Source organism: Anomalospiza imberbis, chromosome 5 (assembly GCF_031753505.1).
Source record: "Anomalospiza imberbis isolate Cuckoo-Finch-1a 21T00152 chromosome 5, ASM3175350v1, whole genome shotgun sequence".
NCBI lineage: Eukaryota > Metazoa > Chordata > Aves > Passeriformes > Viduidae > Anomalospiza > Anomalospiza imberbis.
The window spans coordinates 10,713,808-10,785,896 of NC_089685.1; the positions used below are offsets into that span (position 1 = coordinate 10,713,808).

Here is a 72,089-nt window from a genome sequence, read left to right on the forward strand (position 1 = left end):
AGGACAATGAGAAAGCTTAGTATAGTTATTTGAGGTATTTTCCACATATTGTGTAAGATTATAGCTCTAGAAGACAGATAGTGATGAGGGAAAACTTTCCAACAAAGACAGTACAATTTTTTTTTAAAGCATTACAAACTACCATGGTCACAAAACCACCCACCCGCCTCTTGAGCTGAAGAGCCTTCAGGGAGCAGCTTAGACCTAAAGCAAAGATCCATTGAACAAAGCTGTTCAAATATTCCACAGAACTACTGAGTTCTGTCACTTGTCTCTAACTCTTCCATTATCTACAATCTTGGGCATCAGAAGCAAAATCATCCTGGTGACAAAATACATTCTGATTATGCTGTTCCATGATTACCATTCTCTGTGGCATGACCTCCAGATTGTTTGACAGCAATAAAAAACCAAATCAGATATTAAAGATTAATCAATATAGGAGGATAAATGATTGTACTTTTTCATCATACTTCTCATGGCATTTCTTCTTCAAAGAATTCAGCCCCACTGGGCACCTAACAAAGAATACAAGTAAAGAGGTGTGCTGATAGAATGGCTAACAGAGTACTTTACTTTGGTATATAAATGCTATAAACATCACTTTGCTGTGCTTAAAGCACAGAAGCCTGTGTAGACACATTAATTCAACAATTCTACCTTCCAGAACAAAGCTCATAAGAAAGATCCATCTTAGAAGCCCAGCTTATACCTCCTGGGCCATTGGAAAATTGACTTCCTAAGTCTCTTTTTGAACACAGCAAAGATTAATGGCTGTAAAGCAGAATAGTGGTTGGCAATGAGGCGAAGAAATGCTTTTATAGCAACCTTTAGTTAGAGCCAATTCAGGCAAGGGACAAACACCTTGCAAGGAAGCTGCATGCCTTCATTCAGCAATTTAAAAGTGTTCCATTTTCCAGTTCAGCTCCTGCAGTCCTGTTTCATCATTCAGCCTTTCCTCAGTGTGCCACTTGAATTCTTCTGGAATGAACACAGCATTCTGATTTTGTCTGTCTTTCCCTAGTCTTATGGCATAATGAGTTAATGAAGCCATCAATTAACTATCCTTGTCTGACCAGAAATAGGACAGAGGCAAAAAGGGGTTTTAGTAATTTATCAGTCTTCTTTTCAATCAGATTTTTTTTTAAGTGTATTAAATTGTTTAGTAATCTACAAGCCTCTCAAGTAATGTCTATTGTTTAGGAATGGAAAATTTTAAAGCTTGTTGGGATGATTCAAACTGGTATTTTTTAGTAAGACACTAATCTCATATTCCATCCCCATCCATCCTACCAAAAGGAAATTAAAAAAAAACAGCTTTCCACTTTTAAAATCATTTCATTTATAAATAACTTCACAATTCAAGATACACAAGGAGAAATGGAAACTGATTCAAGAAAAAACTGCGAGAATGAATGGACTAAAAAACGCATTGTACAGAAAGTCTCCTCGGGCCAAATCCATCCAGCTCAAAAGAGAAACAACTGAAGGTTGACCAAGTCGGCTGGTAGCTCAAAAAAGTATTAATCTCAAATTGAATTAGACATTGTGAACTAGTACAAATAAGATGTTATCTGTGGGGGAAAAAAAGTCTGTAAGGATGATTTTGTTATGATCCAAAGCTGAAGAGGAGGGACAGCAATATTCTCACACACCAGAGCACCACTGACTCAGGTCCCCCCCTCAGGATACTGAGAGAGTTCGGCTTCAGTTCAGAGCAAGGAGCTGAGTAAGGGTCTCACTCTGAGACCTTCTACTGAACTTATTTTACTTAGTAAAAGATAGAGATATTTGTTGCAAAGGAACGAATGATTAGTACAGGTAACCGGGACCTAGATTCTAGTCCTTGCAGGAGGTCAGTATCATATAAATGAAATCAAATCAACAGGACAAGGTAAAAACAACCAATTTCAGAGTATTTACTATGTCACAAAGATTTTCTCAGATTTCAGCAGGCCAACTGTAATTCAAAAATCAAACTGAGTTTGGGTCTTAGCATGCCAACTGCCAGCTGAACATCCTTGCAACTGGACTACAGAAAATACTATTAGTATCATCATCCCCTCACTTTTGTAGAAAGTATGGCAATGAGAAATGCTATTTGGCATAAATCTATTTCAAAAATTGAGTTTCTGAAATGCTGGCATAACATGATGATCCATATGTTATTGGAAGAATGCAAGTCTTAGTTACCTAATATGAATTTTAATTTTTCAGATTATTTCCTTAGTAATCATGCCTTCCTTACTTCTCAGAAGTACAAGTTTTGTTGTTTTAAATAACGTGAACAACACATTTGGTAAAGGATCAGAAAATATATTACTCCATGTCAGCTGACAGGCAATCACTTGAGAAACTCTTTTAACTCACTTGAAAAGCTGAACATTAAAGTGGAGCAAATTATGCATTTCTAGCAGGACTGCTCATTGCTTTCTGCAGTCCTTTTAAGGTGATGGAACAGGTAGGTCCTTTCAAAGCCTTTTCTGAAAGTCAGTTTATGTAAACAACCCATCTGCAGCAGCCATCATAGTTTGGCCTCAAATGACCTGAACATTTATACTCCTGTAATTTAGGGTCCTACATATTTCATACAATTCTAGTATTTCTTTCCTCTTGGCCAAGCATGTCAACTATCAGTGTACTGGATTAAAAACACCAGTGCTATCAGTAAGTGCTATCAGTTCTTTGCTGTAATTCCACAGGACATACAAATGCTTCATTCTCTTTCTCTTACAGCCTAAGGAAGCATCGTATTTCAACACTGGTCTTGGGAAGACTCATACAGAGCACTTGGAGTTCTCTATTCATCTTCATTTCACAGAGTTATGGGGGGGGGGGGGGGAATGAAGTGATATAAAATAGCTTGATCCTGTCTCTGCACTTTAATATTTAAAACACTATAAAACTCACTTAACCTCACAATTTATCTTTCAGATCATCTTTGAAATGCTGCAACACTAAAATTTCTGGTGGTGAAGACAAAGATCATTCAAGACTAACAAACTATTACTCTGCAGCTCTACTAGCATTTCTTTCTGGCATAACTTAAGTAGAGGAAGAAAGATCTTGAAGCACTGAGAATGTGGATAGGACAAGATGTTCCAAGTTTAAGTGTACAACATATCAACTGTCTCCTATTAGCACCCAAATACATTATCTCTACTTGTAAAACTGTATTAAGCCCTGATGGCATTCAAATACAAGCTTAATAGACATCAGAAGTGCACCTGTGTCCCTCCTCCTCCTCGTCTCTTCACTACTGAAGGGTGGTCCCTCTCTCCTCTCCAGGAGGATCAGGGTGCCTCCTGCCCATTTCTTTTTGCTGAGTAGCTCAGAACCCTTTCCCTCTGTGGTGACAGCCTGGTCAGGGAGAGAGAAACGACAATCATTTCTCACAGTGGCTTGTGAGAATTTTTAGGGAGTTGTAGCCATGTGATAACTTGTTAGTATAAACAATCTGCAGGTGGTGTTTTTCCACCTTGTTTTTCTGTTCTTCTCAAAGACGGTGCGTGAGAAAGATATTTTTATTAACTAGCCAATCAAGTAGAATGTATCCTATCGGTCTATATAAGCTGGAGAATCCTTTGTATTAAAGCTTCTTTTTTCCTCTTGCAATTTGGTCTCTCATTTGTTCTTGTGTCATACTTGGAACAAGGGTGACATCCCTCAATACATGGAAGATCAGGCTCCGTGGGTCTTTAACATACAGACATTAACAACCTCACCTGGGAGAGGGATAGGTAGCTGAGCGACTCACATACCTCACTGTTACTGTCTCACTAGAGCTCCAGACAACAAAAGCAGGCAAGAATATACCAAAAAACAACTATACCACAACACTCTCTCAAAGCTGCTTTCTTCAAATGTTGGACAGAGCTGTGAAAATCATTGCTGAATATTTTCTTTAATGCTTTCCCAGAACATTAATCTCATATATGCCCAAGTGACTACAAACATCTTGAAAATGTTTTTTTTTAATCTCAGTAGATGATAAAATTTATTACTTTCTTCCATTCCTTAAATTGAATCAGAGGGCCAAAGACTGAGAACTTGACAAATAATTAAGTTAATAGGTAGAAAAACAAGGCAAACTAAGGACTTTTAAGCCAAACCAACATAATTTGGCTATGAAAGATATGGGCAGAAACTATATGCAACAACTTCAGAATTTGATCAAACATACTCATGTCCATGTGCAGTCCCTAACAAATTCAACATTTTTTCAATAAGCTGTCCAGAATTATGAAGGATTAAAATCACATTTTTGCTAAATGTCAAAAAAATAGTAGAAAGGCCATCATTAGAAACTGGATGTAATGATGTATCATTGTTGACTTACAGACCTACAGGCCAAATTCACATCTTCAAGATATGTTCTAATGTTTACAGCAATAAAATCACAATGTAATTTTTTTTCTGGTTGTTGTGTTCAGTTTTACATTCTACATTATGCAGTTGGATAGCTACAGTTCAGTTTTTTTAAAATAAATTCACCTTTTATTCTCATTAATAGGAATAGAAATATAAGTTTTGGCAATTCACATCAAGTCAAAGTTAATAGTATTCTCACAAAAAAAAAATCTGTTTTTTAATAAAGCTCTTGAAAGTTAGACAAGGTATTATAAGTTTGTGATTTATAAAATCAAAACAGGAATAACTTCATCTTTGTTTTAATCTATAAAAAAAAATCTTGACTTACAGGACAAGTATTAACATTTTTTAATCAAAACTATTTAACATTCTCAGGATGACAGTTTCATAGCGTCTTTAGAATAGATTTTGTGGGTTGGGGTTTTTTTAATCATAATTCAAGAGAATCACGACACTGGAACAGAGGAAGAGTGAAAATTTGTGACCGTACCTCCCCGTATTTTTTTCCACAGGAAGATTTTATAGTTCCTGAGACAAATTATTATGAAACCATGTACAAAATAGATGGTTTATTATTTTGATTTAGTCTAGAAAACTGTTCCTTTTTTTGACAAATGGAGAAAACCTAGAAGTACGTTTCTATTTGCAATGTGTTCCCTCTCAGTCACTTGTACTGTACTGTCTCACAGTGCATTCTGATTCTGTAGGCAGGTGGACACTTGTAAGAGGTATTTGAGATTTGTGGATCACTGTGGAACTGTAAACTACAATACTAAAAAGCTTCACCTGCTCAGGTTCCTGGTTTCCTAGACTTTTCTTCATGCTTTTTTGTACAAACACATGCAGTTTTAAGTACACTTATTTTCTAATCAATCTGCATATTCTTACATTACCATATTAATAATAATCTTAAATCAGGCATCTGCATATTCTTTAACTGCAAAAGAAAGTACAGATCAGCATATTCTGCAGGATTCAAGGTACCCATTACTCAGATGTTGACACAAATAGCACAACCCGTGAGGGAAAGCACAGTGACACCACCTCTCCCCAAACTTCTCTTAGTGGGAGGATAGAAAAGGAGGAAGACTAAGGTAGCTGGGAACAGCTAGTTCTGTGAAGCTGCAGTGGCTTCCAGTGACAACATATTTGGTTTTAAATGCCTTTTGTTCCACTGCAATTAAACAGTCAATTTTCAGATAGCACATTCTTACCAGTACATCCTTGCATGCATAAATCTTTCTGTTGTAACAGATGCGCTGACATTCCTTTCAGAATTGACACATAGCACTAGAGAAGTACAGTTCTACAGACATGTATTTCTACACGGTGGGATCAATTTTTCCTGTCCTAATACCCAGAAGGGAGTATGACCAAAAATGGTATAGCATTACACTGCCCTATACAGATCTCACCCTACTGACTTTTAAAATAAGCCTAACTAAGCCTTAGATCTAATAAATTACTCCTACAATAAACTGCTCTATAATCCTGATCTCTGTTGTGTCAGGTAACAGTCAAAATCTTCTCACCACCACAAAAAAGAAGACACAAGCAGAGCAACACAGCCAGAAGCACCTTGTTTGGCATCATGACCAACTTTGAAAAGCACTGCTTCTAAATACACTAGCTTGATAAATGCATTTTAACAGCCATTTTTAAGTACAGCATATTTTCACAACTTGGAAATATAACTAAGTAAAACTCTGGTCCTAGTTCCCTCTATGTCAAGACAGCTTCTTTGCAAGAACTCCAGAGACAAAACCACAAAATGGTTTTCTTGCAGCTATGCAACTGAAATTTCAATATTACTGTTCATAAGAGTCCAAAAACTCGACAATTTTGCAGAAACTACAAGCACTGCTTATAGTCCATGACTGATTAAGTTCCTCTTTTACCAGTCTCATGTTCCACATTCATGGACCGTGAGTGCACTTCCACAGTGCACAGTGCAGTGAATTATTCAAGGATGAGGTGCTTAAAGACTCTTGTTGCACCTTCTACACTTTTTAAAAAATGAAATATAGTCAAGGCTTTGAAGCTTACAACCCTGGCATTACTCTTTGACCCACAGGATCTTAGTTACTAATATGAACGATAACAACTTCAAGACACATTCACACAGTAGGATAGCCAGCATCCTGGCAGGGTTTCCTTTTTGCTTGATTTGAAACAGACACTTATACTTTAATTTTCCCCAATTCTGAATGCACCAGCCACCATGCTGTTCAGCATGCTGTAGATGGATCTCTTTTGCTCCCTAAGGTTGAATGTACACTTTAAATCATGAAGGTGCTAATTGCCTACACGGAACCAGAAACAGCAATTCAACAAATCTACATTGTTCCCATACTGTGATCCTGGACCTTGTTTTAGTTAATGAGAGATTACTACATTTAGCATCAAATTAACCTCCAGATCCCATAGGTGGCATAATGAAGGCAAAGAGCAAATTTTCCAAACCACGCTTCTACAGTGTTAAGCCTCTTAAAATAACTACATGTTTAATGACAGCTGCATTTTACTGAGAGATTTCAACCACAGACGTGCACAAGACCACAGGACTGGAGAAGTCTCCACAAAGGTCTGATTTTTTTTTTTTTTACATTTGGTACATTTACAATATCCTGAAGGAATTTCTTAGGTAATGGAGAGAGCTTCTTTGTGTCATGCTAGAGAAAGCAGTTTGCCCGCACACCCTGCAAGAAGAAAGCAGAGGAATGGGAAACTGGAAGAGAACAGAGCTCAGGCTGCTGAGGGCCCAGACTGTCCCCCTTAGATAGGGGTGTACCTGCAGCATTTCCTCCATTTTCTGCAGTGCTGTGACAGAGAAGCAGGTTCCTGATGGAAGACATGTGGAGCCTTACTACAGCTGCAGTGAAACTAAGTGTATGGCTCCCACGACTACTGCATGGAAATCTTCTTGGAGCTTTTCCTAGAGAAGTGGCCTAGGCTGCCAACTTTATCTCTGGACAAAGACTGATCTACCAGTGCAGCACGTCGACAAGGAAACACCTCTGCTGGCTATGCATCAGGTCAGAAAAAACAAGATTATCTGTTGATTAGCAAGGCAAATTAGTTCACAATTTCGTTCTGTGTTAATATACAAATACTCCATAAACTACTAGTTACAAAATTCAAAAGAATTCTCCAACTGAAGGTGCTAAGAAATGTACTAATTAATTATAAAAAAAACCCTAATGCTTCTAGCACAAAGTTTTTACATTTACTCTTGACTTCCTATCTTCTCATTTTTACTACCTAGTTACCTCCACAGAATAGATGCAAAAAGATTTCCATCAGCACATTTAATGAAAAACATTTCTTTCAAGCAAGGCACAAAATTTAAATTTATTTAATTTGATTAATCCCAATTTTTGTTTTACATTAAGTACAAAAACCAGCTGGAACGTAGGTGTAAATACAATTCCACAAAGTAGTTCAATGAGATTTAAAATCATATCCAGAACCGTAAAGCACACTTAAAAGCAGCCCAGGATATACAGATTGCTTACCATAACTGCTGAAAGAGCTCATAATGTATCAACATATTTAACAACCTCCAGCAATAACTTATCTCCTTTCTAATCTTTCATTTAAAATGCATTTAGCAATTCTGTACCTAACAAAGAAAGCATTAAAGAATGAGAAAGGCAGGTAAGTTTTACTCAAGCAGAAGCCTAACTTAAACACATACACAATCAAAATTTAAACAACAGAACAATGACTTCAATATTTTGAACAATTTCTAAGAACATAAATGCTAAGATAATATAGAAAAATAGCCACAGGCTCCAAGACTTATTTACTTCTCAAAGAACTTATGGTGTACTGTAGCTGCCTGAAATATTTTAACAATTATAGAAAATTGTATCTCCAGGTTTGGTACGTTCGTGTTTTCTAGATGACAACATACATTTAAGACAACCATCAACTTATTTACAGTTACAAGCTTATTCCTTTTAAAAACTGTATGAAAAAAATCTGGTTTGGCACTATCCCTAAGGCAATGGATGATAGGTACCTAAGACAGCAAACCACATAATGAAAGCATAACCAGAAGAAAATAATCTTTAACTTATAAGAATCTGTGAAGCTATAATTAAAGAGGAAATTAAAGAATCAGCACTTCTAAGTCACTAAAACACCCTTCTCAAAACACTGAAGATTCTTGCTATATGCAACAGGAATTTGCTTTAATCTGTAAAGCCCCCTTGTCTTGTGGGGGAACCCAAACTTTCTATGGTTATTAAGTTATCCAACTAGTTTTATTACCAGAAAATAGCAAAAAGTTTAAGGAGAACATGAATTTATGTTTTAAGTAAGCAGAAAAAACATTACTCTGAAGTCCAGCCTTTGCTGTCTATTTAAAACACCCCAAAGGTAATTTTTCCATTCAATCCACTGAGTAAAGACCACAGCATCAATTTTTTTATTGATATGAAGAGTTTTAACAACTTCCTTTTTGCATTTCCATTAGCTTCAGTCATAGCTGACCCTTAAACAACAATTTCCCACTGTTGCCACATTTCCACTGCAAAGACTGCAAGCCTGGATTTCATAAACTGTGGATTTCATATAAATTTTAAAATAATCTTTGCATTTATTCTAAATTTATAAAAAGATTTTTTTTTCAAAACTTAAGGCAAAAAATAAGTTTATTGGTTATGTTTCTTTAAGTCTGAGAAGGTGAACGAGGCTGTTTAAATACCAAAAAAAGCTAATGGCATATACAGTATTACAAACAAAAATAAAGAATAAGGCAGCATGCACCCTTAAGATGAAAAGAAAATTTAATTTTACAAGATGTTTAAATAATCCAAAGGCAAAAAGTGTCTGTCTCCTCTAAGAGTATCTTCAAAAAACATGGAAATTTTAGAGGAATGTTTTAGAGGACATCAAGTTACTAAAATATTCCGTTCAACGTTTATACAAATACATTACTACAACTGTAGGTTTACATACAATCAACTGACATCTCAGTGTTAACTAATTATTTAAATTTACAAGACAAACATAAATAAAGCTGTTAAAACAGGCAAGTACAGTACTGATCTATCATTGAGCACAATGCATTTTGTACTTCTTTCAGCTTGAAAAGAATCAGATTAGAATTGTGCGAAGTCTATCTCCAAACCTAAAAATAAAATAAAAGAGAATTAAGTATATCTATGCAGGTTTTACACAGCATGGGCATATTCCAAATGTTTAAGTCCTGTTTTCAGGCATGTAATTTACCATTGAACAACCTTTGTCTGTTCTCAGAAGAGGCCACAGTCCTTAAGGTTATTTTTAATAATGACATCAGTTACAGCATCAAAAACAAACTGCACATTTTTTGTGTCTGTGGCACATGTGAAGTGAGTGTAGATTTCCTTTGTGTCTTTCCTCTTGTTCAGGTCTTCAAACTGACACTGAATGTAAGCAGCCGCTTCTTCATACGTGTTTGACCCTGGAAGAAGAAAATTGCTCAGTAAGCAGGTTTCCAACAGAGAAGAACAAGTTCCTTCCAGAGAATTATCTTTGAAGGAAGGGGTTCTTTGGAAACAGTTAACCTAAACCTGAAGAGGAGAAATTCCACACCATTGCTTTAAGATACCATTAAAAAAACCTTGGAAGGAGACCCTTTGGATGCATTTGTAATAATAAAAACTTAGCACTCAATTCAGTTCCAGGTGCAGGAATAGTCTTTCCATTTACTCCAGTGCCAGAGGAACAAGTCATTAATGACCCATCACTTTCCTAGTTTAGGATATATTGTTTCCTTCATTTAAGTTACTTGCTTTAAATTTTAATGTTTTTTAAAAGCTTTGAGGTTTTCCCACATTCAGTTAAAGACACTTGGCATACACATTTCTCTCAAGGTTTTTACCTCCAACATGCTATTTTCTGTTTGAAGTTACAGTGAAAATGATACATAAAAACACTAAGACTTGTTAAATGAATTAATGCTCTTTTGCTGTATATTGCCTGAATAAGCCACAATGTCAAAATGTATGTACACTCCCTGTTCAAAAACCTCTCACGTATCTCAGGAATTCCTACTTATATCAAAGTACCAAAGTAGTTTCTTTCTTCTTAGAAATAAGAATGGGCTAAATAAATAAGCCTGAACAGTTGCAGCAGTAACATGTAAATGCTATCAGTGGACCAGCATTATTTCACCTGGTTAAAAACACTTAAGCACTGTTTTGTAACCCATCAGAACAACCCCCATCTTAAATTTTAGGTCATATAAATATTTTAGATGCCTGAAGTTATATAACTCCTCATGATCTTTGCGTCGAATCAAAAAGCAGGTATTTTAACAAAAAAACAAAACAAAAAAAACAAGAAAAAACAAAACAAAAATCCCACCAAAAAAAAAAAACCAAAACCAACCCACCAAAAAAACAAACCCCTTGACATCTGCATCCCTCCAATACCTGCATATTCAGGATAGCAAATAGTGAGAGGACTTCTTTTGATTTTTTCTTCAAAAAGATCTTTCTTGTTCAGGAATAGAATAATAGAAGTGTCTGTGAACCATTTATTGTTGCAGATACTGTCAAACAATTTCATGCTCTCATGCATCCGATTCTGTAATTGAAAAAGAAGCCATCACTTTCTATTTTATCAGACTTCAACAGTAAAATCAGGATACATATTTTTGATTACTTACAAATGAACCAGCTACAAAACTAAGTTTTTAGCAAACAAAATCACATTTTACTGCAGGGAAATACAGAGAGGCCAAGACTAACACAAAGATCACTTCCACAAGCAGGGTTTAAGAAACTACTTTTTCTCATTTCCAGGTTTAAATTTTCAATATTTCAGAAATTTTTTGTGTGTTTTGACATTTTGCAGTACAGATATTCTACAAGAATTGCTGAATTACCTGAATTTGTCTTAACACTGATTAGATCTTCTGGAAATTGAAAATAAATTCTGCACCTAGCTGATATTCCAGAATAAGGAAGAAAGTTCTACAAAGCTAGAGAATCAAGTAAGCAGGCATTTTAACTCTTACCATAATATTTAACTCTGTAGAAAAATTATCCAACATGTAAGTACTTTGGCCAAGTTCCAGTCATTTAAGTAGCAGGATGCTAGCTATGACCTTCTTTGACACTATATTTGACTTGAAAGGTTTTCTTATTTCTCTTTCCTCCCCAAATTATATTTTATAGAAAGTTGCAGAACACAAGGAAGAGCATAAGAGTCTGTTAATGATTCACATACAGAGGTAAGCATCATTTCAGACAACTCAAGATAGTAAAATGCAGCCTGTGCACAGAGAAACAGAAGGAGTAAACTCTTGAAAAAGGAGAAAGGAGCCGAGGGTGTTGGAAAGGAAAGAGAAACATTTCTGCAACTAAGACAAGAGATTGGAGAAACACAGTTAGAAAGAAACAAAAACTGAAGACTGAGGAAGGAAAGAAAACAAAATGTAGTAGATACAGGTAAGTAAAATAATTTCTTACTATGTACTTCTAGCATCCACAGAGACTAAAATGTGTATTACTGACAATTTATGCTTCCTTTAAAACATGAAAAGCATAGCTAAAAGAATACTTATCTCTTAGTATTCCTAATGAGTATATAAGGAAATACTTTGGAACCCAAAAGCATGAATTCTATCACCATTCCACTGCGACCTTTTGCACAAACCCCATACAACTTATAAAGTAGTAATAATTCAAAAAGACCCATTTACAGCTTTCATTCAAAGCTTAGCATCTGTCCAACCACTATTCCGTTCTTCAACATTATGGTACTTGCCATTTCCTCGTCTTCAGCTAAGACCAAATCATAATCACTCAGTGCCACACAAAAAATAATTGCTGTAACACCCTCAAAACAATGAATCCACTTCTTCCGCTCTGATCTTTGGCCTCCAACATCAAACATTCTGCAAAACAGAAGTAAAAACCCGTGAATGAACTTTGGAATTTATAGCTTTCTGAATATTAATCAACAAAATCTGGAATTAGCAGCTGTGTAACTCTGAGAACAACATCTTAAAAAGAAGGCAAAAAACCCTGTATTGTGTATTTTCTCAATATACACCGCAATTTTAATAAAGCTTTGAAAGTCTTCCTATACATTTTAGAGAACATGAGAAAGTATGAGATGAGAGAGAAACAAAATCAACTGTTTACAATATTATACTTCATTACAAAATTAATTATAATCAGTATAAAATAAAAACATACAGTTAGCTTTACTAAAAAGTCTACCATAATAAAAGATACTGATCAACAATGTGGACTGTCAGTCCTGCTGAGTTTTAGCTCCTCTCTCTAAGTCAAATTACAACTTAAATCTGTTCTTCAATTGGCCACGTTTAAATGGGATGTTTTTACGAGATTATTTTAGAAGACAAAATAAGCATTATATAGTAGAAATAACCCTCACTTTCCCTGCAATAAATGCATTTTTTGAAATGCAATTATGTTTCAAATATGACACTTACTGAAGCTGACTAGTGTTTTTTATTAGCCCCCTTTCCTGTTTTCCATGAGTTGTAGGGTTGCAAGTATGGGGCAGGTAAAAAACCCTACCGATTTAATCTTAGTGCACTACACAAACACTGTAAATTGCACTTGAAGGGATTCAATTACAGTTGTTATTTTTAGATCTCTTCAAGTGTTCCAAGTTGCTAGGTTTTAATTTGAAAAAAACCCACAGTAAAAGTAAGTAGAGAAGGAAACAAATTAGAAGAAAAAGAAAGACCTTTTGCTTTCTCATGGAAAATTGTCAGAAGACCTTTAACAAGGACTTCTACTTGGGCAAACTAGTGCAGAAGTGACAATGCTTACTGCCCTTTTAATGTTCTACATTGAGATAATGCCATGTCAAAAACACTTGAAAGATAATGCCTGCTGAAAAAAGGATTCCTTAGAGGTGCTCCTTACCTTCAGAAAAATCTTTGAAGGGAAGTCTTTGGATATCACTCTATACAAATGTGAGCCAGCCACCTACAACTTAGTTCTCAAATAATTAGCAATGGCTGTACCCACAGAATATATTTTGTACTTAATAATGTACTTTGTACCGTATCTTAATAATTAATCCCTTAAATTTTAGTAATTACTTCTGTCAATTCTAATGCTATGCTTTGTAACTTTATACTGGGACCTGATTTTCCGTAAGAATTAACACTTCTACAAAAAAAGTGTTCTTTGAACATAAAAGTAGTAAATAATCAGACTCAATTTTTGGACTAGACTATAGAAACAGGATGAAGATGACTTGCTATTTGCAATTTGGATTGAACCAATAATCAAAACCATGTTAATTGCTTTATAGAGAAGGCTGAATTGAGGCCCAACCTGAAGGAATCTAAATACACACAGCAGAACTGGAAAGAAAAGAAAATGAAAGAAACTGATCCTGTGCAGCTAGTCATATTTATGTACCCTTGTCTTAGTATAATCAAGCCTTTCAGGTGTTTGGCTGATCTTAAAAGTTCATTTCAAGGTTATGTAAGAGTGTACTTCAAGCCCTCACAATAACTCATTAAGTCTATTGCCTAAGGCACAGGTGTTTGAATGTACAACATTACAGCTAAACAATTCCACAGGCCTGGCTCAAAGACACATTTTACAGAAGTATAACCATATGGTCCTTGTAACAGTCCAAATAATCCATAGAGACTGGACCCATCTACAGCAGGGAACAAGGAACATTGGAAAGTGAGAAGATGGAGAGCTCCTGAGAATACTGAAGTTTTCTATTCATGTTGGGCTAAGGACTACTCTTCTTAGGTTTGCAAGAGATTCATTACCATTTATCAGCTATTCTTTTGTGGATTAATACAAATTTTGTATTCTTAAACCCTAAAACAAAATAGATTTCCACAGTATTGATTGTCCTGAAGTATCCATATTTCAGTATTTGCCACGCATTTCCATGAAAAAAATATTTTCCACAAAGATACTTAGCAAATATATAACACAGACATGCTGAACAATTTCTGCAGAATCTAAATCCATATTTAAAGTGTGTTTTACTGAGTTTTCTTCTCATTCTTCCTCACCAGTAGGAGGTAGAGTATGCTGATGGTTAACACTATTTTGTGTTTTCACACTGAATGCTGCATGTGCATCAGGGCAAACTTTTTACAAGAGCATATTGTGAAATGACAAGGGGGATGAGTTCAAAGTGAAAGAGAGTAGGTTTAGATTAGATATTAGGAAGAAATCCTTTATTGTGAGGGTGGTGAGGCACTGGAACAAGTTATCCAGGGAAGTTATGGATACCCCACCCCTGCAAGTGTTCAAGGCCAGGTTGGATGGAGCTCTGAGCAAACTAGTCAATTGGAGGGTGTCCCTGCCCACTGCAGTGGGGTTAGAACTAGATGATCTTTAAGGTCCCTTCCAACCCAAACCATTCTCTGATTCTATGTCTTTAGACATAAAATGCTCAGAATATTATCATTATTTTCTAAATCTCGCAGCACAGAAAATGTAAGTTACATTCTTTCATCTCTAAAATACTACCTTGAAGTATAGGACATATCTGAATTCACCTCTTTGGGAAAATGGATAGTAAATCCATACAACGCCAGTAAACTCTTATAAGCTTCCAGTTCTCTAACAGAATTAAAAAGAATCCAATAGAACAGCTATTTAACATGGCAGAAAATGCAATATTTTGTTTTGAGATTTAATTTATATCAAAAGTATCCTTACAAAGCATTTTCAATATAACAAAAACATTTATTGGAGCTCCAACAACTCTCACATGCCTTCAGAAAACTCAGTCAATCACAATAATTTTTTTTTTCATAAAAAGTGGGGGGAAATAATCAAACTTGTGGTTAGACAAATTTGTTAAATTACATCATTGAATGCCATATTCTATAATTTTACAGGAACTTTGATGGACATATAACCATGCAGCATGATTTACATACTTAAAATGAAGATCCTTGAAAGTAAAGTGAGTTTCCACTATTCCTGTAGTTTTCACTCTTGTCCTGAGAACGTCCTGTTGAGTTGGAATGTAGCTGGTTTGTGCTATCCTGTCCAAGTCATTCAAGTAACTAAAGGTAAAAATAAACACCGCTTTCAGTTATTCATAAAACTGCAACAAAATAATTACAAATAATTACAGAATTTTTAAGTCTATTCATTACACTGTGCTTGAATTTTAGAAGATAGTTTTCTCTGAGACACAAGACACAGTATTCTACTCAAATTACCAAGTCTTTTCAAAATAAGCTTTTGAGACACAACGATATTTCATCCTAGATGAAAGGAAACTTAAGCAATTTATTCCATTACAAAGAATTCTTCTTTAGAAATTCCAAAATGCAAATATGGTTCCATAAATATCCATGTTATTGACACTAATTATAACTACTTCATCTTTGCAACCTACTGAACTGCAGGTTACTTTGAACCATAAACAAAGCCTGAAATCACTCTACTTGATAACAGACATGAAAAGAATAACTCAGTGTTTTGGCCAGAATTAATGTGTCTAAGAAAATGCCTAATACATAACAATTAACTTTCTACTGAGGATTCCTAATTGCACATACTTTTTTACAATTAGTATGCTTTCATTGCCAAACTCCTTGCAATGTAGGCCCTGTCCAGTGTTTCCAAAAAACTATACAGCTCTTACTTGTACTTTTCTCATAGTAAATAGGGAAGACATTGTGTTCTATCTTCTGTGTAACAAGAAGTCAACAATTTTACAGATACATTTATATGGCCAGAAGAACAGTTTTCTTATGAAACTTTAGTCACAGTTGTCTAAAACAACAAAATAGTCCACAGAAGGTTAGCACAGGACAGTATGTGAATCTCCAAATGAAGCGTTCCATATAGAAAAAAGTTCATACAACTGAGAAACAACTTCAAGCTCTACAAAATACTTCAGAATCATAAAAAATTGCACTACAAGGCAGTATCACTGCTATTGCCACTCTTTACCATCTTGTATTTCCTTCAGTGGACTCTTTTCTTTTAGTGACTTACCGTTACGTACTGCCACAGCATCTTATTTTTGCTGTCCTAGTTCCTTAATGTTTTATTCCCTTACTTAAGTGCCCTAGCATAAAGGATACATTCTAATTGTTTCTTGGCTCAACACATTTCCAACAGAGACCATTAATTAACAATGAAAACATAGTAATGTTGAAATAGGAAAAAACTCTATTACAAAAGAAGGGAGTATCCTTGGTAATACAGATAATGTAATCACATTTTCTGGACACATTCAGATACTAAAAAGGTACTTTAGTCATGCTTTTGTAATAGAAAACCTATTAAAGCACCTTAAATCAATCTTTGTCTTCTTTAAGGGAATGAAACATGACAAGTTCATAATTACAGTATGCCTTTTCCTTTCCAAACTCAAAGTTTTGCTGCAGCACTTTGACCCAAGCAGACACTGTCTTTCTCCAGTTACTTCTGTGGTTTCCATCTATGTGGGAGCAGAATTTGTCAAAACATGACACCTCATGCTGCTTTAGCTACTAGTTAGAAGGCAAAGAGAATCTTGTCTGTCACAGTGCACTTACTAGGCAGCAGAGTCATTGAGCTGGTATTCTCGAGATCTGTTGAAACAGGCTTGAACCCCGGTGTCTTTCCACAGTCTCTTGATAACTCCCGCAAGCTCTGAAGTCATAAATCCTTCTTCTGCTGCTCCAGCCAACACAAAGAGTTGACGAGCATCATCCTTTAGGATGTAAACACAGGGTGAAGAGAGAAATATTGAGAAATACAACAGAAGTATTATCACTTAAGAACTAGATTCAGCAAATGCATTACTTAACCTGGTAAATGCAAATGTAACCAAACAAAAAATGTGAAAGAAAATAATTTATTTAAGTGTTATGCATTGGATATTAATTCCCACATTTTTCAACAATGGAAAAAGACTAGTAATTGAATTTATCATTAGCTGACAAAGTTTCTGTTTATAAGTTGAGTGAAGTTTTTATAAACAGGAGTAGTAACATATGTTGTGCTCAAATCTAAAGTTAACCATATTTACTCATAAAATACCAAATACTGGATAAAATGGTTACAATACAAACTAGACTATTCAGAAGGGTAGCTGTATCTTGAACAACTGAAGAAAACACATTAAATGTTTAAATTTAATTAACTACACTACTTTGAAAGTGACAAATAATCACTTCTTCCCAAATCATGCATCAGGAATTAGAAAAACACTTTTAAAAACCTTTCCAGATAAATCAACTATAAATATCCATTGCCTCCATTATTCTACAGAGACCAGGTTCTCTTGGTAATGCAATATCAAGCAAATATCAAGATTTTTAAGAGTAAATACTGGACTTTAAAACTATATATAATAACTGGATTTGAGAGTGAGGCTAATGGAGTACAGGATGTGAATCCACCATTCCCCTTTTATCAGCATTTGACCAGTGACATCCAGCTTTGACTGAGGAACAAAACCCAGTATTTTATTTTCTGAAGTATTTCTATTATATTTAGACCTGAAAGGCACTGAAGGAAAGACAGCAGATGGGTATAGGGAAGATCCACATTAGTACTCTCCTGGGAGTAGCTGCTTGACCTTGGTTATTAGCAGAACATGATCCAATGCCAAGGTACGTCAGCCAGGAAAATCAGCTTGTAACAACTACCCACAGCAGGTACTGTTTGTCCAGTAATTAAAAGAAAGAGAACAATGAATCTGGAAAGGAGGAAGGAGAAAAGGGAGACTCAGACATGTCAGCTGGGAACTGAAAGTGTTTCAAGAAAGAGGAGGATTTTAAAAGGCAACATACAAGGTTATTCTTACAAAATCTAAGTGAAGACACATGCAAATCTGTAGAAAAATCTGTCACTTTGCTGTTCCAACACAAAGCTGTAGGAAAAAAAAAAACCATTTGCAGGATAAGCACAGAAAGTAGCAATTGTTCTAAAGATACTGTCCACTGTAGACTTAAATAATCAAAGATTGTGTGAGCTAACAGGGAAATTGTTTGGATGGATTGGGTAATACTGAATTTCAGAGGCTGAAAATGAAAGGCTGGCAGTTCAGTGAACTCAAGCCAAACTTGAAAAGATTTAAGCATATATATATATTTTAGGTATACATATGAAGAACAGGTTGATGATGTATAGTTGAAAGTGTCTTTTGAAAGCTAGAGTAGGTAGAAATCTAAAAGAGCATTCGTCAAACAAAAATACTGATTACTATACATAAACAGACCAAACTGTGGACAAACAATAAAAATTTAACACATTGTACCAAAAATTACATGTAAAACCCAGAGCTGTAAAGATCAAAGGGTTGGATTTCAGGAGCTTTAATTTGAACACTATGCCTGCATAAAAGAAACCTGAATGACAGTTCTGATCTTGAATACTTTTTGTGGATGCAAATGCAAGGATCTACAACTCACAAAAGCAGTAGATCTTTAAGAAGAGAATCTATTAAGACACACTATGGAAACAGCTTAGAAACTGATAGTTTTATCACAAAAGATGATGACATTCTATGCGTAAGATGGTTTGACTTTCATGTATCTCTACATGCTCTCAAACAGGGGAGTGAGGAAAGGGAAGGTAGAATAAGAGAATTGACTTCAGCTTTTTAAAAGGCCAAACACTGAAATGAAAAATGGTCTCTGTTACCCCATCTTCCTTTTGCGAAAATGGCAACTACCACAGACATCACAAGTGAGGCAGTATGTAATGATCAGGTTATATTTTAATTATTCATCAATGCTAGATACTTTCCTTTAGTTATATTGAAATAGGGCAACTTCCTCTACAGGTGTCACTTTTTTAACCAGATTCCATAGATAAGGTAATGTAAAATAACCAATTAAATAATCTCTCCAACTAGTGCAAATCTCACATTCAGAAAGTGGTCCATAGTCATTTGAAGCACATTCACTAAATGTTTCTCAAAACACTGTTTCTACTTAAACTGTCCTGTAGCACAAAGGAAGATAGATCAGATTTACAAATTACTTGGTGGTGTTATCTGTGGTCCCTTGATTCAATAACTTGAAAAAAGAGAACCTTCAACTCACTGCTCTACCATTAGTCTTACAACAGAAATAAGAGTATGTGATTTTCAAAGGAACCTTACCCCATTTAGAGCAAAACCATCAGAAATTTGACTCAGAAATTTAAGAAAAATAATCTGAATGTAACAGTTTATACCAAGAGTTACAATTTTGAGCTATTTTTTCTGCAAAAGACCACAAAATTAAAACAAAATTGAAAGTAATTAAGGTATGAACATCCTACTACTAACATCTAATGCTAATGTTCCTCAGCAATGTTCCTCTGAAAAAAAAATATTTGGACCACCAAGACCTGACTAAGTACGAAGGGATGGACAGCTATTTTAAGATTGTTCCTGACACAAGTCTGCCTCATCATTTATACAGCTCTCTGAAGTCGAGAAACTCAGATGACTTAAAACTGACATCATATATAACATAGCCCTCAAAATCTTCTTCTTAGTCATTTTATGTGCTAACACCTAAATTTACTCCTCCTCCGTTTTCTCTTACTACGCATTCAGTAACATAAGTCTACCATCTGCCTCTTTCCAGCATCAACTGCCAGACTCCAGAGAGGACTGCACAAACACTGAACTAACAAGTACTGAAATAGTGTCGCTTTGGAAAACTTTGGTCTCAAGGGCAGACTACAGCAAACACGAGAGCAAATGTAGAGAGGAATAACCAGTGAAATTGAAGCTTTTACTAGTTATGCTTACAACTGAAGAGACATCAGGTAGAATTAACATATGTACATAAAATAATGGCCGTTATTGACTGTCAATCAGATTTAGACTTCAGATACAACTTTATGACTCACTATACATAATTTTACAAACATCTTCATTATGACAACCATACATACTGCATTTCACAAGGTTACTGAATGAATACTGCCTAACATTTATAAATTGCTTTTCAAACAACCAATAAAATCTTGAAGACTGCCGAGAATGAAGTATCTGCATACTGTTTCTTACTTTTAAAAACCCTCCTCTCCTCCCAAACTGTAATTCCACCTTAAAGTGATGGAAAGAACTTATGACAAAATATTCCTGAATATGTTACATATACTTATGAACATATTCGTGAACAACAAAATCATTCCTCCACCTTTCCTGTGAGACAGCCACAATGTGGCAAGTTCTGGCTTCCAAAGCAGTACTGGAGAGCATTCTGCACTGCGACTGATTTCCATGGAGAGGAGATAAAAGCATACATCCTGAACCAAGTTTAACTGTTGTTCAGACTAACAACTCTGGGGATCAATTTCAGCATTGCAGAACAGACTGTACAGAGTCTTGTAATGAGAAGACAAGCAAAAAAACATAAACTGAGCACTTTACAGAGATATTCCAAACACCTCCCTGCCTGACCAGATGTGGATGTAATCAGGGTCACCATAGGTAACAGCACAAGATCAGGACTGGAGATACCAATAGGTGGGATGGCAAATAAACTCGTCAGAGATTTGCATGTGGGACATTAGATGCAATAAGATGGAAAATGTACAGAAAGCTGTGCATTTTAAAAAGCTGAGACCAGAAAAGGTCTCATTTCTTGGGAAAAATCCCAGTATTAGTATGATTAAAAAATGGGATCCCAGCAGCAGGTCCATATCCACATTTCTTTGAGCAAAATAAAGACCCTCAACACTGGAAATCAGTATGAAAGAGGATCCAACTCAGAAGCTGGCAATGTTTCAGGCACTGCTATGTCTATGACCTAATAGAGAAGTGCAGGCAGTACAGTGCAGAAGTAGCTAGATGCCTCCCTATTTAAGCAGTATTTTTTAAGCTGTCTAACTTAAATTACCTACCTAGTAGCGCACAAGTCCATACAAATAGAGATATGACTGTGGACTCCTTAAGATTCAGATGTTTAATTCTCCAAATTTCGACAGAATTCAGAAAATAGTATCTAAACCAAACAGTTGTTGTGAATCGACCCAGTGCTGACTGCTCTACAGGTCACCTTGTGTGTAAAGACCAAAGGCATTTAGTTATCAAACACTGTATCTCACAAAGATTTCTGAAGGAAAGAGTATGGATATTTCAGCTGTATGTCTGTGTGTATACTTCAATACTCACAGCCCTGATTGGATCACCAAAGTCTATCTTCAACCTCCCCATTGCTCTAATGATAGCAATAATGGACTGAATGGTGTTACTGTAGACAACAGCTTTGTACTGTTTACATTCTTCTTCTGAATAACCAGCTTCATGGATAATCCTATGGAAGAAAAAAAAAATTAATTCTCTATTCAAATTAAAAAATATTTCTCTATCACAGTATTTCACCACACTTACTTCATTTGCTTGACAATTGTGCTTTTCCCCGATTCACCAGCTCCTGAAAAATAAATGTGTGAAAATTCACCATTAGGCTTTTACTAATCTTTGAAAATACATTTTGATTCTATGCTTCATGTATCTAACCAATATAAAAAACTCCAACAGGTTACAACATGTTAAACATGTTGCAAATTGATTTTTAATATAAAAATGCACCTTCATCTGGAAATTTCAAAATCAAGCCATTTTAAGAACAAATCTCATTTCTAAAAAGTCTTTTCTTTTCCAGAAATGAGCATAATCTTTACATAGTCTGCTGGTGCTTCTAATGCGAACAGGCAGTAAGTTGCTAAGCTGCAAAGGGACCTAAAGCTTAATTCCTCCATCTTTTCAATCAAAACTTAACCAAAATCCATCCTTCACATTGTATTAATGGTATTCCAAAGTTGCAAATGAACACCTTAAAATTCTTCAAGGCTTTAGTCCTTGTAACTGTCTTTTGACCCTTGCATGAATAAACCAACAGTCAGCCTACTTTTTGTTGGAACAGATGGCATGAGGTTTGCCAGTCAACCTGATATCATTTTAAGTGCTTAACAACAAAACAAAACAAAAAGCTATGGTAAAATGCAAAGCTTAGAAAAACAGTATCTGTCAACAGACAGGGGAAAAGATGCAGTTTTTGCTGTCTCAACAATCTATCTTTAGCCTGCTTCTTACTCTAAAAAATATGTGGAACTCTTATAGCTGCGGTCTAATCCCTTTAGACAGCAAACTCCCAGTTTTTCTGTGATTTGTGCTGAATTCTCCCTCTCTTCTCAATATAGCTTTGCAGAAGTGAGTACAATCTTCATACAGTCTACAGGTATTTCTAATGCAAAGAGATCACCCATTGTCCAATTCCAGTATAACCAAAGAAAACTCTAACCACAGAAAGGCACTGATAAAGGCTGTATTTATTTGTCTCCAAAAGAAGGGCAAGAACCTGATGCATGACAATCAACCTCATCTTGGAAAAAATAAAGGTTATTGAGACTTGCCAACACAGGCTTACAAAGTACAAACTGCCCTTAGCAGGTTTTCATAAATAAACAGGTGGGTTTCGGGGTGAAGGACACTAACAGATGTAATTTACTTTGACTCTATTAAGACTTCCAATGCCACCTTCCATGGCAGCCCTTGTACCAAGCTGAACAATTACCAACTCCAGGGTGTCTGAAAATCTGCCTAGACAGCTACACTTAAAGGCTTGTGTCAGTGGTTCAAAAATCTAACTGGAAGGTGTTTAGTCAGTCTCCAGGAGACAACACTGGGCTAGCACAGTTTAGCATCTTCACCAATTACCTGAAAGTAAAGATAGAATGCATTGACATCATGGTTGCAGCTGACATGAGCCCAGGAGGCCAGGAAGTGATTGCCAGTGTTAGATAACAGAAGTGCTACTCAGAGGGTCTCCTCAACACACTAGAGGACTGAGCTGAGGAATCTCAGAACATAAACAATTGTGAAGTCCTGCAAGTGGCACAGAATAACACATCCAATATATTGGATTTGGGACTAATGGGTTAGGAAACTGTGGTGCTCAAGAAACTGAAGAGTCAGCAGTGGGGCCTTGTGGGTTAGGGTTAAGGTCAATCACATTCCAGGCTGCTGCACTGGGTCTGTCTGGGACAAACTCTCTTCACAGCAGTCCTTATGGTGCTGCACTTCAGGTTTGTAACTAAACCAGTTCTGGTAACACTGATTAGTAAGAGAAGTGATGGTTCTCTTGTAGCTGAAAAATGCATGCACAGCATTAAGGCATTTTCTCTTTTCCACCATGTCCCCAGCCCTAGTGAGTTGGCTGGGTATAGACAAGACCTTGAGAAGAGACACAGCCAGGACAGCTGACCTAAATCAACCAAAGGCATATTACATACAAGAATGCCATGCTCAGCAGTAAAAACTCAGGGAAGGAAGGAAGGAAGAGGGGTAGTAATTTCTTGTTACAGTGTTTGTCTGAAGCTTTTTTTGTTATAACCTTTGCAAGTGTGGTTATAGTGAAGGGTCTGGGACATAATTCATACAAAGAGCAGCTAAGGGAACTGGGCTTTTTTAGCCTGCAGAACAAGAGGCTCAGATGAGACCTCAACACTCTCTACAACCACCTTAAAAGAGGTTTTAGCCAGGTAGGGTCAGTATCTTCTCACAGGTAACAAGTGATAGGACAATAGTAAATGGCCTCAGGTTGCACCAGGAGAGGTTAAGACTGGCTATTAGGAAAAATGTCTTTATCAAAAGAATTATAAAGCATTGAAACAGGCTGTCCAGGGAACTGGTGGAGTCACCATCCCTGGAGGTATTAAAAAACTATCTCTGGAACCTGGGAACATGGTTTAGTGGTGGGCTTGGCAGTGCTGGGTTAATGGCTGGACACGATGACATTATGAGCTTTTTCTAAACTAAATGATTCTGTGATTCTTTCCACACATCCATTATGCATGCCAAGGCCCTGCTTTCCAGGAAGTGACCGAACAACTGCCGCCCAGTAAGAAGGAAGAATTCATTCTGCTCTTTGCTCTGCTAGTGTGTACAAGCCATTGTTTTCCCTCTTAAAACATCATCTTGATCCATGTATCTTCTATTTTTTCCTTATTCCAAGGGAGAGGAGAGTGATCACACAGCTGTGTGGGTGTTTGGGTTGACCGTAGCCAACAGCTTTTACCGCTGCAGCGGCAACAGCGCAGACAATGCAAAGGATTCTGTTCTTCCCCAGCACTCAGTAAATGAGAGAGACAAAAAACAGTTGAAGGTCACTTAGATTTTTAGAGGGCACATGACATTCAAGGAAAAGCTACAAGGAACTGGGCATTTCAATCCTAGAAAGATTGGTGTGGGGAGAAGGTTGGATGTCTGTATATTTCTGTCCTTTCCATAACACCCACTTAAGACAGCTTAAAGCAGAAGTAAGCTTGTCAGACCTACACAACAAAGAGATATGATGCAATTAAGAACCTCTAGCACAGCCAATTTCAGACAGATAGGAGAAGGAGGTGGAGGGAACTTGTTCAATGAAGAGGTTGTACTGCCCACAGACAAAGTAGAAACTCAGCCTTGGAGATCTTCAAGATTCAACTGGACAAGGCTCTGAGAAACCTTATCTATTTTGATAGGTCTAAACTAGATGACCAAGGCCTGAACTAGATGACCTCTAAGAGGTTTCTTCCAACTCAAGTATTTCATTGCTGTAGAACAGTGTATTTCTATGCTTAAATACTAAAAATTGATGCTTTCAGGATATTCCTCTTATTAAACCAAATATGTAGCTTCAGGACAGGCTCAGCCCAATTCAAGATTGGCTGCCAAAGGTTGTCCCACCTTCTCCCACTGCTACTGATGTAGTTACACCTCTCTTCCTCCAACACCACAGAATGAGTGCTGGAACCTAGAGGAGACATTGAGCTCAGAAGAATAAAGCAGGCCTGTCAGCATCAATCTAGATTGCTTAATGCCATCTTTAGCTCATGTCAAAGCAAAAGACTTAGTTCTTTATAAATCTGCAAGTTGCTTTATACAGCAGCAATAGTTGTCAAGAATCTGAGAATCTGGTCATGGAAGTACATTAATATAAACAGAAATCAGACACCAGTACAAAAGTCAGCTGTTATTTAGACACCTGAAGCATTTATAAACCAAATAATCTCAAAATAGCTAATTATGCACTTAAGCACAAAAGGTGACAATTTTCAAGATTAGCTTTATTAATAAAATTACTATAATTTGCTTTGGATTAATATTTTTATTCAAATAATTTGAAGATGGTATATTCCTTACATTCAACAGCAATTGGAGATATTAAGAAATATACTACAGCATTTAATTTACAGAACCTCATAAAATGTTCTGTTAAAAATTTATCACATTTGACTAACCAAGAATGTCAGTATCAGGGCTAGTTATGGTATGAATTTTTTTTTTTTGTCATATACTTTGTACTCCATTTTTGTCATACTCTTTGTACTCCATTTTTGAGTCAGATATGTATGTTTCTCTATGGTGTTAGAATTCACATGTACCAAATACCTACAATTACCATAAAAGCTTTCTCAGGAACATAACCACAAACACCCATAATACATGTAAAGAATAATTAAGTCATTTATTACAGAGTACCTAACATCAGCAGTGAGTTCCCGGAAGGTGCATTCCCCTATGTTATTTAATGGAAAACAGAAATGGTTGTTTGGTTTGGGTTTTTCCTTTAACTGCACACTGAAATGACTGCAGCATTCCTAATAATCTTTGCAAAGTAGACAGGAAAATTTCACCTTACTCATTGTACCGTACTGAAAGGAAATTCATTATTTTTGCACTCCTGAATGCAGAACTCTGCCAGGTTTTCTGACAGATATACTTTCTAAAATTCCTTCCTTTATCTCAGCATAAATAAGTTGCCCATACAGCAAAATGAGAATTAACTCTGGTTTAGAAAGTTTTAGACAGAAGCAAGCAGTATTAAATATTACATGTGACAGCTGCATGTAAAATGTCAGAGCTAGCTATACTGTCACAACCAAACACCACCTAAATTTAGACAGACTTGACTGAATATTCCTCAAGCATCTAATAAATGGTGCTATTTATTGCTTGCTATTTAAGTGTGATACTTGATTTTAGATCACTACTGTCAATAATTTGAACAGTCTTACTGGCTCTGTTACTATTTATTTATAACAAAAATATTATTTAAAAGACATGACAATTCTGCTTAGACTAGAAGAACAGCAGCATGTTATTTCTGAATTTAAAAGAGTAGTAGGCTTTTTGTGTTTACTTTCAAATGGAAATTTAAGTTAACTGTTAGGTCATTACATTAATGGAAGTTTTAATAACTGATTAGTCCTTTCTTCCTCTTGCACACTTTATGTCCTTCATGTGCTCCTCAAAAAGACAGCAACACAATCTACACAAATCTAATTTAAAGAATTTTAAAACTTTTGTTGACATATTTGAGTAAGAATATAACTTGAATTAAACCTAATACTCTTCTTACACCTGCTTGCCAGAAAGCAGGTAGATCCTTATGTTTCATTACACAGACTGCCAAAGTATGGGAGCAAAGCACATGCAACTTAAATAGCAAAATTTCACATTATCCCCATAGATTCTACTATAATCTGAAGGGTCATCTGCATCAAAGTTTAATACTCAGACACGTCATTATTTCCCAGCTAGTATTGTGCTATCCAAAGCAGTGTGTGCCTGGATCCAGCATGAATTCTGACAGCACTCCATGAATTCAGAGCCAACACATAAACTCAGGCCTGTGACCAACCCTACCGCACCACCCGCAGTACACGGAAGCTGACACACAGCTAAAGAAGAGGAGCTAAGCTCATATTATGATTTTTCTTTTAAGGCCAGCTCCCTACTTTGGAAACAGAAAAAAAAAAATCAAAGCATCTTCATGTTAAAAAAAAAAAAAACCCCAAACAATCAAAAAGCCATTTAACAGATCAGTCTCAATGAATCTTCCCCTTGAAGGACTAAGTAAGACAAGCAGAGCTCAAATAAATTTAAGAAACAGCTAAAGCATTATTTGATTCTCCAAGCTGTGAATTGGTCAATTCCAAAAAGAAATTTAAAAAAAAAATTAAAAGACTGGGTCCGACTTGATCTTAAGCTTTTTTTCCAACCTAAATGATTTTATCACCCCATGACTCATTACTATGAAATTGTAGCAAACACCATCTTAAATTGAACATTCTTTCTAAATGGAGCAAATCTGTGTTTAAAATTAATTGAAACATTTAATAATTTGATTAAAATTAACAGGTAAGCAAAAATGTTACTTTAAACTACTTAAAACGTCTCATGACTTATTATCCCACACACTGCCTACATAGGAAGCATTCCAGAACTACTAATTTCTGGAACAAATGTTTTATGCACCCGTGTACCAAAACGAAGGGCTGAGATCTTCACAGTAACATTTCTAACTTGCAACACATTAGCTAATTGGTTACTGAAGAAAAGTAAAAAGCAAGGCAAACTTCAAGTTCACAGTATCCCTCTTTGAACAAAATCCACTCTCAAGTACAACCATTTCTAATAGAATAAATATAGTCCTCGTAATACTAAGAGAAAGAAATGCAGACTAAATTAAAATAACTTAGGAATTAGATAAAAACTAAAGAGAAAAATTGGGACGGCTTTGAAATAACACCAAATAAGTCAGACTAAGGAGCAGAACCCACAAAAAAAAAGTAGAACAGCCTTGTATGTTGCCAGAAGAGAGTTCAAGTATGGACAAAAGTAATTAATTTAAAGCTTTCAACAGATGTTTGCCAGCTTTTCAGCCTGTAGAATAGGACACTCAGACCAGACTGACTTAAGAATAAAGAAACATGTGAAATTTAAAATAAAATACACAGACTTGTAAATTTTTGGATTCAGGTACTGCAAAGTTCTCTCTTCACAACTTTCTTATCCAATTCTGTCAGACACTTGAATTTCACAGAAGAAAGCACAAGCTGAATGGTGCCTGTTTCTCAGCTGCCACTGGTCACAGCACAAGCTAAATACCCAGTGATTTCTACTCTTTCTGCTATGGGGTCAGTAATCTCTTACAAAATCATGTAAGAGATACAAAATCATGAGATCAAAATTAGAATGCAAGCTGCTAATCAGTGTTACTATACTCAAAATACATCAATGCTAGTACAAGAAACCCACAGTGGAAACTTTGCTACAACACACTCTGGACAGGTTGAACACCAAATGAAACATTCTCCAAAACCCACACTGCTCTGCCTGAATTTTCTTATTTTGTCCACTCCCCCTTTGTGAAGTCACCCAACAGTAACAGTTATCTACCACCATTTATTCTGGGGCAGCTGCTAGCCCTCACAGTTTATGTCTCTTTTCCCCTTCACATCTGTTTTCATACAGTCAACCAAAGGCAGATAGTACTCATTACTCCTAAGGTGGCATTAGTCTTGGAATTTCCACAGCTACTGTAATTTGAACGTGCCAGGAATCTTTCACTGAATTAAGAATCTGTATGATTAGTATCTGGCAGAAAATATTTCAGTGAATTAGCCATGTAGTAATAGAGTGAATCCCAGATTACGCCACTGATTTAAACCAGAGAAGTGACAGATTCTAAAATTATGGCACTGACTCGGATAAAAGAACTGAGATAATTCTCAAGGTTTCAGTAGCTGCATGCTTAGCCCTACAGAAGCAATACCATTTACACCCATACGCCACTGTCACTTTTGTAAATTCCCTAAGAAATCAAAAATTAATTACAACTAATTATTTATTTCCTAGATCTTCAGTATTGCTCTTATTAGATGTTTGAAATCGACTGTATACAATAAAATAGTCAATCTATTATACATAAAACATAATTTAAGAAAACTGTTAAGATAAAATGTCATCTCAAGAAGTAATAAACTCATGGTAGCATCCTGTATGTTTATTCAGATCTAGATATCTAATAGACTGCTCTGAGTTTCTTAAATTGGTATTTAGACTGTTACTAGAGCAAACACATAAGCAAGTGATAAAGACTGTTAATTAGTTTAGTATTGGAACAACAAGGAGAGAATATGGGTTTACATTCAATATAACCCCTGGAACTCAATGAAATCTAAAAATAAATCTTATGGTGAAACAAGGAGGGCACAAGACTCCATTTTGCAAACCTTAAGGTAACTTCTATTCACATCTTTAGAAGTATGAATTGAGTTTTTAGCTACTTGCAATCTTCAATTAGTGCTTCATATCTTTTTATGACAAAGTGTTATGAAGTGTTCTTTTTGCTTAGAATTCAATCATGTGATAAGCAGACATCTAGCAGAAATTACGTGCAATTTTATGTACCATACAAAATTAAATGCGTGCAGCTTTTGAATACAAATTCTACCTAGCTCTTCAAAAACATTTCTATATTCCTTAGCTGTTTCAAATTACTAGCTACTGCTACATAGTAGGAACCCTTTAATCATTATGTGCATCACTTATACCATAACTGCACTGGGGAGTCATCTCACTCTAAAGGAGAGCACCAGTACAATGTCAAGTGTCACATTTCAGAAACTTTGTGAAACATTCAAAAGGAAATGTGGTACCTTGGAATTGAAGCTACTTAAAAAAGATGTATCTGTTCAGAATATACAAATCTCTTAAACACCAGTATCACTGTCTTAGACAGGGACAGTGCCATTGAAGTTTTTCCTTCACTTAAGACAGAGGCATACCTTTCTTCGTGCAAAGTGCCAAACTCAGCAGGACCGTGACAAGCTGAGAATCAAAGGCTTGGAAATAAACCTCTCACTTATGCCAGAAATTAAATACAGGTGCTAATGCATCTTTGGTGATGAAAACCACTTGGTAATCATGCTTGCTGCCTGACAACTACATGGCATATCACCAGCAGCTAAACATTTGTGGCTTCAGGTTTATCTAAGATGTCAATACTGACACCAGCTTGGTAAGATTTGCAGTTGGCTACTCAAATGTATCAAAGGCCAGCATCCACACTACCGTCATCTAAAATACTTGGAAATCTCTTCAAAATTCAAAGCCCAAAAACTTGTTAGTATTTTGAATGGAACTTCTATATAGCAAGCAACTATCTGCTCTGCAAAACTGAAGTAACATTTAAATTTGCTACTTAAAAAAAATCAAGTGGCTTCTTCCATACAAAGTAGTATGCTCAGAAACAATTAATACATAATTTAAAATCATGGTATGAAAGAATATGATTAAACACCTTCTTGAATATGAGCTTCAGTGGTTGTTGTATGTAAGCCCAATCTAGGAGATAAATGCTGACTGTTCCAACAGAAAGAACGAAGTCCTTTACTCTTACAATGTCTATCAAGAGAGTTACCATCAATTCCTGTCAACAGAGTACAGCATGCCTCATCCAGACTTTCAAATATATATCTAATAAACCTTCCAAAAATCCACAATGCCTTGATATTGCTCTCCACAGTGTGGTTGGCCTTCATGGCCTTTTACAGTGCACCACGCTATAAATACAGTGTGCAAAGATGGCAGGTTCAGAGACACCAGAGCAAACTTACTAAGCAAGCTGTCATTAATCACAACCAAAAATGCTTTATAAAAAATTCTCCTCTGCAACAAAGGTGTACTTTATGGAGGTTGTCCTGACAGAGAGATACAACAAAAGAACTTGGAATAACAACATATTTTTATTGCAGGCCCCACTTCCAATTCAAAACAACACTACTGATCTATCTACAGTTTTGACAGAACCTACTGTCCCAGCTACCTCCTATTACTATGTAACTTCACAGAGTTGGGACAATCAGAAAACTGTGTACATTTCTAGTAAAACAGGAAAAAGATCTCTCACATAAATCTCAGCTGATTTTATTCAAAGCTCTACTGGTTACGTAACACCAAGGCATTCATTGCAAATGTGATAAATGGGTATTGTCAAAGTTTATACCAGGGATAATGCAATTACATTAAAAGCTGTCCCATTATTGTAAGAAAACAAAGCAATAAACTTCATTTCATGTAAATTTTCAGTATTCATCCACACCTAACTAAGGAGTTTTTCATCCCGCAGCTCAAGGACTAAGACCTACAAAAATAAGGGGAATAAGCATATTGATAGTTGACCTAAATTCACTTCAATGTCACCAGCTCCACCAGAACTTGGATGGACTTTAAGTGACAGAGATTAAAATGGAAAAAGATCCTAGATACCAGTAAACAATTTATTTCAAATACAAACATTTTCATAACTCTTATTTGTTTTTGAAGCAAGAAAGAAAATTCAGGAGCATAGTCCACCTTATTTTTTGTTACATGCACATTCATTTTGCACACAAAACCGCCCTGATGTAGAGTGAACAGTACTTAAAAAACACAGCTTTTTTGGGGTTATGTTCTTGTTTAAACAGAATTTGTATTTAACCAGTCTCATATTATACTGAGACAGCTTTGAAGTATATAAAAATTTCAACCCCCCCCAAGACACAATTACACCCAATAATCCCAGAAGCAAGGACTAAGACCGACACCTACATAAATAGATGTTAGGCTTCAAACAAGTATGTAATCAAAGGCTGATCTAACCTAACCCCTAATGCTTTTATGTTCCAGAACAGCAGATAGAGAAAATAATATATATAGACCCTCATCTAGGAATTAGATGACAGCTTTTGCTAGCCAACACTGCAGCCCTAAAACATATTAGAAGGGATCCATGTCAACGATTTAAGAGCTTTATGCTTAAGCATTTATATGCTTTAGAAAGAATACAACTGTTTTGCCAAGAGTTTGCCAAGATTTATTAAGGATCTGCATAAAGCTGATAAATCCACTTTCAAAAAGCTTCAAGAAAAATTTAATGCAACAAGAATACAGTCAACACTTCAATGAGACTTCACAACTTATTTAACTTTCAACTTATTATTACTGTATAAAACATTACTAGCAGACATAAAATCACCAAGATTCAAAGTAACATTTCTTGAAATAAAATCTATAAATACTCAGAAAAAATTGTCTGGTTTACTCCTAATTTGTTTATTACAAGACCCATATCTCCAGTAATAGCAAGTTGTAAAATTGCATTCCAATACTGCATTCACCCTGTATTCTATTTTAACATTACTAAGACTTCACTGTTGCCTCCATTCTCTTCTCTACTGTTTGGAAACTGGGCTGGCAGTTCTTCACTACCACTACTTCTTCACTTCTTGCCCACTACCATCTTGCATTCTTCACCAAGAAGTGTTAGGCAGAAGATGATTCCTCCTAGTCAAGCCTACAACCTACAAAATAGAAAAGCATGAAGAAGCACAGATCTGATGCTCCCTGGATTTGGAATGAAAAGAAACTCCTACCTCTAGCTGGCAAGCAGCACATTCCTTAATGGGGGGCTGTTTCTAGCTCCTATTGTAGCAAAGAAGTCTTCAAAAAGTGGGGTTTGATTGGAGTTTAACATGTCTACCAAGTGGAACTTGCGTGTCCTGCAAATTTCACATTATTCCTAATCCAATTCTACAGTGAACTGTGACACAGAAATACAGAAATTGAAAGCATCCTATTCTGCATCCATTTTCCCCTCCACCTGCTACTCTGCATTTCCAGCACTCCATCTGGATTCAGCACACATGTCTGCTCCTCATTATGCTTTTAGTCAGGTCCTCATCAGACCATTATGAAATACCAGTTGAATTGACCACTCTAGCAGCAAACTAAGTCTAATCAGGACAGCCAGCTTGACTACTCAACCAGCAAAAAAAGTGAATTAAAAATTTAAAAGTGACAGGGAGAGGGCAAAGCTATTCAGCCAGATGCTGCAAGAGTGCTTTCCTTTTTAGCAAGGCAGTGCTTCAAGAATAGCTCTGCTGCTTGTAAGACAACATCCACTGCTTATTTCCAGCATTCCAATACAGATTTAGAAAGTAGGCAAGAACCTCTCTAGTTTTATTGGAAACTATTAAAAACCCCCAGAGATTCAGAATGTCCTTACAACAGCAATCAATAAAAAAACTTGTAGTATGATTCAAACAACTACAACAACTTCATCCATGTAAAAAACTCAAAGTCGTATGCAAAAAATTATTTTATAAACTTAACAAAAAGAAGATGGAATTACAGGTAGCCATTTGATTGCACCAGTAAATTCAATTCAAGAAACAGGTCATATTAAAGTCTAGACTATTAATTATAAACCCACTTCACAGTTGCAACAGGAATTTTTATTACAGTACATTGATTACTTCTATAAAAACAATCTGCTTAGAGCAATGATTGCCCAGATATTGTTATATTTCACTAAAGATTTAATCAGGTACCTTTGCTAAGTGCATTACTCACTACAAAGGCAACACTACATTTCTAATTAGAATATTTGAAAAATTAATGAGGTCCAGTCTATTTCAAAAGTTGAAGTTGAAGCACAGTATATACAAATGGTGTTGATTCCTTTAAATAAGTTGCTTCACAAAAAATTTTCTAATTTCAGTATCAATTTTATAGGTACATACAATATTGAAGTTTACATGTATTGGTAAGTATAAATACCAAGTACACACATAAGCATACATCTACATGTCAACACAGCAACTCGATTATCAAGTTGTTAACAAAACATACAAGAGGTAGTCTTAATTAAAGCTTCAATGACCCTTCAATTACCAAAGCTAGAAAATCAATTTACTTGCCTATCAAATATTTCACAAGAATTTACTTGCTTATCACATATTTAACAAGTCTCTTATTTAAAGAATTGGTTCTTAACTGCTTCATGTCAATTAGCCCCATCAGCTGAGATCCTGAAAGAATGATACCAAAAGTAACTTTAAAAAATAACACAATTATGTTTCAAAGGAAGAGGTAGTCAGCAGCTGAACTAAAATGAAACAAAGTCAAAATCTAACCTCAACAGGTAACACACTTTCAAATCATGTATTGGTGCATATGGGCATCTGTGACTCGAGGTGATACTTAGGCCTACAAGCTTTAAGCTATAGATAACTCCAGAGACCTTGAAGCTGGCTCCATAGCTTTGCAAAATCTAAGGGCAAAGCTGTGATGATGGCAAGTATCTTCCAAAACCCCAACTCTAATACTTCTTACACATGTACTGTAAAAGGACTATAAGTAGTCATAAATGTAGGTAATTAGTCTAAAAAATCCTTTACTTCCCATCCTTATTAAGAAATCTTATTTTATCTTGTCTGCTCCTACTTAATGGTCAAGAACAAAATGTTTAGCATTTAGAAGAGTTCAAAAATCTTACTGAAGAAGCATACAGTCCTGGTACACAAGTGCCCCAGCAAAACCAGTTTATTTTTGTCCAAATAGTCTCATTTCAATATCTTAGTTATCCTTCCACTCAGAAATGTCACTAAATTAAGTCACTTAAAAAAACTGGACTGCTAAGAGTGAAAAGTTTTGAGTGAGAAAAATCCAAAGTTCTGATTTTTCCAACCACTCGATATACCTTACCAACTTCTATACTTTGAAGATACAGAATCTCTCAGGTAAAGCCAACAGAGATCCATTTACAGAATAACTGTGTAATTTACACATGGCCTGAGGTAACAGTAGGGCACTGAGCAAAGAAGGGGAATAAATAGAACAGCAAACCTAGGTAAAAGCTGGACAATGACTAAGATTCAGAACTGCAGAATTGGAAGTTTTTATTAAAACAGGTTCTCCTATATATGTCTTGGGAAAAAAAACCCACAAACTTTTAAAAGCAAATTATCAAGTCAAGTCAGTTAAGATCTGTACTTCAGTGTTTCCATGGCAAAAAAAAAAAAAAAAAAAAAAAAAAAAAACAAACAAAAAACCCACCAAAAACCCAACAAAACACCAAAAAACCTCATATTTAACAGAACATCTTAAATACCTATTTTCATCATCCAGTTTTGCTGTACCACAACATTTGCCAGACATCATGTTACAGGAAACACTGCAGACACCCATCAGCTAAACAACAAAACTGACTTCAGGATTTTATGCCCTCTGAGCCACACTCATGGCTTGGTTTCAAATTATCTAGCTGGACTTTAAGATGTGCTGGCTACTCAATTATTCCTTCTCAGAGGACCAAAACAACTAAAGGGTAAAACACGGCAGCAAAAGAACAACCTACTTTGGCAGCATGAGTATATAAATCACTACAGCCTAACACAAACACAAAGTCCCAGGTTCAAGTTGTGCCAACACAACTACGCTGGGAGCTGCACTGTAAAGTCTAGTTCTGATGTGAGTTTAAAATAACTTCACAAAAGGAGGCTAGCTGAAATACACAACAATTTTGGTAATATAATCCACAGGATAGAATAAACTGTCATATATGACAATGATGATACAATAAACTGTGCTGCAGAAAAAAGTAAGAAGACACCAATTACATCGTAGTTTATTACAGAATTTATGAGTGGCCTTGAGGTACCACTGCTGCTAGGAGTGGACAGCTTATCAAAAAGTACCTTACTAGAGCCTCCAATTCAGAAAGAAAAGAACAACCAGCAGCAGCTTTACACTGTTTTTGAATGAAAAGTTGAAAAAAACATTTCTCAAGCTTAAAATGTTTTCTAACTCTTAAAATATTAAAAAAATCCTTAATACCTGGTCCAACACAACTAATTTTTATGTATACATAACTAGACTTTTTTAATCAAGATTTTATAAAAGCAAAGTATACTGCTACTGGTATCACAAGATAGCACATAATGCATAGTTTCTCTTTAACCCTTCCTAAAACAATAGATACTGAAGTAAATTTTGTTTTAAGGATACTAAAGAACTAAAATCATGATATAATCATAAACAGTGATTTTATAAAGTAACTTCCAAAAAGAAGAAATATAATAATGCAACAGAAGACCTGAAATCACTAAAGATAATTTGTACTGAAGTCTATACACATTAAAGACCAATATTATGATGTGAACTTTTACACCAACATTCAAATAGATGGAGACAAGCATAAAAGAACTCGCACTGCAGTAGTACAAACACAACCATAACTAAATGGGCATGCTTTCTGCACATCCCTGAGTCTCCTTTCACAAAATCAAGGGGGACTATCACACTATGAGAATCTAGTCACTCCACATAAGTAACATCCTGACTGGCAGAGTCCAACTGTACCATATTAAAATGCAAGAGAGCGCCTAGTTCAGAACTCCTGCTAAATCTAATGAGGCAGGCAGGAATGGGGGAGCAGAGGTGTTCACACTAACACAGACGAGACCAACAAGCAAAAAAACCAAACCCAAACATTAAACACTTTTAGGTATCAGAAATCAGCTTTTAAATAAGAGGTGAACTTTGTAAGCATCTGTAGATCTTATCTCTGAAGGCATGACAGGAAATAGTTTGTTAGAAATGTTTTAGACTAGGCTAACATAATTTATGAAGATAAGGTCAACAACTCTGAAATGTGCAATACTTGTTTGTAAGAGTAAGGTTTTTTGAGAGCTCCCTTAAGTTCAGACTCCTTAAGTCTTTCTTTTCTGCAAGTGTGGAAAAAGTTTTGTGGAGGAAAGGCAAGAGAAGTAATGGTACAAGCAGCATGAATGTATTTTTTCAATCCAATGTGCAACGGGGTCTGGAAGAAACCAGGTACTGCCAAGCACTGTGAGGATCATGCTGCTGAAAAGATGAGTATGCAGCAGGAGTCAGTTTGACTGAGCAGACAGAAAGATACAGGTCTGGAACAAAAGAAAAGGAGATGGAAAAAAACACCTGAGATGTGAAGAACTAGAAAATTAAATAGAATTGTTCTAGCTACGATCTTAAGGATCATGAAGCTGCAATGGAAAAGATTAAATGCAGCACTGCCTGCTAAATGTCACTTATCTTTAAGAACATGACATGCACACAGTCTAGTATGAATCACAAGGATCTATTCAGGAGCGGAAAAGTGGCTCTGCTAGTCATGAGGATGAAGGTATCCACTGAACTTACATCTACAACTGTGATTATCCAGAAAGGAGACACACAATGACAGCTGTCAAACACATGGCCTGTGACTTCCTGGATCCCAGAACCCACTCCTAAAGAATGTTTAGGACATATCTATTGCCTTTTTCATCCAAGATACAAAGAACCTTAACAGCCAATTTGCTATGCTAGGTGAAGGATGCGATAATTCAAAAGACAAAGCGCTAAGCCTATAAACTCACGGTGCCAATTTGAATATATTCATAAAACCTGATGAGTTTAACCTCATACCAGAACAGCATTCCACTAAATGAGGTACTGCCTGTTCTCCTGCAGTTGGCATAAATTCAGTCTTATGTGCTCTAGCTAATTCAACAGAAATGTGCTTGGGGATGCACACCTGACCAGGATCACATGTTTATTAATGCAGCCCACAAACTGGTCACGCAATCACCACCTCCCAACATGAGTAGAATTACATTCATTCTGCAAGCACCACGAGAACTTTTATTTGTTGAATATTAAAAGTTAAGATGAGAAACCATGGAAGAAAAAAATAACTTGGATATACTACTTTCTCTGCCTAGAAGCCAGCCAAAATCTAAACTGCTTTTCAAAAATCTTACACCAAGTATATGAGTTTCTGTTAAAAAAATAGAAAATACAAGAAAAAAAAATTATTTCAATTAGAACACACAAGTTTAGGAACTGTCAACTTGTCATAAATAAACTGCTTAACAAAAAGTATATACTTTTGTATGTTGAACTTTTAGCCAATATTGCACTTATAATTTTTATTCAGTTCTCATGAAATTTAAGTTACACATCGATTGAAAATAGTATTAAAGTATATAAGCTTGTTCATGTAATGGTTTTAAAAGATAAAATCATCAAATACCACATATAAACAAGCATTTTCCATCTGGCTTACCAACTACAAGGTCAAATTCAGCTTACTTCTAAGAATGATATGTTCTCAGAAATTTTCCAGGAAAGGCTCTCCTGCTCTTGGGATACGACATTGAAGTGCATAGAATTACAAGGTTAAAATAGCTATACATGGATAATGTTTAGAATCCCATATTTTAATTCCTAATACCTGCATTCAAAATTTTAGGAAGTGATGAACCAATGTACATATATGACAAAAAACTTCGACAATCCAGTTCAATAGTATTTTGGATAGATCAAATATATCTGCTTATTCCTAGAGGCAGGACAACAAAATATCAACTTAACATGGATCAGTGATATTGTTCACAGTGAGGGTTCAGGTACAGCATGTCACATCTCTCTCAATTAAATCCCTGCAATTTCCTGTTTTAGAAAAAAAAACTTAGAGAAGCATATGATGGAATAAATTAAGTTTCCAGTCTAGAAATCAATTAATTTTATGAACACATCTTCCCTCAATTGAGCATTCTAGCTCAAACTTCAGTAGGATTCACCAATCACCATGCAAAAATAATTTTTTTATATATGCTGGAATAAATCCAATTTAATGGGTCAATTATAATAATAATAGGTGTACAGCTACATGACCTTTTTCTACATAAACAAGGTGTTTTAGATGCCACTCGCTCATTGCATTTTCCTGGCAGTAGACCACAGTTTTTACTTTTCCTTTTATTTCAGTACCTTTTTAGCAGAACAAACCCATAAATAGATGTAGGAGTACAACCGAGTAGATGATAAACTATGACATGTGGGTTGAACAAGCAATTGGGAAAGTGAGTGGTGAGAAGAAAGCGACTCTAGTGGAAATAACTTTAAATACTTTTGCCGCCAGATAAAGCATTCACATCACATTCAAGACACCAGACAGACTTGCAAGGAAGAGGAAGGGAAAAAACTTTCATTCCAAAACATGTGAAATACATATGTGCATCCACGGGTGTATGCACAAAGCTCCATCCAGAGTTCACTAAACATTTAGGCAATCATTGTTAAAACAATAATCCCAGCAGGAGTCCCAGAAGAAGCCAGGCTGCCAGCCTTCACACCTCTTCTCAAGCAGGGGAGAGGAAAATGCTAACCCAAGAGAACTGCTGCTCAGAGCACCCTGAGAACCCACATGTAATTTGACCATTTGTTCCATGTTCTTAGCTCACGTGAGAGCCCAGCAGAAAGGCTTTCCAGCATTAGAAACGGGGAGTTTATAAAATTTAAGCTCATAACATAGGACTTAGTACATAACAGCATTAAAATAGTGACAAAATCCATTCTTAAGTTTAAAGCATCTTTAAACAAACGTCATCTGTATCTAAGAATTATGATGAAAAATAGGAAAACAAGTACCAAACTACAGGACCATAAGTTCCATACAGAACAGCAAAAAACTGAAAATTAATTTCAAATGGCTTGCCAGATGACCCAAAGTGTTACCTTGCCACTTTTTAAAAAGGCAGTAACATCTGCAGTATTGCTATTATCACATACAGGAAAACCTTTCCACACAACAATCTGAGGATTCCAAAGGTGTTCAGAACTAGGCACAGTACCAGCCCAAAACCTAACAGATTTAGGTTTCCACCAATAGGCTTCCACTTCCATTTCCTGGAGAACAATTCAAGCTTTTGTTTCTGGCTTATCTCACAAGTTAAATTTTAAATCTAGAAAATAATTTTAGGATCTTTGGTTTTCCCATTCTAGATTTGTTTCATTTCTTCATCTACAATAAGATTTGCTCAGTCTTTTGTCCCTTTCTGGAGCCATCTTAGAATTTAGCAACAGAAAGTTATTTAAGAGATGTACTACGTTTGTAGTGAATAGAGCACTACAGGAAAGCAAAATCAGTGTCGAGGGGAGTGAGATATTGTGCATCATTTAAAAAGTTTGCCTGAAATGTCACCTCTGAGAGGGAAGCTGCAACTCAACAGCTATTTTAACTCGCTATTAGACCCAGTCTGGTTTAGCTATACAGAATATACTGCGAAACTTCCTACAACATTAGTTCAATGCAAATCTTGCAGCATTCAGTTGTCCTCAACCTCCAGTAGTTTTAGTCCTGAACAAATGTACTCTATTTAAAATTCTCACTTCCTTTTTTCTTGTAATTTAAAAAATAACCTTATATTTACATACAAGAATATCTTAAAATACACAAAAAGACAAGCTTCAAGTAGTTGTGAGCAAAACTGAAGAACACACGATGGCACGCTGTAAGTCATTATATTACACACATAAGTAGCTCCATCAAGGTGGTATTTCCCGTTGTAAGATCCCAGAAACATAAGCAAGTTCCATAAAATAAAATAAAATAAAATAAAATAAAATAAAACACAGAAAAATCCACCCAAAAGTTAAATGGTGCTTTGCCTTTTGTTCTTTTGACACTTTTCTATACTTTAGTCTGCAGCAACATTTTAGGAATCGTTCGGGTCTATAAGAAACATGAAGAGTAAAATATCCCCCCAACGTAACGTGTCCTTCCTTTCAACCGAGGAACAGAGAATCCAGGGCAAAAGTTTCAGGCGTTATCCCTTTCCTACGAAAGTCAGGGCCCGGGCAGCCCACGCCGTGCCGCTTCCCCGGGGCGCTGCCTCTAATCCCTCAGGCAGCCGAGGCTCCCACCTGCTACAAGGCACTGCTGTGCCTCCCGCGACCCCAGAACTTCTGAGGGGCCCCGAGCACGTACCCCGGGGTCCGAGGGCAGCACCGCCCCCCGCCCAGCCCGGAGGGCTCCTGTAAAACTATACCACTCGGTAGGCGAGGGAGTTTCGGGGAGCGGCTGCCTCAAGAGGAGCCTCCCCTCACGGCATCCCTTACCTAAGAGGAGCAGCTTGACCTCCCGGGCCGCCTTCTCGCCGTCCTCCCGCAGGTTCCTGTCGATCATCTTGCTCCTCTCCACCGCCGCCTTGTCCTCGGCGCTCAGCGTGCAGCCCATCTTGGCAAGGCGCTGTGTGGCTCCGCCGCGAGAAGCGAAGCAGGGAGCGGCGGCGTTCGGGCGGCGGGGAGGCGCTGAGGAGGGAGGGGGAGCGAGTGCTCCCCGCTCGCTCTCTCCTTCCCCCGCTCCCTCACCTGGGGCGCAGCGGCGTCGCGGGTACCGCGCGCCGGGCTCGGCTCACGGCCAAGACGGGAGGCAGCGAGCGGGAAGGGCGTGGGGAGGCTCGGCCGGGGGAGCGCGGAGCGGGGACAGCGGGGCTGCGGTCGGGCGGACCGAGGCCTCGCACCGGGGCCGCCGCTCCCGCCGCCGGCCCTGAGGCTGCTGCGCGCGCGGCACCGCCCCCGCCCCGCCGGAGGCGCGCGACCGCGCGCGCACCGCCCACGCCGGGAGGGGAGAGAGGAGGGGCGCGCGTGCACGGCGCGAAGAGGGCGGGCGCGGCCGCGCGTGCGCACGGCGGCGGCGAGGCGCTTCGGGCGGGATGCGGGGAGAGCGGCGGGAGCGGAACGGGAGCGGGGCTGGGAGCGGGGGCACAGCGGGAGCGGAACGCGAGCGGGGCTGGGAGCGGGGGCACAGCGGGGGCACAGCGGGAGCGGAACGCGGAGCGGGGCTGGGAGCGGGGGCACAGCGGGAGCGGAACGCGGAGCGGGGCTGGAAGCGGGGGCACAGCGGGGGCACAGCGGGAGCGGAACGCGAGCGGGGCTGGGAGCGGGGGCACAGCGGGAGCGGAACGCGAGCGGGGCTGGGAGCGGGGGCACAGCGGGAGCGGAACGGGCCTGGGAGCAGCGCGGCCCGTAACGCCCCCGCGCCCCAGGCACTTGCTGGGGCGGGGCTCGAATTCAAACTGCTCGCGCGCGGGAGGTTCCATTGCTCGGCGGGGCGGGGGAGCCCGGGGCTGGGCTGTACCAATGGGTACCCCGGGGGGGTGCTGGAGTCGAGCTCGTTGTCCCCCTGTCCCGCCCTGTCCCCCTGTCGTGCTGTTTCCGCTGCCGGGATCCAGGGAAGCGCCTCGGCGTCCAGCCCCGCCGGCGCTGGGTGCTGGCAGTCGGCCCGCGGGAGGAGCGGTAGCCGGGCTGGCTCTCGGCTGGACTCGTCGGTCAGCAGTACTTTACCCCACGAACCCGAAGCCAAACGAGCCGTGCCACCTCACGGCTCAGAGCTGCTCACCCCGCTCTCTTTTCTGATAGACCTTCCTTCATCCATGTATGTATTTAAATGGGGGAGAGGGTGCCAGGAGGATGGAGCCGGGCTGTTCCCGGTGGTACCAAGCAGGAGGACGAGGGGTAACAGGGAAATTGGTGCACGCATAGTTCTGCCTGAACATGAGAGAGAGCTTCACTGAGCAGTGACCGGGCGCTGGAACAGGTTGCTCAGAGAGGCTGTGGAGCCTTTCCCACTGGAGATTCTTCAGAGCCATTTGGATGCAATCCCGGGCCATGTGCTCTGGGATGACCCTGCTAGAGAGGGAGGTTGGAACAGATGCCCTGCTGTGGTCCCTCCAGCCTGACCCACTCTGTGATTCTCTGCCCTATCTCAGAGCCCAGGCATGGGGCTGTCTGCACATCTGTGACCTGTCAGAGGTTGTTTTATGACTTGTTTTTTTCTTTATTATAAAAACCCGAAGGAAACTATGCAATGTTTACGAGTCTTTCCCCACCATGCACATGTTGCACTGTTTGGATTGCAAAAGAAAGATCCCGTTACCCAATAGTAGGATCACAGAACAAATGGAGTTGAAAGGACCTCGGGATAATCCAGTTGAGCTGCGGTGTGACCGGGACCCACAACCCCATCTGGTGAGCACTGATAACATGAAGCAGTGATTTCACTGAAATTCATGGATAGAACTGTGCACAACCGATAAAACTTTGTGAATCTCAGGAAAAACTTCAGTCAGAACAAGGCACAAAAGCCAACAAGGCAAATCTGTTCAAATTAAGATTCATCATTCCAGTGAGTCCTTAGGATTTTTTGTTTCTATAGAATCTCAAGAACTTCTGCCCCCAGAATGAGCTCAAAAAGAGCAGCATTTTACAGCACAGAAGGTGTTTTAGCATTAGAGTGCAAAGACTTTAAGTCAGATTCAGCTATTACTATACTTAGCAAATTAAAAAGCTTTTTTCCTGTAATACTCAATGGAAAAGTTGTACTATCAAACATTCTATTTTTATTGGATGTGTTGGTTTTTCTTCTTTGCAGGGGTATTTGGATGCTGACAATGAATAAACCATAAGTAATGATGTAAAAAATGAAGTAGAGAACACTCAAACTATAACTATATTTTTCACATCTTCTGATTGGTAGGCATGCTCTCAGCCCTAGTAAAGGATGGTATAGATTCTTTCTTAAAGAACCCCCAAAGTACATCAGTTCTCAAGACTTTATAAGACCTCTTGAGACATTTTATTTGGCCATCTTCATTGTCCTACTGCTATGGAGAATGCCAGGGCACCTGAGAGGTGTTGCTTCTCTGCCCTCCCGAGTTGTTGAGGTGCTTAGTCCATTTTGTGTTCTTTTGGGCAGACTTCCACACTGGTACTGCATGGGATAAAAGCTTTTACAAAACAATTCATCTCACTTATGGAAACCTAGTCTTGTTTTAGGGCTCCTGACCATTCCTGGGAGCAATGTCAACTGCTTCTCAGGAAAGAACAGAGTTAGTGGAGATGAAAATTAATAAGCTTAGGGTTACTTTTCTGATTTGGAAATCAAGGATAAAGAATGATTTCTGAGATAAACAACACGTGGTTAGGATATTTGTAAGTGAAAGTACAGATTAAGGGATAAGAAAGTAGTAAACAGAGATTATGGTAGGTGGAAACTGTGATAATGAGAGCGGCAGATGTTACAGAAATGAAGATACTACAAGTAGGACGCCTCAACTTTGCATGGATTTTGTTTCAATTAATCATGTGCATAGAGCACACATTTCTATACTTTTCACGAGGAGTATTTGTTAGGGTGTTCTCTGTGTCCTTCTTCCCCTTTAACTTTGTCACTATATTCATAGGCAAAAAGCATGAAAAAGACCCAAGTTCCTGTTCTTTTTATCACCCTGTATCTGGAAACCACAACTGTATGGTATCTTCTCTTTTGCACATGTAGCTTAGTCTTAAAAATAGAGGTTGACTGCTCTTTTTAGTTCTATTTAACCCAAACCCACTTTATCTCATATTAGGACTTTTCTACTACCTTTTCCTATTACAACCCTGTGGATAAATTTTACCTGGTTGTACATGGACAATATTACAAAAAAAAAACCAGGGCAACTCCTGAGCATTCTAACATGCATTCCTTTGAAATTTGAAGCCAATTGGAATAGACTTTTAATTTTTCAGAAGTGGAAGTACTACATGGCACACGTTCACCAATATTTCCTTATGCAGTCTTCTTTGAAACTATAAGAGATCTTTTCAACAGTGTTCAGCAATGTCAGTTGTTTACTTCTACTTATGCAATAATGGTGCAGGGGATAAATTATTGTATTCTAGTTACTTCACACACATAGCAGCTCCCAGGATTATGGACTAGCAGAAACTCTTTTTACAGTGCCCAAGAGGGCTGAGGAATGATTGTGCTAACTCTGTTGTGGCCAGGAAACTCCCTCTATTCAGAACAAAGGTTGTCAGTGGAGTGCTTTATAACAAATGTCTTACATGGTGCTGTGGAGCAGTGTAGTCCTGAATCACTACCTGGAGCTACCACAGATCTGTACCTGATGTCTGAAAGGATTTTCTTCTAAGATAAAACAGTCTACTAGACAGTGAAAGAAACTATAGTTAAGTAGATAAATCTAGTCTGTATTTGGACAGTACACCAACGATCCCTATATTTTATTCCAAAACATAGGGAATGTGTAAGCTCTAACTCATTGATTAGCATTGCCTCACAGCAATAGGGTTATGTGAGACAGTGTATTTCAACCCTGCAGTTAGAACTGTACAGATTTTACCTTCATCTGACAAGTTGGGAGATTGCTCAGGAGCTGTGTGTTTCATGGCCTCATTCCTGAGAGGCGATTATTTCAAGAGATTTTGTTGTTTTGCTTGGTTTAACAACAAATAGCTGTTGTTTGATATGACCTCCTTTTGAGTCTGCATCACCAGCTCCTGGGCTCATTTTTCTGTAAGATTATCTTTAGCTGCTGCAGCATGGGCTTAATAGATAAATTTCTTGTGTTTGGTATGGAATGCACAGTGTTTTATGGGGATAATGATCAGCCTCCAGCCTTCTATTTTGCTGTTTTTCAGATTTTAATTTAAATTATCTAATTTAGTAATCTTATTAGCTCGTCTTTACCCAGACACAGTACACAAAAACATATATGAGAAATTGAATATAATTGTTAGAAAACAAATAGAGGAAAGTGGGCAAGAATTTGAATTTCTGCCTTTGAAAAAGTAAATAGAACAAGGTAAAATTCTTTCTGAATAAAGCATGTAACTATATGCATAATGATATCTCAGTACCTGAACTACAGTATTTTTACATAAGTTATTTAATTTCCTTTTATGCTAAGAAAATAAAATGTTCCCAAAGTATGATGCAAGGTATCTTCTTCCATACTGCTTATTCCAACCTTTCTGCCGTGGTCAGGGACACCTTCCACTAGACCAGGCTGCTTAAAGTCCCATCCAGCCTGACTTTGAACACTTCCAGGGGTGGGACATTCACAGCTTCCCTGGGCATGTTGTTCCAGTGCTTCACCACCCTCACAGTGAAGAATTTCTTCCTAATATCTAATCCAAACCTACTCTTTGTCAGTTGGAATCCATTCACCCTTATCCTGTCACTACATGCTCTTGAGGAAAGTCCCTCTCTGTCTTCCTTGTAGGATCCCTTCAGATACTGAAAGGCCACAATGAGCTCAGCCCAAAGCCTTCTCTTTTCCAGGCTGAACAAATCCAGTCCTCTCAGCATTTCCTCATAGGAGCAGTGTTCCATCCATCCAATCAACGTGGTATTCCTCCTCTGAAATTGATCCAACAGGTCCATTGGTCTTCCTGTGCTGGTGACCCCAGACCTGGATGCAGTGATCGCAGTGGGGCAGAATCCCCTCCTGACCTGCTGCCTGTGGTGCTCCGATGCTTCCCAGGACACAGCTGGCTTTCTGAATCTAAAACAACAGCTGTATTACACCATTTGACACTTAAACAGATGAAAAAATAGTTAAACAGAGCAAATGCAAGCCCTCCATGTGAATTAAATGTCAAAGGCCCCTCTGCCCCACTGCTGAGTCTTCTGGCACAGTGCTTACAGTCCACCTTCAAGATCCTCTGGATTACACTGTATGCATGCACAATGCTGATTCTTCTCTCACGTTACTGTGATTAATTAATGGAGAGTGGATACTTTAGATATTAATTAGCTAGGATAATGTCCCTGTTCAGCAATGTCACTAATAACAGGGTGCAACACCTCATGCAACACCTCTATGATGGGCCTTTCTGACTAAGAGATTTTATGCGCTTAATTCAAAATGAAAGTTTTTTTGGAACCACAAAGCAAGTTTGGCTTTGAAATTTCCCGATGAGTATTGCTTTAGATGAGCAATACTGAATTGATTAAGCTGTAGCTTGGTAGCGTGCTAACACCCATAGTGCTTGTTAATATGGATGCAAATAATTATTGTCAGCACCTTGGGAGATTCCAAGGTGTATATTGTGTGCAGGAGGTGCTGTTGGCAGGGAGAGGAGACATGTGCTGTGTATGCCAGTGGGTGCTATGCACATCCTACTGCTCACTGTTGCCTTGAAATAAACAGTGAGAATTCTGTTAATTTTAATGAAGGCAGTATAATTACAGTGATGCGAGAAGAAAATCAGCTTTGTGTATGCACACTGTGTAATCCAGAGGTTCTTGGAGGTGGACTGAGTGTCCTTTTGCTAGGAGAAGGCTGAGCAATGGGGAAGAGGGGAATTTGACTCTTCATTCATTTTATGTTAAGCTTTCCAAGAGACCAGGTTTCCAACAAATTGTGCAAGTATCTAAGTTGATGATTTCAATGTTGAAAACACTGTAGATAGGGCCTCTCCTAGAATATGATAGAAACAGGAGTAAATGCTCAGCAAAGGAGTTTTCTTTTTGTGCAGCTGGCATGTTTTTGAAATATTACCATGTTAGATTTAATTCTGAGTAGTTATAGCACAAGTAACTACATAATCCACTCTCTGTTCTACCCCTGACCTGCAAATGAACTAATCACAGTACAGACTTCATAGTATAAATAAACAAAGGAAAAACTCATTGAAAAACTGAGCACTTTATTATGAAGATTGTATTAATCTATAAGAGAAAGATTAATCTATAAGAGAAAGACACACACACACACACACACACACACCGATAGTGTGTTTCCATAGTGCTAAAAGGCCAGCACAAAATCCAGAATTAGAATTTCAGGACATAATGTCTTTATCCGTAGCAGAAATGAATTTTACATGAATTAAACCACAAAAAATCAGGTAAACCTGTAATATTATGAAATACATGGCTTTTTGGGATGTGATCCAGGCAGTTCCATTGTTTTGTTCCTTTGTATGTATTAGTAAATTGAAATTATTTCCCAGTTCGTGTGAAACAGCACTGAAACACTAAGTGTTGTATTTGTGAACGTTATTGCATGTTAATAAAAATTAGATACATAAATAAGTACATTAATGCACAATTGTCACACCAGCAAAAATTAAAATTGTGACGTTGAAATAATGTAAGTCCTGTAAACTCCTTTTTATAGTGCCTGTATCAATTTTGAATTGTAGGAAGTAAACATCAGCATATATAGGCAAAACTATCAACCAATATAATATTTCCTGTTACAATGCTAGGTCTTCATAAATTCGTGTCTTTTTAAATGACTTTACAATAAGGTATATTTATTTAAGATTCGTAAAAGTACAGTAAATGAAACAATTGTATAAGATGTTACACTAAATGAGATATTCAGGAAAATTGCTGCATGAATGGTAAATTTTTATCTCACATAAGCACAACATAAATATAAGACAGTACAGCACCTTTTTGACTGTCATTTCTAAGTGTCTTCACACATGCTCTGAAAGGTAGCTCATATCACTAGATACCTTGAATAGTCAGTTTTCTTTTACTGCATATGAAAATATTACTCATTATGATAAATTAATTCTAAAATGTATTAATACAAGCATTTAATTCCAGTTATAAATATAGTATAAATCCAGCAATGATTTTTCTGACAAGGCATATCAACAAACCAAAGAATAGGACTCATTACTTAAAGAAATTCAGAGGGATTTCCAATAATTGCAATTTTAAAATAATTTGTAGGTAAAGTGTATTGATTGAAAGGAATAGATTTTGACCATGTTATCCAATAAATATTATTTGTTTTGTTTCAAATGAAAGCTGAACAATATTTACGTGGAAATGAGAAGTGCTTTTTTAATACGTAGTCCTTTTTATTTTTGCAACTCTTTATGTGTGGGCTATGGCAGTACTCTTTCCATTTTAGAATGCTGAACAACTGTGAGTGCTGATCTATAAATACCAAGTAAAATAACTTTGAAATATTTATCAAAGTGGGTTTGTCCTTCTCCCTAGGTACAATGACAGAGACCCTAATACTAGACCTTGGGATTTTTATTTTATAACTCCAAAAGATTCTCCTGATTACAAAAGATGAAGAAGCAAAGTGCTAAAACTGCCTGCCTTCTGTGATTGTTGTGAAGCAGTGGCATGAAGCAGGTCTGAAGGAAGGCCTTTGCTGTGGTTTTGTGTTTACATGTTTGCTGAATCTTCAAATATTCCTCTTCATTCTCAGTCATACCAGGTCCCAGATTCAATCCAGAGTTATACTTACACCTATACATTCTTTTACTCTCAGCTTGTAATTAGCTCTGAATTCTGCAGCTTTTGAAGAAGGGCTTGCATAGCCCAAATATTTTCTTTTTTCCTTAGCTACACCAGTTAATCTAAATAAACCAACAAGCCTTAGTTTTAGGCACTTTATTAGAAGTAATGAAGTTTGTGGTTCTGGGTACACTGGAGTCAATGGAAATGTGAATATTACTATTACTTTATGTAAATTACTGTATGTAAATACAGCCAGAATTTCTCTCTTGGAGCTGCTGAAGTGCTTCAAGTTACACATGTGTTTAAGTGCATTTCTGATCTACAGCCAGACTCCTCAGCATCTTTCAAAATGGTTTTGTAGTTACAAAAATTATGCTGACACTGTGATGCAAACACACTGTTTTTACTGGGTGAATGAAAAAGGTTACTATACTTTTTGTCTAAAATCCAATCCCAAGTTATTTGGTAGGAAAGGTGCAATTCAAGATTAGAACTTGAAATAGTAACATCTAAGTTTATTTCCATTCAAAATGTTGTGGTTTTGTTGACTGAGTAATTTTCTCATTTAATTCTCCTTAAATGGCCTAAAAAAGGCAGAACACTTCATGTCATCACAAAGACCTGAATAAATATGCAGGATATTCTCTAATGCAGTGACAAGATTGGTTATATCTTGTTTATTTATCTGAAAGTAATAATTTCTCAGAGCAAAGCAGGTATGAGCCTTATTGCAGGAAATAGCTGTTTCGAATGTTACTTCCTTTGTCTTGCAAACAGGAACACGTAAACCCAGCACATATTTGGTTATATTCCAGTGCCCCTTTGTTTGTTTTGGCATTTGCTTTGCTTTTATATAAATTAGTAGAGATTGCCTGGGTAATATTTTTCATTCTATTGTTTGTTTACATGTCCAATGTCCTTAAGTCTTGTAGAAATCATGGGATGTTACTTTTTTTTCTCAAGTAGACTATAGTTCACTTTTCTCACATCAATGCAGAATACAGAAAATCAACGGTTGCAAAGTTATTAATTTTAAATTTTTATCATGAGTTGGATACTATTATGGTGTTCAGCTGAATAATACATTATGTCTAATGGTTCCTGGTATTACAAATTGCATTTTGAACATATTTACTTTGAAAGCTAAGCAGTTTTGCCTTGGAGTATTCTGTTTATCTGTTAAAATCTCACCCCTCCACCCTCCCAAAAAACCTTAATGTGCTAGGGGAGGATCTTTAAAGAAGGTTTTCTTTTCTTGAGTAAAGTTTGTAGAATCAATTGTGTGAACAAAATAAAATCAAGAAACAAAACAGTGGTTTTTATTTTTATAAAAATGCAAAGGTAAAATAGTCATGACATCTATTTGTAAAAACCATGAAAATATGTTCAGAATTTTTTTGTCTTAAAAGTATTATTATTAACAATAGAAATAAAATGCTTTAGCTAAACACTGCCAACATTATTAATACCAAATCCCAGGTCTACTGTAAGGATCACTGTCATCAGTGATCCATAAGACTTGGTTGTAGCTTTGCATTACACAATGTTGGAGAAAGTGGTAAAAGAAGCTAGAAATAAAATAAATTGTAACAAAATAGATTCTTCTCTCCAGTGTGCAAAAATAAATCTTTGTCTGTCACAAGACACCTGATTGAATAATCTGGCAAACTACTCCACACAGTTTACTCCATCATGTTGAATTCTGGCTAATACATCTAGTATTCATTCCCAAGAAAATAGATGCTGTTTTCAGGCTTCTCTCACGAGGGATATTTGGAAGATCCAGATATTTCCCTGGCTGAACAGAACATAAAATTGAGTTGTGAGCCTCTGCATAAAGAATTTGGAGAACCAAGATTAAGAAAACTATGTATTGATAAAACTGTCTAAGGGAACAAAAACAGGAAATGTTTTTAGATGAGAAAGAACTATCAGGAATTTAAACAGGAAAGGCTGAGTACTGTTTGTTACTGCAGAATGTTAATACTGTGTGCAGAATGACCATTGCCATGACTATGAGAGCTTTGACAGACACTCTGTCCAAGGATAGGCAGTCCAGATCAGCAGTGCAAAGTTGTTCACAAGGTGCTTCACTGGTTAAAAAAGCTTAAAATGGAATAAGAGTCAAGGGAGTCAGGCATCCAACCATTCCCTAAATTAATAGGACCAGGCTGCAAACAAGAATTACGACCAGAGAAAAGATCTCGGGCATGTTAAAAAAGCACAGTCTTGCAGCTGAGGTCAGAGAAGTCAGAGGCAAACTGAGGGAACCAGACAAGCAGTGAGCTCCAGCTGGAGCTGAGTGTTCGAGTACAGAGAGAGTAATCCAGAGCTGGTCTGGAGATACAAGCAGGTACAAATGGAGATACAAATGGAGATACAAGCAGGTAGAGTGCTGGCACTTGGAATGGTTTGTCTTCTGCAGATCAGAGAGCCTTGGAGAGAAGGAGGAGGGTTCAATGCCATCATGGCAGGTGCTCTGGGGTATGAGTGTGGAGCTGCACTGCCCGAGGCTGTCGCAGGTGGGCTACGGACAGGCATCGGTTGGGCCAGGGGCTCACAAGCCCACTCATCCCTTGTGGGCTCTGAAACTGGCTGGCTGAGACAGCTGTGCAGGTCTCAGTGGTTCCTCTGATGTTGGATAAGGATGGTTCTGTCAATGAATAGATGCAGTTCTTAAGTTTCAGTTCGCAAAGCTCACAGCAGTTCTTCCTGGAGCAAAGAGCTGGGGCAGAGCTCTGGTTTCCCCACAGACCTGTAAGCCATGGGCAGTTTTCCCCCAGAACAGTCTTAGAGTGAAACCAGATCAGTGTAGAAAGTGAACAAAAGAATTTGGAATCCACAAACAGCATTTTTACAAAAAATTCAAAACAGCCAAACAAAAAATCAAACCACAAACAACCCCCAACCCCCACTTTGCAATCTCCCCCCAACCCTGAAATCATCCTCAGAAGTTCTAAACTGACTTATTTGGTAGGTTTGCTTCATATTAAATAAGCCTTTTCATTCACTGACCTATGCATCCTTTGTATATTGGAGCAAAATAAGAGTAAGTCCCGGCTCAACTCTTGGTTTTGCTAGGCAAAGTTGACATCAGTTTGGGCTTTTCCATTTCTTTTCCATTTCTGAAGTAACATATATACATTTTCAATTAATGTATAAAGAATAGGTCTCTACAAGCATCTGTTCCTACAAAAACAGATCTGATGTTACTGTATTATCTATTATAAAAGCAGCAATGAGATTATACCTATAGAAAAAAATTTTTTTTTAAAAATTGTGGTAATAACCTTGCAATAGTTCTGCTAAGACATCCCCTGCTACAGCAGGCTGGTCAGTCTGACCAAAACTAACAGAAAACAGATACAAACTTAACTTCTTTATGAAGTAAAAGGTAGGAGTAAAATCAATTCCAACCAATATTTACTGAAAAACTGATATTTTTACTTTTGTGATGAAAATGTCTAAGGTTTTGACTAAGTATTCCATGACACTCAGACTTCAAATGCAGCAAAATGCTTTTTCCATGATTCAGACCTTAGAGGGATTGCAGAGAAGTGAGCTGTTAGACTTTTAAAATGTACATTAATTTTTGTGTCTTTATATAGGTATTTTTGTTGTTTGTGACACATATGCAAAGGGTTTGTCCAGATTTTCATGGATGGATGGAATTTGTAGAAGGGTTCTGCAGAAAGCAGGACTCATTTCTGTTCTGTTCAATGTAGTGCGTGGTAACTTCAAATTAGTTATCATACCATATCTGATAAAATGTGCACATGACACACAGGCCAACCAAACATTAAGTAATGATGAAGCTAAAGCAGTTATTTGCAATATCCTAAAATTCTTGTTCTGCAGGGCCCTGGGAAGGGGAGGTAAAAGTTGTTTATATAGCTGAACAAAGAGTAAGTGTATGAAGAGGCAGTTTTATCTCCCCTTGAGGTTTTAATGAGACCACTGTTGAAGTACTACTTGGAGAACTAATGTGGATGCCCAAAAAAAAAAGGAAATTGAAAGTCTACAGTATAAATCATCATTAAAATGCCCAGGGAGAATTCTCTAATGAAAAGGATGAGGAATGTGAGCTGGAGCAGAAGGAACTGGCTGCCCTGTGTCTGACAGCAGCTTGGACAGGCTCTCAGGAGGTGTCGCACATCCAAGTGGTACCAGGGAACAGGCAGGGATGGATATGAAGTGGCTGTCCCATGCCAGGCAGGGCACTGAGGAGACCACTGAAACTTTCTCAATGGCAGATAAACAATTTAAGGGTCAGTGAGTGATGGAATATTTAACTAGATCATCCACTTTTTACACTTCCTTAATATCAGTAGGCCTACAAACAATAAGTAAAATAATTTAGGAATAAACTGTGACAAATCTCTGATTAGAAATTGCTTCAATATGATCTTGCAAAAGAAGGATCCTCCAAGTGAAGCAGATTCTCAAAGCAGCATGATTGTCCCCTAGTTAAAATAAAGCTGTGTGACTTGCCACAGAAAGCTGTGATACAGAATTCTGTAATTTGAATAAAGGGAAACCTTCATTTCATTCTGAAACATGGTAGAGATAGATACATGGCAACTTTGATGTTCCTTTGAACTCCCTTTTAGCTTATTGCTAGCCAAATGGCTGCTGGGCCTTGCAGATATAATTCAAAGCTTGATTTATGTTACTGATTAAAAATAATGTAAAAGCCTCTGGAAAAAAGAAGTCTGGGCACATAATAATGCAGTACAGGGCTATCCACCAGCTTTACTGAGCCATTTACTGGATCTAGCTGCTGAGTTTTAATTCTTACTAGTTTCAGATCTTGGTGAGTGGCAGGAAAAACAAGTTGGTGCTAGCACCAAAAACCCACTTTGGTAGTGATGTTATTGTGCAGAGTAATCCAAATCCTCAATCTCTCATCTGATATCTAAACAGGTTAAAGTATGTAACCGAATAAATGTGACAATGGAGAGAGAAGAGATAGTGCTTTCCAGTTGTGCCATCGTGGGTGAACATGTGATGTGACTGTGTGACTTGACTGTGGCGATTACAGGCACAGATGACGCCGTCACCAGCACTGCCAGGGAGCTGGCTTTGCCCAGGAGTCCCCACACTGTGCAGTGCAGGAGCAGGACAAGTTCTGAGCTAGTGGGGCTGTGAAAGGAAAACGCTTTGCATTATTGTTCTCCAGGGAGGGCTCGTGGGGACAGGCAGTGCTGCCATACCTGGCTGCACTGCAGAACTGGGGCCCTGGCCCCTCTGGCTCCTCAGCACAGTTTGAAAGTGTCTGTGTGACCTGGACACCCTCTGCTAATGTCCACAGTACAAACCGTAATGAATGCTCATGGTGTGCCCTATTTAAGGCCATAAGACAGCAAACAAACCAGATTTCAGGGACGAGGAACTACAAAGGCATCACAGAACCATGGCCTTTTCCTTAGGAATAGGTGTTCTTCAGTACTGCCTTGGTCACAGCAGCCTAGCCCATCCAAACATAAATGTTATTTTTCACACCAAACTTTTTAATTTTAACTTCCTCTTTATGTGTGTGTGTGTGTATTGTTTATTCACAAGCATGTCACAGCTTCCAGTGGGTTGAAGCAGGCAGTGTGGTATCTCTATTCATACATTTCTGCTTTTTAATAGGATCTATTCAGAGCAAGACAAAAGGCTGATTGAATGCTGGAAGAAATTTTGTATCGTAGAGTCATTTAAATGTGAACTAGGACATTCTGTGGAAAATTACATAAAAATGGCTAGTGACCCTGTGTACAATACTTGCTTTCAACATTATCCAATGCCAAAGACAGGCTTTTGACAGTTACATAATGCAGATGGGTCATGATCAGCCAACTCAGAAATGTTCGGCATTGTGCAAAATGAGAATCACACTTGACAAAGTTGAAACAAAAAAAAAAGTTAACAAAATCTTTCATTTTCAGTGTGCTGATCAATTTTCTAATTAATAATATCCAAATTTAGAAATATTTAGAATCATAGAGTCATTAGGACTGAAAAGACCCCCAAGATCATTGAGTCCAACTTTTGGAATTTTATTTGTTTGTTGTTTGAAATCTAAATACTGGTAGAAAGACTGGTAAAGGCTCAAAATAAAAAATCTGGGAGGGCTTCAACCTTCAACACACTTGTTTGCAAAAACATCTGCAATATATTGTAAATGGTTTATGAAGCTACAGATGAGTGATCATATCTGCTATTGATCTATATGAAATATGTATATCTTGATTTAGAGATATTTTACTCTGACTCTAAAATAGCCATAGACTATTTAGTTACAGAACTGAATTCCAGCATTCACAAATCCATATAATTTAGCTTACTGCTAAATGATCCTGCCACCCCTACTTTTCTTCCTGCTTTCTCCACTGCAAAAAATTATGCTTAGGACTTTGTGTTAATGCTTATTTGCTCTTTCTTATGCCAAAATAGTAATTTTACAGAAAAATATGAACAAAATATCTGAAAAAATGTACTTGTATCAGTAAACACCACATGACAGCAGTGTGATTTTTCTCCCAGTGGTAATAATGTCTTAAACTACATAGAATTGTGGTGTTTCAGTGTACACAATTTGTATTGTGTAAGCCAAAGGCTTTATACACAGATACAGATATACAGATATATAAATATGAATATATAAATAAAATAAACTGCAGTAAAAAGTCTTATAAGTATTAATATATATTTTCTGCAGGGGAATTATAGCACAAACTTCTTTGGTATTTTTGCTATTATTTTTTCCCTGTAGCCTGAAGAGAAATCTGTTGATACTGAAGGATAATTTATGGTCTTCCTTTGCATTCTCTCTTTCTCTTCCAGGATGAGACTGTTAGTTACTAACATGCAGCAATTGTAATATTATCTGAAATAAATTATACTTTTGTGGCATTCCTTCCTTGAGAATAGTTGGCCCTTAATGTAGCCCAGTAAGTATTCCAAAATACTGTAATGGACAATCAGGTAAGAACACATCAACATGGCAAAATTTTTGTAGCTGAGACTACTAAATGGTTTGTTTATACAAACTGGTGCTGCAAGTATTGGAATCTTGATTTTGTGTGACTAAAGACAATATTTTATTATTCACTCTGGTCTATTTTCCCCCTCCTTAAACCTTTTTATTGTCACAAAACTACTTTATAGTAGTGAAGAAGTGAATTATAAGTTGCAGTGAAAACAAGATTTCCATATCTGCCTTTAGGTTTCTGATTTTAATATGTACAAACTGAATTAGAGTGGTGAGTTTTATCAAGATGCTGGGTTTTTATGTTAAATCATAAAAAAAGGCCTTTACTTCTTATCATGCAGTCTTCTGCTTCAAGGCTAGCTAGTTCAAATTGCTACTGCTTTTTGGCAAGATCTGTGCTGTCAATCTGGAACAAGTATACAAAAGACTGAATGTAAGGAAAGTGAAAATTAAATTTGATTCAAAACAACACTGAACATTGAAGAAGTTTTGTTTAATACAAAATGTTTTCGTAGCTTGAGTTGTCAATCAGTGCTTCTTACCAATATGATTGTCCTGAATTTGATACAAATTAATGTCTTGAGGCAGTTTTTGTTTTGAAGTAGTGCATCATCTCTGCATTTCACTGTGGAGTCAGGGCAATAACAAGCACAAATTCAGGCTGGGTGAGAAATGAATTGAGAGCAGTCCTGAGGAGAAGGTGTTGATGAGGTCCTGACATGCCTGACATGACCCAGCAATGTGCTTTTGGAGCCCAGAAAGCCAGTTGTGTCCTGGGCTGCATCCAAAGCAGCATGGGCAGCAGGAAGAGGGAGGGAATTCTGCCCCTCTGCTCTGTTCTTGTAAGACCCCACCTGGAGTTCTGAGTCCTGGCCTGGGGTCTCCATATATAAAGGACATGGACCTGCTGGAGCAAGCCTGGAGTAGGACACAAAGGTGTTCAGAGGACTGGAGCACCTTTCTTATGGAGGCAGGCTGGGAGAGTTGGGGTTGTTCAGACTGGAGAAGAGAGGTCTCTAGGGATAAACGGGGATACAAAAAAGCCTAAAAGAGATATTTACAAAGGGCATGGGAGCAAGATTAAGGGGATTGTAGTGCTTTACAACAGAAATGATATGAAAATCTTATTTAGACTTTTATCTTGATCCCAGTGAACTTATAAGTAAGAGAATTGCAGAGAACTTCTGATAATGCTCTTGATGCACAGAGTATAAAATAGTGGCCATCATCTACTTCAAGTCAGAGCAAAAGTACAGACTTATAAATATTTAATCCTTTTCATTTTGCTTGGGTGAATTAATCTGTATAAGTATAGTGTTTAATAACATGGTACCCTTTATTGTATTTCTCAAAAGCAGATATTACAATGCTGCCTGAACTCACTTTGGGTCATTAACCTCTATTTAAATTTTCCCTGGGGTTCTTCACAGTTGAAAATGTTATACTTCACTAACCTCTTTGGATGTTCAGCTTCATTTTTTTTTTCATATTAAATGTAACTAACTTTTTAATCAATTTTCTGCCAGCCCTTTTTGACTTTACTGCTCCACTCCACTATTATATGTAAAACTGTCCATCCCTAGTGTAGCGTTGTTCCATAAAGTTTAGTCAAGGCTCATGCTAGACAGGAAACTAAGGCAGAGCCTAAAGCCCACTGTGTTCCAAAGAGCCATCCACACTTAAGTCAGTCTATAAGTAGTAATACAAAATACAAAACACCTGGTGACAGACATGTAATTTTTCTGTTCCAGCTGCTATCTAGCAACATTGCAATCAATGGTAAATGTCTACATTACTCAGTTCTTTGTAGTAAACTCTAAATATAAGTTGCCATTTCTGTTAATACACAAATACTCTTTTGACATGGAAGACAAACCTTGGATGGAGCAGAATCAGAGCATCCAATCCCTTCGATGATGTTCTTAATATACCCATACAAAAAATGTGGTTTTTTTTCTCACAAGTATAGGATGAGTTGTGATAGATTCAAGGAAATAGATGTATACTAACTCTTGTCAGCCGTGGAGAGAAAATTAATTTTCTTGATATTCACAATCGTGTTTTGTTGTGAAAAAACACACAAAAAATTAGAAAATACATAGCAAAGGCTTGTGGGAGAAAGAGTCCTTATTCATTTGTTTTCTAGAGAATTTAACCAAGTGATTTCCCCCCACACCATGGGAAGGAAAATCTCTAAAAGCCACTTAAGACATATAGTGTAAATGTAAAATTGCATGAGGAAAGCAGCCTGATGAGAACACAGTATCATTAGATTTATATTGATTATAAAATGTGAGCAAAGCCAATGTTAAAGTCAGTCAAGATAAATGAGAATTTGCAAATGGTTGATGAAACATGAATATGAAAAACACAATGCACACAGTGATTATGTCCAAAAGTGTCAGAAGTGCCGTATTCCCTGCTGTTTGCACTGCTGAAAGCATTAAAATAACACCTTGCATCTCAAATCACAATTACCAGGCCTCTTCTTTTGCTTTTGTGCTGAGGAGAAGAGAGGGATTGCTATGGAGACAATATATAGCTAATAGCTGGAGGGTAGGTGGAATAAATTCAATAAATAAACAGTCACAGCTGAAAAGAAGGAACGAGGGATGACAACCAAGTCTGACAAAAAGCTTCTGATTTTGTATTGAAAATTTGAAAAGGATATAGAAATCAAATGCTGTCACTAAAAGCTGATAAAGCCATTGAATCAACCTGGGAAAAACATCAGGGATTGATCTAGTCTTCAAAATGAGAAGCTAGCAGAGAATCATAGGACCTTTTGCTAAACTCTACAGCTGTTTCTATGCCTTTGAATGGGTCATTTATATTATTACATTCTTTGAACATCAGATTACTTTGAAATCCCTTTGAGTTTTCAGTCTGGGCATTGTGTGAACACTCGCTCTCTCCATTTAGCCCGTTCGTTTCTTCCTGTGCTCTTAAAACCAGCATAAAGCTGGGCTGGTATGACAGCTGATTCCAAGGCATACAATCTTACAAATCACCTGCTAATCTTAAAAAGCAATTATATGTCTGAGAAAGGTCATTAAATAATGCATAGTATGGCAGGTGACATAGAGTCACATTAATGGAAACACTTGCCACTGTTACCATGGTTAGTGTGGAAAACATGCCCAAAAGGGGCTGGTAGTGTTGACTGCCACTATTGATTCCAGAAAACCTCATTAGTTCTGCTTCTCAATTAATTATGAAATACTTGAAAAATGCCTGTCATTGTTCTTCTGTCAATTAGAATTAAATATAACAAAAGCTTAATCTGTTTTTTGTTTCTGTATTTCTGCCCTGTATAGAACTCTTGTCCACAGTGCATTATTTACTGTTGATCAACAGAAATATTTTAATAGTGGGAAAGGAAAACTCTGACTGCAGACATTACCTTCCAGTTGACATTCTGGATACCTGGTCTGGCTTCACATCTTCCATTGTACAGCCAGATCATAAATATTTTTCCTTCAGTGACTTTTCCCTCTTTCAATCAGATGGTTTTTAATCATTATCTTGTGCAGTTTTATGTTGCCTTTCCTCAGATTCATAGCCTGGTTTTGGTTCTTTCACTGGCCACGTCTCACATCTCAGGAAAGGAGAAAGGGTCATTTTGGTAGGCAGGAAGAGAAGGATGGATAGGTTGAACAGTTGTTGAAGTTTTTCTCCTAGAGCCTCCAATTCTCCACATTTCTGCTGTCACAGTTATTCACCCAAACTGTAACTAATCAGGATGACAACTTTGTTAATTTTTGGTGTTATTTGTAAGAAGTTAGCTTTGTGCTTTTTATTAGTATGAAGACTTGAGTTCTCAGAGTTAATTTGATTTTCTCATGACTCCTATGTAAAATAATAAAAATCTTAATAATTTGCAAATACATCTGACAGAACCATGGTTAGAAGATTATGTTCATCTCATTTTTCTCCCTGTCATCAACCAGTATCCTTCTAATCAAACATGGCTGGCAGTGACCTGTAGAAGTTGAGAAGCTGATACACATTGACTTTTGCTCCTCCTATTGCAGATGCAATAACCTGCTGCAAAGAAAATGTACTGACTGCTGAGGGCAGTAACAGGCTGAGATGACTGGATCCAATAAGTGCTACTAAGCAGGGAAAGTCGTGAGCCCTTTGCTTTATCTGCTATCATAATTGGTGGAAGTGAGGAAGTGGGTGTGTGAGGTTGAAGGAGGAAATAGGAGGGAGCCTGGACTCATACTGCTAACACATCTTCATTTTAATGCAAAAGGTATCAGGAGGAGCTATATTACTCAAAATGTCTTTTACAACATGTTGGTATGTAGTAGATGTGAACATGCATTATAGAATATTCTATACAGAGAAATAAAAAGAATCCTCAAATTCTTCCAGGACAATGAAAGCTAGATGTGCTCAGTTCAGTGAACTGATGTGCAGTGGTACTCCTACTGTTCTCTGACTTGTCTATCTCTCTCACCTCTACACTTGTCTGGCACAACAGACATTGCAGCAGCACATGGTCTGTTACTTGCCCTGTGCTTGGTACCTGTAGGAGCACAGGGAGAGCACCCTGGAGCTGGCCACAGGTTTACTTTCTTTTTGGCTCAGGTGGGTTCATAGTGCATGCTGACATCTGTGTTGCCATAGTGGTTAAAGGTGTCTCCAAATTCCCCTCCCCTTACTAATGGGTCAAGATATTTTTTTTTCTTCTCATCTGAACAGTCTAGAAATTAAGTATCTAATCCAAGCTATTTGTCTAGTCAATGTTACCTGGATATAAGCAATGTGGAAGAGACTCCTCTGAAAGACATTTTGTCTCCTATTGTGTTCAATCATTTGGGGATTAGATGAGTCACTCCTCAGATTTATCAGACCCTTTACAGTGATGACAAAGGAAATCTGTATGAGTAACCTAGATTGTGACACTTTTCAGATGTTAAAGCTTGAACACAGGAATTCCACCTAACCTGAATAGCAGAGAAATTGGTTGAAGAAGCATTTCAGTAAGGAAGCCGAAATATAGGGCAGCATAGAAGGTAATGAGAAAAACAATAGAAATACTAAAATAATAGATCCACATATCATTGTAGTAAAGTATTGTAAATGAGTTTCTAGTGCAATGAAGCTTTGTTACAAAATGCTATATTACATGCCCTAAAAGTGGAGACATCACGTGGTATGTTAAAACTTTTATGTTTTCACTGAAAAAAGATCCTCAAAATTAATTATTTTTGGTATTAATTATTATTTATGAATAATTTTAATTATGGTTGATCATTAATATATTAATTAATTAATGTGTATATGTATTTTGTATTTTTTATATGCACTGATAATACTTGACAATATTTTAATGGATTTGAGCTGTGGATATGTCTAGGCACAACATCTGTGTAAGCTAATTATCAATTTCACAAATTAACAGAAGTCCACTAAGCACAGCAAAACTGATTTATGCCAACTGTGATTTTGAAACTATGTATTTTGATGGAAAGCTTTGAAAAAAATAATTCCAATATTTAAAAGGTGTAAAGAGAAATCTTAAAACAGAAATAATTGCTCGATTTAACTTTCCAAGATGAAACACAATTGCATCTTTTCTTCTTTTGTGCATTCTTATTTATAGCACACAGTAAACAAACAGCATATTGTATAGCTTTGAATAGAGGCTGACACTACTTCAAATAGATGACCTTGAAAGCATACCCAAAGAAATGTTTCAGCTTTAGGGCCTAAATTTATTTTTTTTTTCTGTGAACTAACTAGGTGCTCATATAGATACATCTTTTAGATTAGGAACACAGTGTTTATTTCGTTGTGAGTGCATTGTTCAAGCTCGTGGTCCTACAGGGAGGACAAGGAGATCTCACAGAAATGAGTGGAATGCTGGTTGAACCTCACTGCTCATCTGAAATAGCATGAAAACTGTTCATACAGCTGGAGTGGCTGACTCAGTGCCGTGTTTTCATCTCTAAGAACAGCATTAGCTGCCAGGGCTGAGAGCAGGAGGCATGACCCACTGCCCAGACTCCCCACACGAGGCTGTGTGAGCTCTCTGGGTCTGCACCAGCACGGTGGCAATGTGCAGACTGCAGCTGCAGGGTGACAAGGCACCAGGCTCTGGGCTTGGCATGTGACCACAGGTCTATGAGTTCAGTGTGTATCAACTCCAAAAGAAAACTATGGTATGGAAATAAAATACATTCAAGAAGCCTGAGTGTATCAGGCCATGGATATTTTAAACTTTCTATCATGTTTATATGTTTGTACCAAATGAGTGAGAGGCACCTAGTTTGAAATGCTACTGACATTAGAGTGGAATATTAAGGACTGCTGGACCGTCCTTTCTCATGCATTGTACTTACAGGTCACTGACTTCCTGTGCTGCCCAGGGAGGTGGTGGAGTTGTCATCTCTGGAGGTATTTAAAAAAAGACTGGATGTGGCACTCAGCGCCATGGTTTAGTTAATATGGTGGTTTTAGGTCATATATTGGACTTGATGGTCTTAAAGGTCTTTTCCAACCTAGTTATTTCTGTCATTCTGTGATTCTGTGAAATATGAAATAGTTTGGTCAAACAAATCACATTGGTCAAGCTCTATTAAAAGAACATTTGCTCAAAACAATTCTTATTAGTAGAGAAGCGTGTGAACAGACCAGATTCTTCTGACAGTTTTCATCCCAAGTATGAGAGTTAACATTAATTCTCTTGGTAGTGCTCCCCTTCAGTCACAGGGACAAGGAATCCAAACACTGCATTGTAAAAGGCTGCAGATCTGTCATCCTCACAGAAACCACGTAAACAAGGTGTGGCCTGAAAGGTGTGTTGGGTTTACAGTAAACTGACAGGATCAACAAGAAGTCCTGCTCGTGACCTTGGACAAACCAACAGCTGCAAGAGCTTGCATTTCCCATCAGTTTTGTAAGAAATGCTGAGCCTGTGATATGTCTAAGTATAAATTTGACTTATTTTAAATAAGTAAACACTCACTCCTGTCAGAATGCTTAATTAAAAATAACTATGAGATGGTGCAATATGAGACAGTCTGACATTCCAATTTTTGAAAGCATTCAACTGTTTAATAAAACACTAAGGAGCAATATTTTAAGTAACGTACAATGTTACATTAGCTATCTGCATTTAGTTATTAGCACAAGTATATCTATTAAAATGATTTGTTGTGATAATTCAGACAATGAGTCACTTTGAGGCGCATGGGAAGTCTGTACTAACTGATGTGCTGTTTGAAGGGCAACCAAGTTGTCCATTACTGTGCTGAAGAGGGATGCATTGTGGCACATACAGAATACAGCACAGCCTAAAGGGGAAGTTTTATCTAGTTAGCTGGATATTTCTGGCTTCAGTTCCACCACATACTGTATTTGTGATTTCGGGATTCTTTCGTACTGTTTGACCAGCTCTGTTTTTTCACAAAACCTGCCTATGGTTGCTGTCATCCTGACAGCTCCAGTTTTGGCAGCAAGGGTTGGAACCTTTTCACTTCTGAGGCTCTGGTGACCACTGGCAGCTAAATCTGACCTGGGTCCGGTAAACCTGCTCTGACAGAGGACTAAAACTCAGACAACTTCTAAAGGCACCTGGTGATAATCATGATGAGACACTGAAATGCCCAGAATACACCACAGCCACTGTTTTTTATTATTAACATAATTTCAGTATAACACTTGTATGTTCTGGCAACAAGAGGTCAGGCCATGTCAGTTCAGATGAATGAAACCTGCATTTTCAGCTTTTGTAAAGATATGGCCTGATTGGGATTACAGAAATTAAAAAAAACATAGGCCAAATTGTAAGGTGGTGAGTATTATTTTTAGGAAGGTCAGTATTTTATTTCATTCAAATTTTTATGTTCCAGACATTTTTAGAAAACAGGTTTTTGTTCAGTATGCCCACTCAAGAGAGAACAGACTTGCCATTAGCATGTCCTAATTAAGAAGATTTTCTAGTAGATTACAAATGGGACTTTTGAGCTGAATTATGTACAATCATATTGACTGATTCAGCTCTGCATCTGCCACTGCAGTCTTTATTGCACTCTCATTCCCTTGATTTTCTGTAATGTGAGTACTCTGCAAATAACACCAGTCCCTTTGTTCCTGGGAGAGAACAGACCTGCCTGGGGCTTGTTGAGTTTATCAGGGTCTGGGTTGTTTTCTCAGAAACATACTGGCCTAAACATACTGGCAAGTGTGGCAAATCTGATGAAAATTATTTACCCACCTGACACAATCATGGACCTGCTCTTCATCTTCTTTGAAAGGCTTTTGGTTGCATATTGAACTGTGAACCCTATAATAATGATTTTATTCCTGCAGAAATAATGTGCATTTATCAAGCCAGAAGCTGAATGTTACTCATCTGGATCCTGTCCTCTGACTTTTTTCAAAAGACCAAACATGGTTCATGTTTCTCTTCTGCACAAATGTATATTTAAACTTTGGAGCTATAAAATATAGGAATTATAAGAAAAGGAAAAAAAAAAACCAGAAAAAAACCTGTGGAGTATTACTTTTAGATCCATTAATATTTTGTTCCAAATGTTTTGCCCAGAAGAGCTGCAGCTGCCCTGTCCTTGGAAGTGTTCAAGGCAAGGTTGGATGGAGCTCTGAGCAATCTGGTCTAATGGAACTTGTCCCTGCCCATGGCAGGAGGTTTGGAATTAGGTGGTCTTTAAGGTCCATTTTAACTGAAACCATTCTGATTCTATGAAAATGGTCTCTGAATGAGGCTTTATCTCAAATTAAGGCAGGCACAGTGTATCATACGTGCTAGACAGTAAGAGAACCTATAGCCTCAGCCCAACAAACATTTCAACCCTCCCAAGCTGCATCTATTTTCTATTGTAAATAGAAAGTGAATTTTCCCCTGAAGCCGCTAATTATAGAACCAAATATGAATTTAAAAAGTTCATTTCGAGAGACTTATAGTATGAACTAAAGGCACAAAAGTCAGCCAACATATAAGTATGATACATTTGTGAGAATTTAAAAATTTATGATCTTCCAATAGCAAATTTAAATCAGTAAGTATAGGGAAGTATTTAGAGGTTTGATTTTTTTTCCATTTTCCTTCCAGTTCATGTTGACTTCATATTCCTGTTTTTTGGTATTCACATCTGTTCATCCATTAATAACCAAATTTCATGACTTCATGAACTACATGTTGGATGTGACCCCGGGTGAGTGTACACAAGGCTGACCAGCAGTCCTGTGAAGGCTGCAATGCAGAGCTGAGGATGTTATTGTGAGATGCCCTTTGGGACCACACTCTTAATTTTATTTCCTCACTTGAGCACACTGTGTTGATTTGACAGGGCACAGCGGGATGGAAATAATTTAGACAAGATGGTGAGTTTTTACTGTCTGAGACTGAAGTTGCCTTTGAGACTGGGCCGGGTTGGTCCCAGCTGCTGCACATCGCTGGCTCGCTGACAGCCAGGGAATGTCCCATACTAGAGTACATTCAAATCATGATGTTTACTTTAAATATTAACTTCTTGGGGAATGAGAAAAGGCTCAGAGGCAAAGCAAGCTGTGCTTAGCCTCTGTTTGATTTGCAACAGTTGTAGTAGACTTTTCCCTTTGCACTTACTCTGCAGTTTGGGGTCTGTTACATCCTGTATTTCTTTTGGGAGCCAGGTGCTCTGCAGCCAAGGTAGGTTTATAAGGGCAAATTTAGTTTGCAGAAGAGACAAAGGAGTGGTTCAAGACCAATAAAGACTGGGAAGAAGAGAAGAGACAAGTGTGAAGTGGACAGGACATGCTGTAAAGGATGAGGTGGGAACAGATTTAGTGTTGGCTGGATGACAGGCTGCAGAGAAAAAGTTATTCGATCACCATGGCAACAAAAAGCCAAGAGAAAACAGTAAGAGGCAGTGGTGAGTCCTGTGGCCTTACACAAGGATGTGTGTTAAAGGGTGTCCCACAATGCCTATTTTCATTTGCGTTTCAGGTTAGATATTAACTGCAGTGGTTTTATCCCTTTCCTGCAGTGCAGTGTTTGCACTGTTTGCACATTACAGGCCTGTTTCTGTGGACTGATGGATGCTCAGAGCCCATGGAGGTCAGGTCAGCAGCTCACAGCACCATATCCCATCCCAGCTGTCAGGTGAAATCTGTTTTATCTATCTGGTAGTAACAAAACTTTTTATATTTTATTTCACAGCATCTTTAAAATGTTACCTAGGCTTTACCTTTACATGGGAACTGACTCTTCTCTCCATCTCACCTGTTTCATACTCGCACGATTCTAACGAGGTCAGAGTGGCTCCTATCCTATTGTGTGCCAGACAAGATGAAATGTAAGAAAATCCTTCAGTCTGCAATGCTATGCTGTGAGTGATTATCTGTCTCATCAAACTTGGTACGTCAGATGGAAATGAAACTGGAAATCGGGCTTGCGTATGAGCAGGTACAGGCGACTGACTTCTGCCAAAGACTGGCTAGGAGAAATCCTACCAGCAGCAGTGTGAAGTCAGGCTACAAACCCATGGTCGTTTTCCAGCAAACTGAAACACTGCCACATTACGATGCAGTTTATAGCTAACCACCCCTGTTTGGGCCCAAGTTTCTAAAAACTGCATCAATGAACCTGGAGCTAAATGTTATTTCATTGAAAACACCATTTTGCCACCTAGTGGTGGTTTCTCTCTTTATGTTTTATATATGTTTTTGCTTCTCCAACTTGCATCTTCTTACCGTGCTGTGAGCTGTATATTGTTCAGGCAGGCAATTCTTCCAAGAAGGCACATAGTAATTTTACTATGAAAAGTAGTTACATGTTCAGTAGAAACTGAAAGTTTGTTGGGATGAATTAGCCACCTTCTTTATTTTAAGTATTACCTGGCTTGGAAAGTTTCTTTATGTTCCAGATTTGCATTACTTTGTTAAAGATGAAAATAATTATTCTTTTAGCTCTGTTCAAGGTTTTAGTTAAATTGAATTTTCCAAAGTTTCTACCTGCTGTGGTTTTCAGAGTAGATAGAGGACTCCACTCTGTAATGTAGCTGAGCATCATTCCCTACCAAACAGAGTGTTTTAACACTTGAGCTACAGGAACAAAACTGTAGGTGGCATTTTGAGGGAGGCAGATTGCTGCTCTATAGCTCAGAAACCCTTCTGAATGAGCAGGATCTCTGAAAGAAGTCTCTTCAAAACCATACACTAAGCATGTGATTTACTGCAAGGAGACACTCCCATCTGGGATGTATTTCATTATAACAAAGCTGTCTTTTGTTTAGCATCACAGAAACAGCTGTGTTTGTCCATAAGCCAGAGAACAAAAATTAGAAATAAAATGAAGGTATATTATGGTGCATTATATTAATTAACATGGTTTGATTTGGATGTTTTCTTCTTGGGAGGTTGCATGGAACTCACTTCCTGAGTGTTTTGCCAAACTGTTTCTTTTTTTTTTTTTCATTTAAACCTCTGAATATATGCCAGAATTCCAGTTGACTTTTTTTTTTTTTTTTTACTTTTTATAAAGGCTCTTGTCTTACTGGAGAGGGCTAACTCATTACTGCTGGTGAAATTACACCTTCATGAGAACAGTATGGTGTTGGCTAAAACGAAGTACCTTATAGAAAGAAAAACCATCCAAGACCTAAAATGCTAAGGAAATTATGAACACTTCTTCCCAAGAAAATGGCCTATTTCTAGATTTTCTGTCATTGGCACTGCTGTATGAGCTGATGAGAAACCAGAATCGTGTATAGATTGTAGCCCTGTGACAGTCTCATCTTGTGCACTGTTGCAGTGCATCAGCTGGAGGGGCTGAGGGCATCCTCAAAAGGGGGACTCAGTGTGTCAGAGCCATGAGGAGAGCGACCACCATCTACTACACACAAGCCTTCAGTCCTCATTTCGAATTGCTTCTTGTTCATTCACAATGTGACATCCTTGTGAATATTCCTTTACAGACAGACTGACAAGGGTTTCCAAGTGAAAACAAATGACTGCTTATGAATTCCCATAAAAATCCATCTAAAGTGGAAAAGCTGTATTCAAAGGGTTAAGACAAAATTCAGAGGGCAAGAAGACAAAGTGCAGAACTGGATGTGAATTGGCATAAGCAGAAATAAATTTTTTCAAGTTCCTCAATACATTTCAAAGTAAAATATCAAAGAAGATCCTCGGAAAATTCTTTTAACTCATGCTGGCAAATATGAATCTTAAATGGATTTATTGTTCAACTTCTATTATATCTCCTCTCTCCTAAAAATTAAAGAATTACATTTATAAATAAAGTCAAAGTCACATCTGACTTTATTACTAGCAGACCTCATACAAAAATACTTATTTCATTCATGTTTTAACCTTGGTAAGACTAATAGAGATTTTTAGTCATCCCCAGTAAGGGTGTTTATATTTCTTCAAATTAATTATTTCATGACATCTGTAAACTGTTAAACAATGGTTTCTTCCTAGTACATATGTCATCATGTGCCAATTGACTGATATAAGTCACTGTTTTACTGTGCATTTGACCCAGGTTGTCATGGTGTAGAAACCTGAAACTATGACCCTTATTTTTTCAGCTTCACCTCTTTAGTAAACAGATGGTATTTGGTTTGGCTGAGTGAACTGGGATATTTGTGAACTGGCTTTGATGATCCATCTGTGCAAGTTGTTTTTCAGCAAATTATAGGACCATAGGACAATTCAGGTGGGAAGAGACCTCAGGAAATCTCTAGTATAACCTCCTACTTACTCCAAGCAGGGCTAGCTGTAGGGTCAGACATGGTTGCTCAGGGTTGTCTAGTCAAGTCTTGAAACCCTCCCAGAATGGACATTGAATCCATCTCCCAGTGAGAGCTCTGCTGCTGCTTGATGGTCTTCCCTGAGCACTTTGACCAAGAACAGATGCCTAGGAGACCTGGTCAGCCCCATCCAGTACCTGTATTGAGAAGTTACTCCTGAGAATGCTCAGAAACCACTGACTGGTTATGTTCCACAGCTGCCCATCCAGCAGATCTTGGGTCCAGTTCCCCATGAGAACCAGGGTGTGTGACCAGAAATACCCTTAAGTTTAAAGAAATCTCTGTGCATTTCTTCACCATAACCGTGGGGTCTGTAACAAGAACCCATCACAATGTTTGCCTTCCCAGCCTCTTCTCTGTTCCTGACCCACAGGCTCTCCACCAGCTGGGCATTCATCCCACAGAAGAGCTCAGTCAATCCAAGCTGCACCTTCACACAGTGGGCAACCCCTTCTCCTTGTCTTTCCTGCCCACCTTTTCTGAAGGGCTTGCTCCATCTGGTTGCTCCCTCCAGCTCTGCAAGCTGTCCCACCCTGTCTTAGTTATTCCAACATTTTAGTGACTCCATGCAGAGCTCTGCTTTCCCTTGTTTCCCCCACAGGTTGCAGGTCTTTGTATATTCTTAAATTTGATGTCTCTTTGCCTTTCTAATTTATTCTAAGGCATCTCTTGTCCCTGCCTTCCTCCCTCTTTGCTTTCCACCCAACTCAGTGCTGTGTCCCACAGATTGGTATTTCCAACCCTCATGATTTCTAGGTTAAAGTGCACCTCACCAGGTGGGTCATTATGTGAGCAAACACCCTCTTGTCTGGCTTTGTAAGGTGGACCCCATCTCTCCCTTACAGTCCTCAATCCTCACAAAAGATCCTGTGTTTTTAAAAGCCAAACGCCTTTTGATGACACCAGTTGCACAACTGGGTATTGATTTGCAGGACCATCTTCTGCTTCTCATGTGTTTCCCCTTCACCAGCGAGACTGAGGAGGCATCACCTGGGCCCTGCCCTTCCCCCCCATGCCTTCAGCCAGGTAGTCACTTCTGACCACCTGTCAACAATAGAAGCAACTTTTTTTCATGGCTGAAATTAGGTGTTTGTACCTGAAACATACTGAGTATAGATTCTCTTAAACACATAATAATTTTAATTTAATGATATTAAATATTTTTTCTGCTTGATCAAGCATTGACTCTTGGAAAATCGATTGCTTAGAAGTAGCTACAATCATAGAAACCCTTTGAATTGCCATCAAAACACTAATCTTTATCACTAGTATTTCTTGATAATTTTTTTTTCTTTTGGATGTTAGAGATAGTATTTCAGCTATCCCTGTAGACTACAGACTGAAAAAGTCCATATATCTCTCCATATCTATAGGCTTTTCCAGTGATTTGTTTGTAGAATTCTATCTTTCTACAAAGTAGAAAAATCTTTTCATAAGAAATTACCTTCCTGCTGCTGAAATATCTGTTCCTGCAAGAGTCTAGGGAAAATTATCTGCCTTTGTTGAGAATACCCAACAGGAAATTTTAATATTTCCATTGGAACTCCTCTTATTAGACCTTGCAAAACACTTCTCGAAGAAATCTTCAGCTCCTCCTGACATAACACTTTATGTTTTCTGTCTTAAAATACAGTTTCCAGTGATAATTATTTGCTAACAAATTAATTCTATGCTTTCAAAACACCTCTCCAATGCCATTTAGTAGTGTCTTGGCTTCCCACTAACTTCAGTAGTGAGTGGGTTTTTTACAACAGCATTTGTTCTCAGTATTTTACCTCTTTTCTCTAATTACTTTTACTGTTAAGGTCATATTGTCAAGTCTTGCTTAAAATTCACAAATATTCATTGTCTGCACAAAGGGAACAAAATCTCAGCTATAAAATGCCTGTTGATTTTATAGCCTTGAATAAAACACTATAATTCTTATTTTGCATTATTACAATTTTTACATTGTTCCAAAACATGCAGAACAGCTTATTTTTGTTGTTGTTGTTTAGTATTTATACCAAATATTTTATATAAATTCCAAGTTATAAAATTAACATTAATCTTTGTAGGTTTTAAGTTTAGAAAACCATATGACAAAAAGTTAGCAAAGCAACAAGGGTGTCTAGCATAGAGCAAACTACACAGTCTTCTGTAAAATAATTATTTCATTTTAATATGTGGGAGATATGAAAGAATAGCTACAATGAAGAAAAATGTGTGTTTTCCTTCTACCACCTCATCATTTCATGCAAAAGCACATATGGATCCAGCTAGCAATAACTAGTGAATAAAGTTCCAGGGGGTGTTTGACTGGCAAATCTCTGCCTGTGTAAGGCTGGAAAGAGATTCCACAACTAATAAATAATTATATTCATGATTAAGAAATAGTTTAAATTGTGTAATAGCACAGAATGAGGCTCTCTGCCCAGAAAGGAGTTAAGTTTAGGTATGACTCTGTGTGTGTGACACCTATAAATGTAATGTAAGATGTGTGCACCTTGCCTGCCCCCTCTGCAAGTAGAGTGCAGAGATAGGGAAACAAAATTCAGGGTCAGTCACTTTTTCTTATACATAAATCACTTGTTGATCTAAAGTGCAACAAAATTGGTGCTTCATGGTTTCTAGAAGAGCAGTAACCAGCTGGACCTGTCTCAGACCTGTCTGGTTGGAGATGAGAAATTCTTGTACAGGCAGAGAAGGGATCAGTGGGAGAAACAACCTGACCTATTAGTAAGGAGATTTAGAGAAGCCTATACAAGAAAGCAGGAATAATTTGCTTTCTTTTCAGGGCAGAAAAGACTCTGCTTGCTTTAGGAGTAATTTTACCTCATCTGCTGCTATTGCAGGATTGCAATAGCAGGATTGCAGTAGCAGTTCCATTTTTTCAGCAGTGTGAATAAAATTTAAATTTAGAGGATTCTTATATATTCCCGAAGTTTGGCAGGACCAATGTCCTCTTCTTTGAGGTGAGGGACTCGTAAGGGTAGTTGGTGATAAGCTCTAGCTTTCCTCAGGGTTGCCCTGACCTCAGGTATCGACTCCTGGACCTCAGCCACCTGCCCTCACCCCCTCTCCGTGCTCAACCCAAGCTTCCCTGGAGTCTACAGCCACTAACTGCTGCATCATGTTGGGATGCTCATGCACACACAGCTCCTGCTTACACTTCCCATGTCTAGCTCTCTCAACTCTATGGCTTGTGGATCTGATTAATGTGGATGTCTTCACTAGTAGTAAAATAGGAAGATAAAAAAGACACTTAGGCTTGCTTGTTAGCTTTTTCCTTTCATCAATCACCCTCTGTCTTCGCTATATGTTGTCACTGGACTTCTTAAGCTCTGATTATCCTTCTTTTTTAATGTTTTAGGCCTTAGTCATCAAACTTGCAATTCTGGCAAGAGGAGTAGTTTGAAATAATTGGTTTTAATTTAAAAAGAAGTTTTGCAATAGAATGCTTTATTTTAATGGCCATTTTTCTAGCAGCCAGCAACCTTGGAAAATGTTGCCTTTGCCCTCTGCTTTAAAAGCAATAATTTATCATGAG

At 37.7% G+C, this 72,089-nt stretch overlaps 1 protein-coding gene across 1 annotated transcript; it reads right to left on the minus strand.

The window, feature by feature from the left end:
* Nucleotides 1–7,692: 7,692 nt before the first annotated feature.
* On the minus strand, nt 7,693–41,327 carry GNAI1 (G protein subunit alpha i1). The gene is made up of 8 exons (XM_068189591.1): nt 40,870–41,327; nt 21,679–21,721; nt 21,460–21,601; nt 16,892–17,049; nt 15,275–15,403; nt 12,136–12,265; nt 10,797–10,950; nt 7,693–9,823 (listed from the first exon to the last, which is right to left on the minus strand). The coding sequence occupies exons 1-8, from the start codon at nt 40,985–40,987 to the stop codon at nt 9,633–9,635; spliced, it is 1,065 nt and encodes a 354-aa protein (XP_068045692.1). The 5' UTR covers nt 40,988–41,327; the 3' UTR covers nt 7,693–9,632.
* Nucleotides 41,328–72,089: the final 30,762 nt, after the last annotated feature.

Coding starts and splice junctions, on each gene's coding strand:
- GNAI1 (XM_068189591.1), bottom strand. CDS start 40,987: ATGGGCTGCACGCTGAGCGCCGAGGACAAGGCGGCGGTGGAGAGGAGC. Junction 21,602..21,678: donor ACAATTGTCAAGCAAATGAA/GTAAGTGTGGTG, acceptor TTTCTTCCATAG/GATTATCCATGAAGCTGGTT. Junction 10,951..12,135: donor TAGCTGAAGACGAGGAAATG/GCAAGTACCATA, acceptor TTTCAATTACAG/AATCGGATGCATGAGAGCAT.